Source organism: Phyllostomus hastatus, unplaced genomic scaffold, assembly GCF_019186645.2.
Source record: "Phyllostomus hastatus isolate PE091 unplaced genomic scaffold, TTU_PhHast_1.1 phas_contig_86, whole genome shotgun sequence".
Lineage (NCBI taxonomy): Eukaryota > Metazoa > Chordata > Mammalia > Chiroptera > Phyllostomidae > Phyllostomus > Phyllostomus hastatus.
Window position 1 is genome coordinate 68,882,711 of NW_025333977.1, and position 52,292 is coordinate 68,935,002.

The 52,292-nt window shown below is 38.1% G+C and overlaps 1 protein-coding gene and 1 pseudogene across 1 annotated transcript; both read left to right on the forward strand.

Moving 5' to 3' along the window:
- The first annotated feature begins 2,345 nt into the window (after positions 1–2,345).
- TOMM70 (translocase of outer mitochondrial membrane 70) lies at positions 2,346–40,686 on the forward strand. The gene is made up of 12 exons (XM_045851574.1): positions 2,346–3,183; positions 16,080–16,253; positions 18,500–18,626; positions 21,055–21,164; positions 23,757–23,905; positions 26,550–26,757; positions 29,067–29,201; positions 30,208–30,315; positions 31,777–31,893; positions 34,573–34,670; positions 37,977–38,099; positions 40,230–40,686. The coding sequence occupies exons 1-12, from the start codon at positions 2,857–2,859 to the stop codon at positions 40,381–40,383; spliced, it is 1,830 nt and encodes a 609-aa protein (XP_045707530.1). The 5' UTR covers positions 2,346–2,856; the 3' UTR covers positions 40,384–40,686.
- A 9,299-nt stretch (positions 40,687–49,985) lies between these two features.
- LOC123827491 lies at positions 49,986–50,477 on the forward strand (annotated as a pseudogene).
- Positions 50,478–52,292: the final 1,815 nt, after the last annotated feature.

Here is a 52,292-nt window from a genome sequence, read left to right on the forward strand (position 1 = left end):
ACAAAACCTCACTTTTTTAAAGAACATAGTTTTCCTTAAAATTTAGAAAAACAAAGAATTAGGTATTGTGTCTACTATTTTATAGCAAATTACACTAAAAAGGCCTTAAATATTACATAACTAATCTTTAATATAATCTGAGAAGTGTGTTTTTGCTATTTTACACCCCAGACACTTATGCATCAGGCCATAAAGATCACAAAACTAGTAACATTCTTCCTCAATTCTGTACTATAATCAATTTGGAAATGATGGAGAAAATGGGAGAAGATATGAACAGGTTCAGGAATTGAAATGAGAAGTTAATAAAGTATAAAATGAACAAGAACGAATTATTTTACTGATGCTGATCTTAAAAACAAAGCCCAGCCCTGGCTGGTGTGTTTCAGTGGATTGAGCATCAGCCTGCAAACCAAAGGTTCACTGGTTTGATTCCCAGTCAGGGCACATGTCTGGGTTGCAGGCCAGGCCCCCAGTAGGGCAACCACACATTGATGTTTCTTTCCCTCTCTCTCTCCCTTCCCTCTTCTCTAAAAATAACTAATTAAAAAAGACACTTAAAAAAGACAAAGCCCAAAAGCCAGCCCTTTAGATAAACAAATGATTCAAGAACCTCTAACACTGATTGCCTTTGGAGAGAACTGAGTGGCTGGAGACAGAGGTTGGAGAAAGACTTCACAGTCAACATTTTGAAACTCTTTTTTAAAAAGATTATATTTTTAGAGAGAGGAGAAGGGATGGAGAAAAACATCTATGTAAGAGAGAAACATTGATTAGTTGCCTCTTGTACAATACATGCCTGGACCAGGACCAACCCACAACCCAGGCATGTGCCCAGACAGGAACTGATCTGGTGACCCCTTGCTTTGCAGAAGACATCCAACCAAATGGGCCACACAGGTCAGGGCAACCCTTTGTAACTTCTGAGTTGTAGCCATAACAATCTATTATTATCTATCCCAATAATTATGTCAGTTTTTTTGAAAAACTTTAATATTTTAGTTTTCACCAATAGTTCAATTAATAGCATTCTAAAATCCCCTATAAGGCTGCAGAAAAATGGAAATTTCAGAAAAATGGTATCTGTTCTGAAAAGGCTAGGGAGAAATTATGTAAAAGGACAGAAGACTTGCTTTGTGAGGTTGGGAATCAGGGAGAGAAGCCCTTTGCCTGCAACAATTACTATTTTACCAATTCAATTCTATTTTTATCATCTTTGGCTCACTGCTAAGTCTGTTGCTAAGAAATCCTGTTGCCTGAAAGAAATCTACTAACAGGAACCTATATGAATCAAGAGAAAAGCAATGATCCTGAAACTTTCAAATTAGGTCTTAAAAAGCCTATTTTGGTGCCACTTATATTATCTTTTAATCTTCAAGTAGTGCTGTGATGTTGTATATCTTACTTTGTACCCAAGTGAATTTTGGGTACAAAAATTTACTTGTAAATTTTTAATATAAATGTCTGGAGACCGGTAATCCGAAATGGGGAGCCAGTTTTGAATTCTGACTATTAATACTTGTCTTTTCTTCTTAAAAATACTATAAATTCCAGTTACTGGCAAAGAAAATTTTTGCATTTTAAAAGATCTAGTGCAGGGCACAGGCAAAGGAATTGACAAAGTTGTAGATATGTGAAAGCTCTGTACTTTCTATTTGGGAATGTGGTATGAGGTAACGAAGTAAGAGGACTCACATCTAGTGCAAAACAAGGACTCTGGGTAGATCGGACCACTGGGGTTGGGGAGCGGAGACATTCCACGGGCCGTATTGTGGGCTTGGGTGCCGGGGGGCGGGGAGACCAATACAAGATATAAATACAAGAGGTAAAGAAAAGGCGGGGAGACCAATACAAGATATAAATACAAGATGTAAAGAAAAGGTGGTAATTCTGGTTCTTCGCGTTGATATCCACGGAGTTCGAGAACCGGGTAACAACACACAGACGTCATCGCTTTCGTAATGGGTGTAGACGGGGTGCCGAAGAGACTCCGTTCAAGCCGACTGAACCAACCTAGATTTGCAGGTTTCATCCCAGTCGGATTTCTGCCTTCTGCTGTTTCCCCAGTAGTCTCACATTCGTCCAGACTAAAATCTGGCCATGGTGGATAAGATTGAGGCTACTGCAGGTTATCTTTAGCTTTGATCGCTTTTCTCTCACATCTTGAAAACTCCTTCCAATCCTTTAGTTTCCAAAACACTCAGGCAAAACAACCAAGCAAACAGCCGGGGGCCCTAAGGAGCGCCAACGTGGCGGTAACTACAAAACCAGAGGTCCAAATTCCACCAATAAACTGAGAAACTAGGCCTACGCCCCGCCCACCACCTGCCAGCCAATAACCTTTACAACTCCTCTGCCACTCTCCCACATTCTCGGGGCCGCTGCAAAGCCTTCTGCTTTGACCGCCTGCGCACCGTAAAACCCTCTTTATGTGAGCGACTCCCCGGCTTCGCTAGACATCGGCTACTAGCGGAGGACCAAGACATCAGAAGAAAGTCTCACAAACTGCAGCGGGGTGAAGAAAAGAGAATGGGCAGCTCCGGACGCCCACCTGACGCCTACAGCAAGTTGTTCCCCTTAACCCGGAAGTGATTTCCCTCCTCTATTCCTCCTCCTCCTCCTCCTCTCCCCCTCCCTCTACGGTTAAGGAGGAGGGAGGAGAAGGGCCGGCTAGGTCTGGCCCGGCATGCCTTGGGCTTCCGGTGACCTCTGGCCCTTTTCTGTTGTACGCTCCTGCTTCCTAGCGTGCTCACTCGCTCAGTACCTTGCTTCCCTCCCTCCGGTTTACCTTCGCACGCCGACTGGTGACTGTGGCGCCCGCGACCTGCAGAGAGGCGGTGGCGGAGGACACTCGTCATGGCCGCCTCTAAACCTGTAGAGGCGGCGGTAGTCGCCGCGGCTGCGCCCGGCTCCGGCAGTGGGGTGGGCGGCGGCAGTGCGACTGCGGGCCCGGGAACAGGGGGCCTGCCGCGATGGCAGCTGGCGCTGGCGGTCGGGGCTCCTCTGTTGCTGGGTGCGGGTGCCATGTACCTGTGGAGCCGGCAGCGACGGCGCCGAGAGGCCGGGGGTCGAGGCGACGCCGGCGGCCTGAAACGCAACAGTGAGCGGAAGACCCCAGAGGGCAGGGCCAGTCCGGCCCCGGGAAGCGGACACCCCGAAGGCACCGGTGCTCACCTGGAAATGGTGAGAAGCAGCCCTGGGCCGTGCAAGTGCAGCGGGTGCATCCTTTCCTTGAAGGGCTGTGCCGGTCAGGGGGCTTCCCATCACACAGCAGCACGTGGGCTTTGGGAGAGTCATTTCTGGCTATAGGGAGTGGAGTAGCCCGAGGGCACAGGTTAGCGACCTTCTTTGACAGTTTTCTTTTGGTTTCAGAAAAATATTTTTCTCGGTGACACAGCATTTATGCCTAGCGTTGTGGGCATGGGTAACGTCTGCAAATGTGATGATTGTATTTGATTAAGTAGTGAAGGAAACAAAATTCCATTAACGATTGGTACATTGTGATAGGAATTGCTTTGGTGATATCCAAGGCCTAGAGCTTAATCGTAAGAACCTTTCAATAACGAGCCACTCCTCTTTTTTGAAGTGTTTCAAGGTGGGGGATAAGCAAAAACGGTGACTGTTGGTTGGCAGAGTAAAATGGTGTTCATTGGCACTTTTTTTTTCATCCGTGAGGGAGTTTTTAAACATTTTGGGTAGAGACATTTTAAATTCGTTTATTGTACTTTGAAATTTACATGACCAAGCCTGACATGCCAGAAACATTCTCTGATGTTAGGTGAAGCATTGGAGTATCAGGTGAACTACTTTGTGTGGAATAACTAATTTTTTTTGGTATCCAACAGCTGCGCGGTGTTGGGGGGGGCGGCGGCGGGGGATTGGCCCGGCTGCATTATCACTAGGATTGAGTGGGGTGGCGGGTTTTATCTGAGTCTGGGGTTACAGTGGTAGTTCCCCGAGTAAATGAGAGGTCAGAGAAACGTTTTGTCAAATAACTCCTGTATATATACATTTACAGGTCATTTCCATGTTGAACACTTGTTTAGTTGCTAAATAGTCAAATTGGCTTTAAGGGAAGTTTTGATGTGGAAATGAACTACCATAGTTTAGTACTTACTATATGGCCATCACACTAGGCTAGGAGAGAGCCATATAGTTTTTCCAATAGGAGAGTAAAACATTGCCTCTTTAAAAAAATATGTGTGCGTGTATAAACACACACACGAAAGATGCACTGCAGTATGGTGGAAGAACACATGGGCTGTGAGAACTAGGACATGGGCACTTTATGTTGGCTGTCCAGCATAATTACCTTGGGAAAATCATTTTATCTCTCTGACCTTAGTGTCATCCTGCAGAATAAGAGGATTAAAAATTTTTAAAGAAAGGATTAAAAATCAGATCTCTTACATTACTTCCATCCCTAAATGGTGATTCTGAGTGCTGCCAATGAGAGATAATCAGGGGATTCTTTGAATTAGTCATCACTTGTCTCATGTAATTTTCATGTGCCTGAAATTCTCTGGTCATTTCCTAGTTCATTTTAAATTTAATTTTAATCACAGAACAGAAGTGGATGAATGAAAGATACATAAAAGTTCTCAGTGCTATAATAATCACCAGAAATAAAGGTACTTTCTATACATGAAACTAGATTGTGACATTTTGTTGCAGTTTCAAATAAAACCCATGTCACGTGTTTGGTATTTGATAGAATCTAGCAAACTCAGTTTCAATTTTTCAGCATTGTCTGGGTCAACACTGATGATTTTTAAATTTCAGGGTGTATTGTAGTTTTATCAGAACAATTTTTTTTGTTTGCCCGACTGCCATTAGAAATTAGATCTTAAGATTAACTTGTGTGACTCAAAATGCTTTGAAATAACTTACTATTTTTGATCCAAAATAAAACTGGAACATACTGTTGTATACCTTGTAGAATTTGTGAGCATATACCTATAATCCTGCTTTGAGTTACTAGCTGATTCTTTAGTAAAACAACAATAAGAATTATGTTTCAATTTTAATGGAAATTTGTATTTTAACTATTTGTGACCAATAAGTACTGGAGGACTTGTCTCTGTTATAGTCTAGTTCTTAAGAGTTATTATTAGACTAAATATAACTGGTCCTAATTGTAATTTGTTTGTTATATGTGGTTGGAGAAATTGCTCTATATTTGAGTAGCACCTTTAAATTGGCAACCTCAGTGAGTTTTGTTAAGTTTGTATATTTTTTCTGTAAAGTAAAAGACACATTTTTCATTTTCACCAATAACTTTATTGATTTGGGTAGTTTGAGTATGACACCTCCTGCTGTTGGCTTCTCATGGGTAGAGGCCAAGGGTGCTGCTAAACATCTTCCAATGCATAAAACAGCCCCACAGCAAAGAATTACTTGGCCAAAATGTCAATAGTACAAAGAAACTCCAAAAGCACTTTTGATACTTTAGTTCAGTGACAGCACCTCCTCTATACACTGCACAAATCTTTGTTGTGTGTTTCAGTTGCATTTTTACTTTTTTTGAAATAATGAAGCATAATATGCCAAAAATGTTGCATATTTTCTTCCATCTTCAATATTAAAATTGCTGCACAAAAATTCACCAGTTTTGATTTTTTTTTAAAATACACACTGATATGACAGCTGTCACAGTACAATCTAACAAAATTGTTTCAAATGAAGTTAAGGATAACTAAGCACTACTAGAACCATCATGGGGGGGGCATAAACTTTTTGGCCACCTCAATAATTAAGGAAACATTTGTTTCAACTAACAGAAAAACTGGCAGAATCCTGATGCCTAACTGTTTTTTCTCTACCTGATCAATAGCAATTTTTAAGAGAATGAAGGAATGGACAAATATTTTCAGTTCAGGCTGTGTATCCAGAATAACATGGAAAATCAGTGTTTTCTTTATCTTAGGTTTGCCTTTATGTAAAATGAACTAATATAATTACTGGCTTTTCTCTGTTGAGTTTCACATTTTCATGAACAGTATAGACTAGATCCAATTATCTTTTCTCTGGGATAGCAAAAACTTGTAAGGAAAAAGTAGAAATTTAAATTTGGTTTCATTAATGGAAATTTTAGGATTTCACTAATGGCATCTAATCACAGTTGACAGTATCCAAGCTTGTGGTACAGTAATCTGCCCTCATCCACAAAGCATACATTCCTGGGTCTCCAGTGGATGTGAGAACTGCAGATAGTACCTAATCCTGTGTTTACTGACATTCCTCCACTTAATGATAGATTTGCATCTTGGTATACCCATCATAAGTTGAAAATATTGTAAGCTGAAGATGTGTTTAATGGTATGCTGTAGAGTGTTAGTTTACCCTTGTGATTGTGTGGCTTACTGGGACTGTGCCTCACTGCTACTTACTACTCAGCATCACAAGAGAGTATCATACCACATGTGGCTAGTCCAGGAAAAGATCAAAATTTAAAATTTGGAGTACAGTTTCTACTGAATGTGTATTGTTTTCACACTTCTGTAAAGTTGTAAAATTGTAAGTCAAACCATTGTTAAGTCAGGAACCATCCATACTATGTTTTTATCTTTTACATACATACATACCGTAAAGTTTAATGTGTAAATTAGGCACAGTAAAAGATTAACAATAATAACTAATAATAAAATAGAACAACTATCACAACATACCATAATAAAATGTATGTGAATGTGGTGAGAACCTCTTTCAAATGTTGCATTGTATTCACCCTTGTTACCATGGGAGATGATCAAGAGCCTGCATGGTGAGAGGAAGTGAGGTGAATGACAAGGGTATTTTGATGAGCATTAGGCTGCGACTGGCCTGCAGAACAAGGATTATTTGCTTTGGGTAATCCTGGCTCATCAAGCCATGACCATGTCAGTGGTTGGATGTCAGGAGCAGATGATGTCCATGACTGGGAAAATTTTCCGATGTGGGTAACTGAAACCTTGGAAAGGGAAACCATGAATAAGGAGGGACTGCTGTACGTTAACTATTAACTCATCCATATTGGGCCATTATAAAACCTACCATGATATGCCATTCATTCAGTAATTTATAAAAAAAATACTTGAAGAATTACAGATTCCCAGAGTTAGAAAGTTATTTGAAGATCATCTTATCCATATGGCTTCTCAGTCTCTGGATCTGAATTATTATGAGAGACCACCACACCCACATATACACCAAGCCTGGTATCCTGGATACACAAATGTCTTATACTTCTTATTTCAAACAACCTGTGGTTTCTTTAATCTTATTATAAAAATAGGTATTTTAGTGTTCAGGTTTTTTTAACATTACACAGGAGTGGGTTATCTCACATGAAATGGTTGGGAACCATTAATCTAAGTCAGCCCTCTAAAATGGGAAGGGAGAAATGTGTCTAAACATTTTTATAATGGGATCAAAGACTGAGTAATCTGCAGTTATCAGTCATCTAAATTCCCCCAAATCAATCTGTTTCTAGTTTGTTTGTTTGTTTGTTTTTTAAATCGGGGTCACCAATGACATGCCTATATAATTAAGTTCAGTGAACACCTTTCAGTCTTTATCTTACATGATTCTTGGCAGTATTTCACATTTGCTTTTCTTAATTTCATAACTTCTCCTGTGGCTTCTGAAACACTACATTCTCCTTCCTGATTTCCTTCCCTCCCTCCCTCCCTTCCTTCCTTAAAACTTCCTGATACCTTCTCTGCTCATTCTACTCAATCTTCTTTCTGAGTTTTTTTCTTGACCTCTTCCTTTTGATGACCTTCATGGTTTTATCACATAGGCATTCTTATGCTCTGTATCTTTACTGAGTGCTTGCTTGCCCTCTAGCACTTATATACTGATGGCTCCCTAATTTATCTGTAGCCCAGACCTCTTGAGGGTTACATTTAAAGGGAATATTCACTTCATTATTTCACACCCAGGCTCCTGTTTTTCCTGAGAATACCCCTTATCGATTAATGTTCACCAACTCATTTCCCAAGCCAGAAACTTGGGCATCATTCCTAACTTTTTACTCGTTTCATGTTCTCTCTGCATCCAATGTAGAAAAACTCTGTGTCTTGAATATCTGACAACCAGTCCATTTCTACTGCTATTATTTCTCAACTGAATACATGATACTCATTATTGCCTTCCTCCAATCCACTTTGTCACTACCACGGTAAATCTTGGCATTCCTGTGCTTGAAACATTTATGTGGTATTCTGTTCATTGAACACAAGATAAAATTGAAAGTCATGATTGAAGACCATCGTCTGTATCCTGTTTACTCTTCAACTTCATCTCTTGGCACTTCCTCTTGTTTCTCACCTTGGATCTTCTGTGAACACTGCTTTCAAGCTACAACATGTAGATAGTTTCACTTTTTCTGAAACCTCCCCTGCCTTTCTTTTTCCTGCCTAAGCACAGTGCTATGTTATTATATGACACTGAACTTTTTCCTTCCATTGCACTTATTACATAATACTAAGGTTGCTTATTCATCTTTCCTGTTATATTCTTGAATCTGTGAAGGCTGGGATGGCTTTTTTTTTTTTCCTTTAATTTTAGATGGAAGGAAGGAGAAAGTGAGGGAGAGAAACATCCATGTGTATTTGCCTCTCACCGCCCCCTACTGGGGACCTTGCCCTCAACCCAGGCATGTGCCCTGCCTGGGAATTGAACTGGTGACCCTTTGGTTCGAAGGCCCGTGCTCAATCCATTGAACCACACCAGCCAGGGCTGGGACTGCTCTTTCTCACCATTGTGTTCTCAACCTAATGCAATGCCTAATACAATGGAGGTGTTGAATGAATCTTTAACACCTGGAAATAGAGTGGAGCAAAAGTAGGTTTACAGTTATTAGTATGAAAAATAATACAATAAATAATAATACAAGAATAAACTGTTTTGCATACAACTGTAAACCTTTTGCCCCATCCTTTATATATATTTTCTGTAAGTTGAATATTTTTCAGAATTTCTAGCTTTATTCTACCAATTGATCGTGGAAATTGATATTAACAGTTTTAAACCTCATTTTAGGCATTCTTTTTTAAATCACTTAATTTTGTATGAACTGCAATGCATTATGCATTCTTATAAGTAGGTTCTTTTTCGGTAAAGATGCACTTTACCATCAGGATATGATATGGGAAATTACTTTATCTTAGGTGTTTTTTTATCCTAAGTCTGATTCATATAAAAGTAAAAACTGGTCTAGTGTATTGAGAGATTGTTTCTCGTTCAGTATTTCAGAATTGAATGCTTTGTACAGCTGGAATTTAAATTTAATACATATACTTTTGGAATTTGATAAAAAGGAAATAAAATCATTTAAGAGAAGCATTATCGAACCACCCTGTATATTATGAACTGGTTACTCACTTTTCTCATACATTGGTTAATGTACCTAATTCTAGCTCATTTTCTTTCATAGTGACAGTATTTTATCTGAGTAATTTATAAATACTTGCTAAGATTATTTACAGTGATTGCTTACTGCCAAATGTGTATCAGTGAAAACTTGCTGTAATGTTGTTATATTATTATTTCAGAGCTTGTTTTGGGGGGGTCCCTTTCTGGTCTTCTGAATTTTTTTCTGTGCATGCCAGTTAATCCTTTGAGGGTTGTTTTTCCTTCTTGGAATATTTTCCTGACAGTCCTTTGTGAGTCATTTTCTTCCAGAGCAGATTCTTAATAAGTAAGTAACTTTACACTGACTGTCAAATTGTGATTGTTTTCTTATTTTGTATTCCACTAAATATACCAGGATTGTACCTTATATCTGTAGTTTCAATCTTTAAATGTTATTTTTATTCCAGAGTAGATTTGCCTCTGGGTTCCTAGTTTTGTTTCTTATTTGACAAGTTTCAGCACAGTGTTGAAGAGAGAAGGTACATATTTATTTACTGTTTCTCATTGGTAGCATCATTACCATTTAGATTTATTACCTGAGTTATTTGTTTTTAAGTCTTGTGTTTTACCAAAATAGTTTTTGGATATATTTCTGTGTATATGCAGTTGCTACCTACTCTTTGGACTAATTTTCTAGTTGTTAGTATACAATTTACTAATCACCTAGTTATGTTTTCTTTATGTGAATTAGGCTTTCAGTGTTTTGATTAGTAATAGTTCTTTTAAAAGGGTGCCAGTTTATACTTGTTTCCTGCACTGGTCTCTTGTGTTCCTTCAGGATGAAGATTCTCCTGTTTGTTGTGGTACAGTGGAGTCACATCAGATGTGCTTTTAACTGAGATGAATTCAATTATACTTCCTTGGCAGAAAGAAAGAAAAAGATCTAATTGTGCTTACGGTTCTGCTTTTTCAGTTACTTACCTTCGCCTTGGAGTCAGTACTGGGAATAAGATGTGATCCCTGAATCTGTTCTCCTTGTTTCAGTTCCAGAGTGTGAATCCAGGTGTAATTCTCATGACAAAGATTCATACTCATAAAACATGGATGACAGCCCATGCAGCATAGAAATTAAATTTAGGCAGTCTGGAGTCAGATGGCTTGAGTTTGAATCCTGCCTTGGGCAAATATCTTACTCTCTGGGCTTCAGTTTCTTATCTTCTGTGGTGCTTTTCTAAAGAATTTTCAAACAAAAAACCCAGACACAGGCAACAGCATGATGATTACTAGAGGAAAAGGGGAGGGGGGGTAGGTGAAGAGGGTAAAGGGGATAAGAGGTGATGGAAGGAGAAGACTTGACTCTTGTGGTGAACACACAGTAAAGATGATGTGTTACAGAATTGTACACCTGCAACCTATACAGTTTTATTTTTAAAAGGTCACCCCAGTAAATTCAGTAAAAAAAATTGTGAAAGAAAAGAATTTTCAGAAGTAATTTTAACAATTAATGATTTGTGCTTTATGCTTTAACTTCAGGATTCTCTATAAGATTTGACTCTATGTGTTGAATTCATTAAGCAGAAGCATGGGGTCATATAGTTTACTCTGGTGGACATTCATTAAGATATGAAACTTACTGAAATCTTGGGTGGAAAAAGCTAAGTTTTCTAGTAGCTTAAGTAATACTTTATTTGACATACTAAGCAAAAATGGGTATTTTTTTTGTAATTCACCTGTATTACCAGTATTCACTGTTTATTTTTAATATATTTTATTGATTATGCTGTTATAGTTATCACATTTTTTTCTCCCCTTTATTCCCCTCCACCCTGTACTCCCCCTCTCACCATCGTTCCCCCACCTTAGTTCATGTCCATGGGCCATACATATAAGTTCTTTGGCTTCTCCATTTCCCATACTATTCTTAACCTCCCCCTGTCTATTTTGTACCTACCATTTATGCTTCTTATTCCCTGTACCTTTTCCCCCCTCTTTCCCTCCCACTCCCCCCCGATAACCCTCCATGTGATCTCCATTTCTGTGATTCTGTTCCTGTTCTAGTTGTTTGCTTAGCTCGTTTTTGTTTTTTTTTAGGTTGTTCAGTTGTTGATAGTTGTGAGTTTGTTGTCATTTTACTGTTCATAGTCTTGATCATCTTCTTTTTCTTAGATAAGTCCCTATTACATTTCATATAATAAGGGCTTGGTGATGATGAACTCCTTTAACTTGACCTTATCTGAGAAGCAGTTTGTCTCCCATTCTAAATGATAACTTTTTTTGCTGGATAGAGTACTAAGTTTAAATTTATGACCATATATTGCTTATGGAAATTGAATACATAGTGCCTAATCCTTCCAATTTTTTTCTTTTAGAAAGATATTAGAATTTTTGAACCCACCAAAGTTACATGTAGGAGGCCAGAGTGGCACGAGTGAAGTAATGGGAGTTTGAAGTTCAAGCATATAAACAGCAGTAGTGGGAGGTAACTGGAGGATTTTGAGCAGGAAATGACAATTCAGCTTGCTTGTTAAAAAGATCTTTCAGATCAATTAGAAACTAATTTTTGGTAAGAAATGTAGGGGAGAGATGTATTTTCACAGAAATTTAGTGTAAAATGTTAATAGAATGTTTAAACCTTATACAGACTACCCAAACCAGAAATGATTCCTAGTGACAAATTACTTTGTAGTCCTTAAAATCTTGGTAGCTTTAAACATTTTTTTTTCCTCTAGTGCATTTTTTTAGAATTTCTGCTTTGAATTGATCTCAAAGCTTGTGAAAAGTAGGGTCTAGTTTTTGACATAACTGGTGATGATTGATAATCTGGCATTGTACTAATCAGCTTTTTGTCCTAAATTCCATCAGTGGGCCAAAATAATGAGCTTTTCTGTACTGTCCCTCTTGAAATGGCATTTTATTAATGAAGGGAGGCAGTTGTGCAGAAAGTAATGGGGGGAGGGGTACAGTGAGCAGAAGGTTATTGACCTGGGTTATTGACCAAGACCCAGAGCCACGCAAAAGTAATTTGGTTGTCTTCTGGATGGGCAGCAGAGGAGTGATAGAAGAAAATTTGCAGTTTGGTCTGTTGCCCATGTAATTAGATCCTTTTACACTCAACGTCATTTAGAGCATTGTGTCCTCCCCCCCAATCCCCTCCCAAACACACACAGTATAATAGAGAAAGGAAATTAGCACATTCTGATTTGGGCTTTAGGAGTTAAAGAATTTGTAATAATTTTTAAAAGGAAGCTGTTCTAAAACTTGACTAAATGGAGGTAAATAGCTAATTGAGAGATTCAGTTGCTTGGTTTTAGGTTTATTTAGATAAAATAAGTATCTAAATAAAAATAAGTATCAATAAAATTGATACTTTGCTCAATAAAAATAAGTATCCATATTTCTTAGCGAAGTCTTGTGTACCTATCTGTCCAGATTCTTCTCTCTCTCAATTTGTCTGCCCTTGCTACCTCTCCTTGTGTTCAGTGTGATATCATTTAGTCTTTAACTTCTAGTAGACTGAAAAGGCTTTATTACTTGTTTGTGCTAATGAAACATGGTCTTTGCCCAGAGAATGTTATGTTTAATGTGTACATCTTTAGTAAAAATACTAAATAAGTCTTCAGTGTGTTTGTAGTCAAACATACCTCTCACGTGCATTTAATATGCCACATTATTTTCTATGTAAACAGATCATAGTGTTTTACGATGTGTATTAGCAATGTTCTCAGTGACTTAGAAACATTGTAAACTTTTTGTAAGAAATTGAAACTGTTTTTCTTGTCTTTATATTTGATGTCAAAAGTAATTGAGTTTCATTATTTTTAGGTTTTATTAAGCATACAGGGTTCCTGATTGGTGTGTTCTTGGCAGATTATACCTTTTATCAATAAAACTGCTGTTCTGTGCTCCAAGGCTTCTCAATGGTATTTTATTTGATACTTCCTTTTGTTAGTAGTTGCGTTCTTTAACTGCTTTACATCCTTTTTTGACTTGCCTTTTTTCTTTAGGTCATGCCCTTACAGGCAGCATGTAGTTATTTTTGAATTTTAAATAGTTTGAGAATTGTTTAATAATGGAGATTTAACCTATTTATATGTATTATTATTATTGACATATTTAATGTTCCTGCCGTAAGTGCTCTGCTTTTTGTTTCTTCCTTTACCCTACTCCCTCCTGCTTTTAGTTGTATTGATCATCTGCCCCACCTAGGGGTTTATTTTTAATGCTAAGGAAGTTGTAGACTTCTGTTTCTGTTCTTGTATTCAACCATAAATATTAATTTGGCTAGGTATATGATTTTAAGTTCAATATAATCTTCAGAACTTTGAAATTTTTACTTCATTGTTTCTTTTTCATACCCGATGTTGGTAACAGTCTGACACCAGTTTGGTTTCGATGTTTCCTTAGATACTCTTCTGTACGTTTCCTTCTAAACTTCAGATAGGTAAATATGAAACTTCTGGATTTATACTCCATGTCATTTAACTTTTCCTCCAAACACACTTCCTATCCTCTGTTTTTATTGAATTATGGCAGATTTTCTTGGCTCTTCAGTTATTCCCATTCTAACATACAGTCCATCCATTGAGTTAATTGTTGTAATACTTTTTAATTTTCAAGATGTCTATTGGTGCTCTTTAGAAGCAGCCCATTTGCCCTGGCTGGTGTAGCTCAGTGGATTGAGTGCCGACCTGTCAACCAAACGGTCTCCAGTTTGATTCCCAGCCAGGGCACATGCCTGGGTTGTGGGCCAAGTCTCTGGCTGGGGCCATGTGAGAGGCAACCACACGTTGATGTTTCTCTCCCTCTCTTTCTCCCTCCTTTCCCCTCTCTGTAAAAATAAATAAAATATTTTTTAATTTTAAAAATAAGAGCAGCCCTTTTTTAAAATGACCTCATATTCTTCCGATGTTAAATTTTCTGTTTGCTTATTCTTTCATAAATACTAGTTTTCTTTTTGAGTTTGGTACCTCTCTTTTATAGTATTAATTTTCCTTTATCTTATCAATTCTCGACAGTGTGGTCTCTTGGAAGACAGTGTGGTCTCTTGGAAGACAAGCATTTATTTGTCCCTGAATGTAGGAGTCTCTTTCTGGCTGACACAGCCCTACTGCCATCTGGCTTCTGCTTTTTTCAGTGGACTGGAAGGAATGTTGAGGTTGCTTCAAATGCAGTTTCTGGCAATCACCCTCACAGTCACCCTCCCTCCTCCAGTCCATAGCTACATCAGAGATCCCCAGTTGTCTTCTATCATGGATGTCTTGTGCTGAGGATTTGAACTGTCAAAGTTTATGGAAGATGATTAATGCTGTTGACAATTAGATTTTTATTCATCTATTAATTTATTTGTGTTTTATTTGTTTTCTTTCATCCTCCCACATCCTAGTTTTAAAATATGCATGCTCCTTGTTGACACCAGCTAGCTGTTTAATATTCTGATTGTAGACAGTATCCTACAAATTCTTTGCACACTATACTTTCCAAAATAAATATAACTGTAGTCAGACTAAAGGAGAAGGGAAACAAAAGGTAAATGGAGAACAATGCAGTGAAGAAAAAGCAAGAGTAAGGGAGAAAAGGACAGAATAAAAGGGTCATTATCTTTTTTTTGTGATTGACATGCCCTGGGCCCTAAGCGTCTTCACTTCATAGCCCCTGTGAGGTATTTGAGGGAGCAGCTACTTCTGTTTTTGCTTTGTCAGAGCTTGCCTGTTGGCGATATATGTATTCTTCATAATCACATTTGTTAAAGTAGGATGATGTTGACAAACAGTAGAGTTTTGGGTAGAAACATGCCACAAAGCTCTTGGGCCCAGTAGCAGGACCATGGACAATTTGATTTGTCTACAAAGATATTTCCCATGTGCTGATTGACCTGTTCACAACTTTCCTTAATGGGTATTAACTACCAACTCTTGTATTGTACATAAGAAGTGTATAAGTTGGGTCTTCTAGGAATCAGACTCTGAAATAAAAATAGTGCAAGAAATTTATTGATGAGCAAACAGTAAATTTAGGATACATGTAATGAAGATGGCAAAGTGTTTGTAATGTCTATCTTGCACTGACAATCTAATAGAAAAATAGCATGTATGAACAAGTGGTTTTCAGAATAAGAAAGCCAATGGCCAATAAACATGAAAAAAATTTCAAATTAATTAATAGTGAAGAGAATGCTAATTAAAATAATATTGGAATATTATATTGTGCTTCAACTTTTCACCCTTGGCATGGTTGACAGTAGAATCTGATCATTCTTTGTTGTGGGGGCAGTCCTGTGCATCATAGAGTGTTAGAGACATCATGGTGTCTTACCCAGCAGATACCAGTAGCCCTGCACCCCCACCTCAGATGTGACAGTCAGAATGTCTTGAGACATTTGTCAGATATGCTCTAGAAGGGAAAATAACCCCTGATTGAAAACCACTGTTTTGTACCCATTAGGCTGGAATAATAAAAGGTAGCGATCACACCTGTTGCTGGAAGGAAAGGGGTACGTTAAAGCACTATAGCCTTTTGGGAGGGAAAGTCTTGAGTGTTTTTTAAATTAAAAATATATAAATGTTTTGCTTTAGCAGTCTTATTGCTGAGACTGTATCCCATGAAGAATTTATATGAAGCAACTTGCACTGTAAAGAACCATTCTACCCTTCTATTTTTCTTCTGTCACTGTCATTTAATCACTGTGATCTATATCTATTCCTGAGTATTCATAAGTACTTAATAATTATTTTCTCTCTTTTCAGAACTCTCTTGATAGAGCCCAAGCAGCCAAGAACAAAGGCAACAAATATTTTAAAGCAGGGAAATACGAACAAGCCATTCAGTGCTATACAGAGGCTATCAGTTTGTGTCCTACGGAGAAGAATGTTGACCTTTCCACATTTTATCAAAACAGAGCTGCTGCCTTTGAACAGTTGGTAGGTATCCTAGGTTGTTTTTTTTCTGTTCTTTTTGTTTTCTCTTTATTTGTGTAATGTTTCAGGTAATGCCACTCAAATAAATCTAATACATTTTTTCTAAGTCTTGAAATTATAAGATTTTTGTTTTATTTTTATATCTTTTAATTACATAACTTTTTTATAACAAACTTTAGTTTTGCTTGTTACAAATGCAATTCAAAGTTATATATACAAGATTTTGTAAAATTAGGTAATACAGAAAGCTAAAGTTTCTGGTGACCCTATTCTCCTTAACATTATGAAGCTATTTCTTAAATTTTTTGTCTCCATATACGTAATTGTTGCAAAGGTAGAGGGTAGAGAAACAGCAAAGATGAGTTCCTATTACACATATTGTTTGCAGCATATCTTTTCAGTTGCCGCTATATCTTGTACAGCTTTCACAGCACATGTAGATCTGTTTCATTCTTTTTAAAGGCTGCATGTGGTAGCTGTTGCATGGTTATATAGTGGGAAACATCTCCCTGTTGTTGAACACTTGGATTGCTTCCTCTTGTCCTTATTACATTCAGTGTTGCAGCAAATATTTTTTAAGTATTTCTTGCATACTTTTGGGAGGATAAAATTCTAGAGATTGAAATATAAAGAGATAGCATCAATACCAATTTTCAGCAATAACGTGAGCAATGAGCATGCCTGATATTCAGTATTCTTGCCGACTGTGATTATCAGCCTTAATATTTTCCACTCTGGTAGGAGAAAAATACTGTCTCATTGTTTTTATCTCCAATTTTGAGATATTGCTGAAGTTGGCTATCCTTTTCTATGTTTATTGGTTCTCTGCATTTATTTATTCAAACAAATGTTATCGTGTCATATGTGGAAGGTTACTGTGGTAGGACCTGGGTGTATAGAAGCAAACAATTAGACATAGAACTTAAGGATAGGTAAACAATGAACTACTCAATGACGTTTTGATAAATGCTTTGAAGGACACATGATTCTGTAATAGAGGAATGACTGGAGATGAGGTTGGTGCATAAAATTGTGGGGAAGAGAGTGTTACAAATAGAAGAAATGGTATGTGTAAATGCTCTGAGGCAGGAAAGAGTTTGGTGTGATTAATGAAGTATAAAGGATCCTGGAGTATAAAGGGATGAAATTGAGAGAAATAACAGAGGCTGGATCAAGCAAAGCCTTGCAGTGAAGAGTTTGGATATGATCCTGAGTACAATGGGAACTATTTAAGGGTTTTAAGTAAGGCAGAAACATCATCTATTTCTTTAGTTGTTCTGTCAAGACTGTATTGGAGAGAGGTGAGAGTGGAGGCAGGGAAACTATGTAAGGATGGTGTGGTAACTTAGGTGAGACGTGAAGGAAAGCTAACATCCAACAGCACTGGATGTGAAGGGTGAAAGGAAGCAGAAATTTTAATGATAGTGGGGTGGGGAAGGAATGAGACAGCTAAGTAGACAGTTGACTTGAGAAATGTCTCTATTTTAGGAGAGTGGTTTGGGCCAAAGTGATAAATTTGGGAATCATCTAATTTTAGATGTTATGTAATGCCAGGACAATAGATGTGATCACTTAGGGAGAGAGGTGAGGCCTTGAGGATTCCACTTGTAGATATCAGGTGGAGAGGGAGAATTCAGTGAAGGAAATTGTGAAGGTGTAGCCAATGAGGTCGGTAGAAATCAAATAGAGTGGCAACTCTTTCGAGTTTTGGCAATAAAGAGGAGCTGAGGAATGAGGTAATAACTGCAGGGATTTATAGAATCAACAGTGAGTTTTTAAAAGATGGAAAATACTAGAACAAGGGTTTTTATGCTCAAGAGAATGATTCAGTATTGAAGTAGAGTGATGGAGAGGCAGAAGGGCTAACAATGAAGTCCTTGAAGAACAAAGAGTGTGGATCCATAAGCAGAGGGTTGGGATCTCATGAAGAGGGGCACTTCCTCAGTTCTGACATGAAGGAAGAAGGAGATGATACGAGCACATAGATGCAGGCACGCTTGTAGATTTGGTGGTAGAAAGATGGCCCAAGCATCTCCTTTCCCTATTTAAAAAAATCAGGTTGTGGGTATTTATATGAGCTATTTAATGTATTATGGATATTAATTCTCTTCTATATATAATAGTATGTCTATAAAATTTTTTTTTGTATTGTGGGACTGTTAACACTCAGCCTGTTAATTCTGGAAAACTGATTTCTGTTAAATAGTGCTTCCTTTAGTGTGACTTTTTTTTAATACTTTCAATTGCAGCAAAAATGGAAAGAGGTGGCACAAGATTGTACAAAGGCCGTTGAACTTAATCCCAAATATGTGAAAGCTCTCTTTAGACGTGCAAAAGCCCACGAGAAGCTGGACAATAAGAAGGAATGTTTAGAAGGTGAGGATATTTTTTTATTTCCTTATGAAAATTACTAATGGCTGTGTAGTCACTGATAAATTTATATGAAACTCTGCCTGAGAATAGAGAAATCAGTTTTATTAAAAGTTCAACTCTTGCCCTGGCTGGTGTGGCTCAGTGGATTGAGCGCCGGCCTGAGAACCAAAGGGTCGCCAGTTAGATTCCCAGTCAGGGCACATGCCTGGGTTGCAGGCCAGGTCCCCGGTGGGGGGCTGGGAGAGGCATGTGAGAAGCAATCACACATTGATGTTTCTCTCCCTCTCTTTCTCTTTCCTTTCCTCTTCTCTAAAAATAAACAAAACCTTTTCAAAAAACATTAAAAAAACCAGTTCAACTCTTCCCCAGTTGAGACTTAGTTTTCTGGTTTAAATCAATATGGCTAATATTAGAGTATCTGTTCCTCTGTTCCCAACTATGGAATTAAATTAATATTAAGAGTTACCCTGGCCTGTGTGACTCAGTTGGAGCATTGTCTTGTAACCAAAGGTTGTGGGTTCGATTCCCACTCAGGGCACATGCCTGGCTTGTGGGTTTCATAACCGGTCCTGCAGCGTATAGTCCCTGGTCCCATGTTGTACTGTTGTACAGGAGGCAACCAGTCAGTGTTTCGCACATCGGTATTTCTTCCTTCCCCTCTCTCTGAAAGCAGTTAAAAAATGAGGATAAAAAATAAATGAATATTAAGATTTAGAGTTTACCCACTGTACATTTTAAATTTGGCATCTAATGAGCATCAGTGTAATTCCATGAATAAGAAGTCAGAAAAGAAGTTTTAGTAAGTAATAAGTGTTTCCAAAATTCTACATGTTTTCAGTTAATACCCTGTATAAATGTGAAATAAGGGTGTAGACCACTGGGTTTTTTAAAATACTGTACATTCTTCTGGGTGACATGGAGCTAAATGAAAGTGTAATTTGTACAGTCTAAAAGTGTTTTTCACTACACATTTAAATCTTATGTAATTAAAACCATGAAAAATCAGAAAATTTAGACAATTTTTAATAACATTATTATTTAAAAGAAAACTGCTCTTTTATTTCTAAAAGTTCGGGGTGCTTGAGTACCTTAGAGAACATTTTGGGAAAATTTGAGGTTTTATGGTGTCACAAATTGTGGTAGTAGGTGGAGGGAGTGTTGCTTTGGAAAAGAGAATTCTGAGTTTTGAGTGAGAGACCAAAGTTACTAACATAATTTGTAGAGAGGAAGTTACATAGATTTACATAGTTTCATAGTTAATAGGAGAAGGGGGATGGGAAAAAGGCCTTGCTACTGGCACTAGCCAGGCTGTCAGGGGAACATAGCAGCAGAAAAGACTTGTTTGGAGGAGCAAGGATTTGGAATTGTGAGAAACTGAGTTTAGAAAAAGTGAACAGCCATTGTTTTAGTACTTGTAATGAAAGGTTGAGATGTTAAGGAACCACTGATCTTTTAAATTTTAAACCACTGTATCTTGAGGTATGGCATAACCAGATAAAAATGGTGTTTTGAAGCAGATTTAATTGAGAGCCCTGGCAAGATAACTCTGGAAACAAGGAGTAACCCTGAGGCCTATAAAAAAGACCAGATGTGAGAAAGCCTCCTTATGTTGATTTAGCCTTTAGTAACTGGCCCAAAGAGAATGTTCCTAGGTTCCTTGTTTTATTTGCTATGTAAAATATTAGTGCTGTGAGAAACATCACAAGTCATGTATTACATTCCCTTTTACTTCACAGGTGAGGAAAGTGAATTCCATAGAAGTAGAGTGACTTTCCGAGCTTTGAGTTTGGTCATAGAGTATTGGGTTGGCCAAAAAGTCCCTTATATTCTTTCTGTATGATGGCTCTAGTAGTGCTTAGTTGTCTTTAACTTCAAAATTGGTGAATTTTTGTGTAGCTATATTAATATTGAAGGTGGAAGAAGATATGCAATATTTTTGGCATATTATGCTTTATTATTTCAAGAAAGGTAAAAACACAACTGAAACGCAAAAAAAGATTTGTGCAGTGTATGGAGAAGGTGCTGTGACTGATTGAACGTGTCAAAGGTGGTTTCAAAGTTTCTTGGTACTGTTGACATTTCGCCAAATAATTCTTTGCTGTGGGCTGTCTTATGCATTGGAAGATGTTTAGCAGCACCACTGGCCTTTATCCACAAGAAGCCAATAATGGGAGATAGCTGCCAACATACTCAAAATATTTAAATTAGTTATTGGTAAAAATGGAAAATGTATCTTTTATTTTATGGAAAAAATGTAGTGGACTTTTTGGCCAACCCAATATATAAAACTAAAGTGTTAAGAATCAATTTATTGGAAATTAAATTGATAGCCATATAAAGCTATGAATTTAGTTTGGCTTTCTATGGTAACACTGTGCCCTTTTGATGCTGCCAATCAGCTACTTAACTCTTGTTTTTCCATTATTTCTAGATGTCACTGCTGTGTGTATATTAGAAGGGTTCCAAAATCAACAAAGCATGCTGTTAGCTGATAAAGTTCTTAAACTTCTTGGAAAAGAGAAAGCCAAAGAAAAATACAAGGTAAATTAATCTGAGTTGGTTCGTAGAGGAGTACACATTGTGAGTGGACATTTTAAAATTATTTTGCTTCAATTTGGGCACAACTGTGATGATAACAACTGCAGTTAGATCCGAATTATATTTATTTTTCCTTTAAACTTGGGCTTTTGTGCCTCCTTTTTTTAATAAGAAGGAAGGCCATGTTCAGTATTTTACCTGGAGAATGTTGAAAGAATACGTCTGTGTTAGGAGTTGCCAAACAATGGTTTACAGGCCAGAGCCAGCCTGCCACCTGTTTTTACAAATAATGTTTTATTGGAACTCAGCCACCCACACATTATTTTTGGCTGCTTTTAAGCTACAACAGCAGAGCCGAGTGGTTGTGACCGAGGCTGTCACAAGTATATTTACTCTCTGGCCTTTTATAGAAAGTACTTGAGAGACCCTGTTCTATATCATTAAAATTTTAAAAGTTGCACTGTATGAATGGGTATTAGTTTTAAGCAGTCCATGGTTTAATTCAGGAAACATTTTATTTTTTCACAAAGCTCCATGGTGGGCATTTTAGAAGGGTGGGTACAAAGACATGGTACTCGCCCTCACAGAATCACAGGTAAGTAAGGGAGACTATAATGAGCATAAAAGGTGTGGCGTAGTGAAGTGTCATGGAAAGACATGAATGGCATGCTGTGGGGGTACCACAGTCATCACTAAATATCACTGGAGGTTTTCTGCTAAGTTTCAGGCTTTAACAATTGTTCCTTTTTTTTTTTTCTTTAATAATAACTTGCTTTTAAATTATTTTTAACCAGCTTTTCTGTTTTTAACTTAACATTTTCAAATATTAACTGAGTTAAACAGTTAAAATAGGTTTCTTCACTGCAGGAATTTCATATTCTAGGATGCATTGTGAATCTGTAGGAGGAAAACAGTTACAGTGGTTCTCAGTCTCTAAACTAGGGATCCTTTTCTTCTCCTTGAGCATTTCATAGAACTGTTGTTCCTCAAAACAGTGTAAAATACCTTGTTAGCATCTCACAAATTGAACCCTGATGCAACCCAACTGGAATTCAGTAATTTGCTTATATAATGTTATTATTGAATAATTGTACTGGTTGAATTACAGGTTGGTAAGAAAATATAAGTTAACCTTCATTTACATAGTTCCAAATCAGTTTCCACATGTATTTTCTAATCTGTTTGTATGTCACTTTGTAAACCACAAAATACTTTTTATATTATCATTTTGATTTTTACAACAACCCTGTAAGATAAATACGGCATATTTTCATGGGCATTTTAGAGATGAGAAAACTGAAAATCACATGTGCAAGGTCACATAGCTAGTAAGTGGCAGAGCTAGAATTTATATTTTGTTCCTTTGGTACTTATGTCCATTACTTGTAACATTATTTTCATTTTAAATTTGTAACTCTGGCAAAGGCAGGGAAATGGTGATAGCTTCATTTCTAAGCTGAAGTAGAAAACTAAAAGACTGTTTACTCAGCCTCCAGTAAGCAGTATTTAAATTTTTTCTTTTTTATCAGAAATGTTTTATTTAAGCTTTTCCCCTAACATGCTAAATGATGACCACTATATATTCCTACTCGAAATCTTCAGTGACACACTGAAGTTAGGCATGTTTGTCTCTTGGTGGGTTATCACTTGACTTAAAATACTTACTTGTGTGACCATAAATTAAGACACGCTGGATCTCCCATGGAGAGTGCACAGGTATAGGTTTTCTTTTGATTTCCTGTTCAGTTTCCTTCTTTCCTAATTTCATCTATCCAAGATTATTAGATCATTTACTTACATAGCCAGATTCCTTTTTTCCCCTCCTTCAAATACCGATATTACATCTACCAAGCTAAGAGAAATGCTACCTGATACTCATTTTAAAATACCATATTTTCATTAAAAATTTTTTGGTTGGATTTTGTAAATAAAGGATCTAATATATCTTATGAGAGTCTTTTGGCTGTTATTCTCTCTTCTCTCTTAGTTTAAAACTTTAGCATCAAAATTGTACTCTAAGGAGAAACAAAATACTCCTATAATTATGAGTGTGGTTGCTATGTCAAAAAGTAGTAATTCAAACAGGAAATGTGATTTCGTTCGACTTCCAGTGGCACTCACTGTAATGCAGATCTTCAGGTACGGTACAGCTGTAGGACAGATGGAAGCCCCTGCGGTGTGGACCTCACATTCCTGACATTTCAGCGCCTGTGTGAGACATGGCCTTGAGTGGTAAACTGAGTGTCAGTCCTAGGACAGGGACCAGGAGAAGGAAATAATTTTGAGTCAACAGTTATTTGCCTCCTGTGTTGCATATTTCACCTTCTTTTCCTTTTCCTTTTAATAAGTGGTTCTAAGAGTTCTTGATATTTTACATCTTTGGAGATGGGAAAGTCTCTCACTTAAAACCTCTTCCAGCCACTGGGACTGACAGTTTTACCTTTCTGCTGTCCTGTGGTATGAAGCCTAATATTCCTCAGTTATTTAAAAAAGAGATTCCAGTTTTTACAAGTAATTGCCAGTGCTCTACAAATATATCTGCTTTTTTGGTTAAGTTTTCTCATTTTGATGTATTTAAACCTGATTAAATTTCAGAACCGTGAACCTCTGATGCCGTCTCCACAATTTATCAAATCTTACTTCAGTTCTTTCACTGATGATATAATTTCTCAACCCATGCTGAAAGGAGAGAAGTCTGACGAAGATAAAGACAAGGAAGGAGAGGCTTTAGAAGTGAAAGAAAAGTAAGTCAAGTATAGTATCTACTTACTGTCATGGGGGGGCAGGATTTTTGTTTGTTTTTGCTGGCATAGTGCTTAAATGAGTCTCTGAATCATCTAAAGAATCTAACTATATAGATTTAAATACAATAAGAATTATATATAATGATAGCATTATTATAATAAAAATACTTCTCAGATATGTCTGTTACACCCTGAGAGTTGCTTATCTGGTGACTTAAGGTTCTACTGCCAGGAGTTTGCCCTGCTTTTAGGGTTCTGCATGATATTCCCAAGAGGATTTCCAGTTAGTCAAGTGATTCGCTATATTCGAATAGAGGCAATAACTTGAGAATTATTATGTAGTTGAATATCCAAATGTTTTAGTACAGGGAAGTTTATAATTTATAAACTGTGAGATGTTTAGGAGTACCCCAAAGTCTTGAAAAAGTCTTGACTTTCTTCAAGACTTTTTTCTGTTTTCCTAAGAAAATGCCATTCTTCGGGCTTCTTATGTTTGCAGAGAGCAGTAATAGGGTGCCATGTTTACAGCTGGAGATCAGTGATATAACTGGTCTGCAAGCTATCTGACCTGCTTAACTCATTCATATTTATTGATACTTGTGTTTGCTGTTAAGGCCAGATTGTCTTATGTAAGAGAAGCTACAATATTATTATCAAAATGACATTTTAAAGTTAATTTGGAAGAAAAGGGAATGTTGTTTCTGTAGCAAAGCATAGTTATACATCTATGGCATATTAGGAGGTTTAAGGAAACAGATTTTTTTCTAATTTTATTTTTAATATTTTTAGTGTTTCTTAACCAATTTTTTAATTTTCATTTTTCTTAAATTGAATTTATTGGGATGGCTTCAGTTAATAAAATTACATAGGTTTCAAGTGTACAATTCTATAATACATCATCTGTATACTGTAGTGTGTGTTCACCACCCCAAGTCAAGTCTACTTCCATCACCACTTACCCGCCTTTACCTTCTTTTACCTCCCCCCACCCCCCTTTCCCTCTGGTCATCACTGTGCTGTCATCTGTGTCTAAGTGTTTTTGTTGTTTGCTTACTCCCTTCACTTTTTTCGCCCAGAAAACTCGCCTCCACTCTAACAGCTGTCAGTCTGTTCCCTTTTGAATCTTTGAGTTTGTTTGTATTTTATTAGTTTCTTTTGTTCATTAGATTCCACATGTAAGTGAAATCATATGGTACTTGTCTTTCTCTGGCTGGCCTATTTCACTTAGCATAATGCTCTCCAGGAAACAAATTGCCTTTAATTTGTGTCTCCCAATTTTTCCAACATGGTTGGCCACATTTTAACGGGGAGGATACTATGCATAATTGTACCAGGGTGTTAAAATTTTAGTTAGTTGATACTAAGTCTTTTCAGAAAATTGTAATTGGGGAAGTCCTTGTCCCAGAAAAACTACAATGAAGTTAATACCATTATTCTAAAAGCTGTATTGAGAGGTGGCAGGGCATAGCTACCTCTCACCAGAACACTAACTGGTATTGGACCTAAGTTTTAGAATTCCATTTTAGTCTGAGCCTTAGCTTCATCGTTTTTCAACAGGGGCTGATAATACTTACCTTTGAGTATTAAACTTTAAACCTTGCAGTTTAAAGTGTTAGTTGCAAGCATCTAACACTTAGGTTCTCAGTAAGTAGGAACCATTATTATTTCCATTATGATTTAATAATTACATTTTCTTAACCTGGTGACCTGAGGAACAAAACTAGAGTATAGGGAGCATTAAGGGTGTAATTGTAGGAAAGATTAGCTCAGAGTTGATAAGATTTTTGACCAACAACTTTAAGCCATTTGCCAGTTTTCTCTATATTCAGAGTATGTAACAAATGAAATGAGAAAACGAACTTTAATCTATACTACCTTGTATCCACAAGACCCCATTAAAGTTCATCTAGTATAAATTTCTGTTCAGTTGAAAGAAATCTCTTCTGCAAGTGTCCTCAATTACAGTCATCATCCTGGAAGAATAGTGATGCTGTGGTCACTGCATTTTAAGAAGTAGGGAAGGATGTTTTTGTAAAGTCCTTTTTTATGGAAGAATCTGCCTTTAAATTCACTTCTTTAATATTTCTACGTATTCCTTCCAGGCCTGTTCTTACAGGCGAAACAGCACAGCTTCTGGATGTGAGCCCTTCAGATACTTCTCTGCCTCTGGTTTTGCTCATCTTTATAACATACAACTTGGGTCACACTTCTTCCCTTGGCCATTGTGGCCTGAACTGACTTGATTACTTCCTATTTCTCTATCCTTTCTGTTAGTCATGAAATAACTGTTAATGCCATCAACCTGCCACAGATGTGAAGGTGAATAAGGCTTGCCTTGTTGCAACTCAGAACTCAGCCTGTCGTTAGCTTCTTCTTACATATTTAAATGCCAAGGCCTGTGCAATAACCCTAGGATTCTGCCACTGACCCTGCTGTTTCCTTTTAAAAACTGCAAGGCATCAGGAAAATCCCAGTCTGCATCAAAACCTCTGTTACCCCCCTGCCCTCCTGCCGTGCCACACTGGCTGACTCTCTAGTTAAGGGGAAATGTACTTTTGCTTAACCCAGGTGTAGTAAATGTGGCAGGTTTCAGCATTTGATTCCCTCTTAGTAAATAATTTCTTACATTTGGTTTTATTTTCAGTTCTGGATATTTAAAGGCCAAACAGTACATGGAAGAAGAAAACTATGATAAGATCATAAGTGAATGCTCAAAAGAAATAGATGCTCAAGGCAAATACATGGCAGAGGCATTATTACTACGAGCAACATTCTACCTACTTATTGGCAATGCCAATGCCGCTAAACCAGATTTAGATAAGGTCATCAGTCTGAAAGAAGCTAATGTGAAGGTACGTTAAAAAATGTGTGTGTGTGTGAAAAAATTAATAAATAAAAATGAGGCTTTTAGACAATGTTTTGCCTTTTTTTTTTTTTTTGCATTTCAATTGCCATTCTCCAAAAGGTTGTTTTTGTTTTGGAAGGAACTGCATGCGTAATGATGATTGAGTTGGTGTACTGCAACTGCCATAGGAGGATCAGTGATGTGTACTCTTAGCTAGGAGAGGGAAGCTGCAGCTTCCTGTGTAGCACTGCTCACGGTGACAGACTATATTTGGGTAGGGGTAATGTTACAGATAATCCTTTCACATGCAATATGTAGAACAAGGTTATAAAATGCATTTAATAAAAATAAGCACATTTAATAATACATTCTGAAAGATTGTAGGATGGTACCAATAATTTTTTATGTTTAACATGAAGAAAAAAGCAAGTTCTAAAAATAGAACATAGATACTGGAACATACCCAGTTTTTACAGTTGTGTCATTGGAACAATTTTTCATCTTCCAGGTCTTCTTATGTGTATGGTATTTCATCATTAAGATTGGGAGGTCTGTTGAATTATGTAAGGTTTGTACTCAGAGTAACATGACAGAACTTAGCCAGCAAATAACTCCATTTCTTCCTAGTTTGTTAACTCTGTGGCCTGTTTCCTTATTGAATTAACTAATAAATTCTGGCTTCTTTCACTTCCAAATGAATCACTGATGTTTTTTGTGGAATACAAAAATTGGTATCCAGGCCTCAGTATTTGTTAACAAGTATCTAAAATTCTTGTAGAAAAAAGTAATTACAACTAGGTGTTTGTTAGAGTTCTTTTTAAAATGAGATTTGAAAATCAAAGATATCCTAGTAATACTGAATTCTATTTCCTGCTGATGTTCCTGGTGATTATAAATATGTTCTCTCAGGTGTTTTTGTTATAATTGTGGAGGATTCTTGTTTGTTCCATTCTGGAAGACATTTATATATCATTTTGTCTTGAAAAGAGGTTTTGGAGGAGAAGGCTATATCTTCTTGCTTTATAATCATGACTTTTTTGATTCAATGGAAATTAGTAATGATGTATGTCATGTGCCATGTACAAAAGTTTACTCAGATGGATCAAAGACTCAAATGTAAGAGCCAAAGCTATAAAACTCCAAAAAGAAAACATAGAAGGAAATCTTCATTACCTTGGATTAGGTAGTGTTAGGTATGACACCAAAAGCTCAGACAACAACAAAGAAAAGATTTCATCAAAATCTAAAACTTTTTTGATGGAAAGGATGCCATCAGGAAATAGAAAACACATTGCACAGAATGGGAGAAAATATAAGTCATATTTCAGAATAGGGGCTTATATCCAGAATATATAAAGAACTCTTCTTAAGAAATGACTCAATTTAAAATCAGGTTAAGGGTCTGAATATACATTTTCTCTAATATATAAAAATGGCCAATAAGGACGTGAAAAGGTGCTCGGCATCATTAACTGTTAGGGAAATTCAAATCAAAATCACAATAAGATATCTCTTTACACCCACTAGAGTGGCTGTAGTCAGAAAGGTGGACAATTAATAGTGTTGGCCAAGGTGTAGAAAAGTTGGACCTTTCATACATTACCAGTGAGAATATAAAATGGTAAAAATTCTTTTGGAAATTAGTTTGGGAGTTCATCGAAAAGTTAAGCAGAGTTACCTAATGACTGGCAATTCCTCTCCTAGACAAGTACTCAGCCATGAAAAATAATGAAATACTGGTACATACTACAGTACAAATGAACCTTGAAAATGTTATACTATGTGAAAGAAGCTAGACACAAAAGACTATTCCATTTCTGTGAAATATCAAGAATATACAAATTTGAGCCCTGGCTGGCGTAGCTCAGTGGATTGAGCGCGGGCTGGGAACCAAAGTGTCCCAGGTTCGATTCCCAGCCAGGGTACATGCCTGGGTTGCAGGCCATAACCCCCAGCAACCGCACATTGATGTTTCTCTCTCTATCTCCCTCCCTTCCCTCTCTAAAAATAAATAAATAAAATATTTTAAAAAAAGAATATACAAATTTGTAGAAGTAGAAAGTAGATTGACAGATAGAGGGAAAAATGAGGAGTGGTTGCTAATGTGTATTAAGGTTTCTCTTGAGGGTGATGAAGATGTTCTGGAGTTATATAGTGGGTAATAATTGTAAACCCTGTGAATATACTAAAAATGACTGACTAAATGAGTGACCTTTATGGTTTGTAAATTATATCTCAATACAACTGTTATTTACAAGAAACTAAATTGGAATAAAAAGCAATAATGATGAACCTTTTCTCCTTTTGGACATGTAGCTTCGAGCAAACGCACTTATCAAGAGAGGCAGCATGTACATGCAGCAGCAGCAGCCTTTGTTGTCTACGCAGGATTTCAACATGGCTGCCGACATCGATCCTCAGAATGCAGATGTGTACCATCACCGAGGGCAGGTAACTGTGTTCTTGCCAAGAGTTCTGGCCTGTGGACTGAGGAATTTGATACCATATTTGGGAAGGTCTTAAAGTTATATCACTTCTGAGATAGCTCTGAGCAAACTATCACAGTGGTTTATGGTTTGTTTTGGCATTTATTTAGTCTTCTCTTGAACATCTGTTCTTATAATTTCAGTATTTACTTAATAAAAAGGAGAAAAGGAAAGCTACAAATGTTGGCTTGACAGTTCAAGTTTGTTTTTCAGGTGCTTCCGTTCACAGGTTTTCAATGAGTAGAACATTGAAACGTTTAATGAGAATTTTTAGCTAATGCTAGAAAGAACACGATGATTTTTGTGAGTTTCTTGCTGTAAAGAGGACTGGACTATCCAAACAGTACACAAAAAATCTTTTCCGCATGGAGTTTTACAATCTGCGTATTTGTCAGTAAAAAATACATAGTGAAGAAAACAATTTGTAACTGTAGCTTCGTCTGGGGAAAACATGGCTTTGTAATCTGCTTTTTTAACATGACTTGTTGGAATGCATGGGCTATCCACATAAGAACAGAAAAGGGGACATCCTTCCAAATGAAGAATTGTACCTAGTATTTCTGTCTGAAGGGTTTGAAGAAGTGTTGAAATTCTTAAAATTCTTGACATTTTGATCCTTACTATTAATATCTTAAGATTTATTTGAAAGGTAATTATCTGATGTCTGATTTGCTTTGAAATTTGAAAGTACAGAAATGTCTGTGATTTTCTAGAAGAAAGGGTTTCTTGCATAAGAGTGATCAAAATTGCAGTGCAAAAATGGGTTTATAGTACTTTTTAAAAAACTAGACAGTAGTTTTAAGTTTTAGAAGCTTTCCTTTAAAATTATAAATTTTCTAGTTCACTGTTTCTAGAAAATAATTTATATTGAATAATTACTACATGATTAGTATTATGCTGAGCTGTGATAAGAGACAGTACATAACTTAATTGATGCACCTTTATTTTGAGTTGTATTTTTTTTTTCTTAGCTGAAAATACTGCTTGATCAAGTTGAAGAAGCAGTGGCAGATTTTGATGAATGTATTAGACTAAGACCTGAGTCTGCTCTAGCACAAGCTCAGAAATGTTTTGCATTGGTAGGTTCTATTTTTTTTTGTATATTTCTAAACATCATTGTTATTTTCCCATTGTTAACAAAAATGAGTATCTCATTGTCTACAAAATCATCTTCTTCTTTTTCCCCCAAAGGATGTCTATAGGGGAAAACATGTTAGTTTAGAGAAATAGAAGTGTATACACATGCTGCCCCTGTATTTCTCGGGACGTGTTATTTGAGTTCATCTTAATAGCTGTTTAGCCCCAGTTTTTATGCTCTCCTGCACAGCACTGTTCTCCCTGCTCATCTACCATAGCTATTACAGAGAACAAAAGAATTCTGAGGAAATAACTGCGATCATGACACCATGTGACTGCTCTCTCACCTTTGTAAAGCTATTTATATTCAGAAATGCAGTGCTGAAAATAAGTCCAGTTATTGTGAAATGAAGGACTCCCAGTAGCTCTATAGCTTGAGTCCTAAAAGAATTTTTCTTTTAGAGGAAGAAATTAGATCCCAAACACATTTATAATTATGTGCCACTTAACAGTGAGGATATGTTCTGAGAAAAGTATCATTAAGCAATTTTGTCTTGGTGCAAACATCATAGAGCACACTTAACACAAACCTAGCTAGCATAGTCTTCTGCAGTAGGCTCTGAGGTGTAGCCCGTTCCTCCCAGGCTACAAACCTGTACCGCAGGTTACTGTACAAAACAGGGTGTCATTGAATCAAGTACGAGAAGACAATTAAGTTAAGAGACATGGTAAAATGTGAGGTGTATGAGGCTGCTGCCTGCATAACACAGCATGCTGTTTCTCAGCAAACTTTTTTATAAGTAGGACGAGCACACCCTGATATAATGATCAAATGTTTAATATAGTATAGTAAATACATAAATCAGTAATGCCATTTATGTCAGTATCAAGTACTAATGTACCTTTGATAGTTGCATGTGCTATACTTTTATACAACTGGCAGTAGGTTTGTTTGCACAGCATCACCACAAATATGTGAGTGAAGCATTGTCACGATATTAGAACAGCTAAGTTGCTGGGCAGTAGAAATTTTTCAGCTCCATTATAAAGTTAAGGGACCACTGTCATAAATGCGGTCCATCCTGTGTATTGTAGATGAAAAGTGATATTAGATAAAGGAATGTTGTTATACTTTTAGTAGTGATAATAGATTAGATGTAAAGCTCCCCAATTTGTATGCAAAGTTAAGTTCTGACAAGTTGGGATGCCCTGTTCTAGAGTATCGCACATCCTGGAATTTGTATAGTAGGAGCCAAGTGCTAGCTGTGCGTGGCCTGTGCATCCCCTGCTGCTGAGCCGTTTCCCTGGAGCCCTTTTAGATCTAAAATGCAGCAAATTATGTTAGCAGATCACCTGCCTTTCTGGAAGTATTTGTCATTTTGTGTGACTTTTGTAATATGTTTTAATATTCCATGAGTTTTGAGTTCTTGATTTGACAGCCCTGTTGTGATTTTTAAAAACAGTATCGCCAGGCATATACAGGAAACAATTCTTCACAAATCCAGGCAGCTATGAAAGGTTTTGAAGAGGTCATAAAGAAATTTCCCAAGTGTGCTGAAGGCTATGCACTATATGCCCAGGTAAATGTGATATTTCATACTTTTTTAGTTGCCAGTCCTTTTTAAAAGATCGGTACTTATATGCTGAATTTCAGTAGGGAAATCAGAAAACAGTGCTTCCCTGGATGTGACTTCTGTGGAAGCAGAAGGCTTTGTTGCCCCTCTGATTCTCTGGGCCCCCAGGATGGTCCTGAATTACCTCAGGAGGGCCTCCTATGTTATACAATTTAAAAACCATGAGGCTAAATTCATAACATAGGGAAGCTTAAGCAGAACATTTCCCTCATGTTTTCATTTGGATTGGATTTGCAAAATCTAATTAGGAAATTTTACTGCCGTATTTTGTCAGGCATGATGTGCTCCCATGTATAATGCATGCCCATGTTTTCTGCACATTATACATGGGATTATTATGCCCATGGTGTTTAATCATTATACTCATGTATAATGCACATCCTTATTTTTCCCTCAGAAATTTGGGCAAAGGTGTGCATTATATACAGCAAAAGACAGTATATTCAGTTGGTAGGGAAAATGTTTCTGGAGAGGGTTTCATTTCAATTTGACCATTGTCTTTTTAAATGGTTAGATAGGCTGTAAGAGTTCACTTCTAACTCCTCTCTGGTTTGTCTAAAGTTCTTGAATTAGGATTGAAGTTTTGGGAAGTATGATTTAAACTTGAATTATTTTTGCTTTTTAAAAAAAAATTTTAGAGAGAGGGGAAGGGAGGGAGAGAGGGAGAGAAACATCGTGTGGTTGCCTCTCACACACCCCCTACTGGGGGCCTGGCACACAACCTAGGCCTGTGCCCTGACTGGGAATTGGAATGACAATGCTTTGGTCCTAGGCCAGCACTCAGTCCACTGAGCCACACTAGTCAGGGCTATTTTCACTGTTTAATTGTAGTCTGAAATCTTTGCAACTTACTCATTTTAAATCAGCCATTTAAATATAAATGATTGGCTTCTATGGACACAGTTAAGACCTTTTACTCCAACTAAATGATTTCTGAATGACTGTTTTCTCTTAGTCTTTAAGTTAAAAGTTGTTACTGGTATCTACATAAACCATCTCAATCCTCTGTATAATTTTTCTTTTTTTTTTTCATTCTAAAGAAATGTTTATGTACCCACCCCTACACAGAGTTCCACAGGGTAAAACTCTGTCTAGGGTTTATTATGAGGGTCTTTAATAGTTCTACATATCACTGTATTATCAGAGATTGAAATTCTGTAATAATTCTCTGGGGTGCGAAGTAAACCCAGAAATTCTTTAACTTTAGTTAGAAGTAATCTTATGTATTCAGTCTTTGTTCTTATGTTTCCTAGGCAGGGTATTGAGAATTAAAAAAACAAAAACAAAATGAAACACTGGTTGCTGACTACCTGTTCTATTTAATGAGTTGAGAGAGCATATGTTATATAAAATTTTATAGAATGGATAGAAATTAAAATAGTACAAATGCACATTACAACTGTATGCCCTTTGTATTGAGTAGGTATACTTGACTTTATGCCTTGTATTAGGAGCAAACCAGAAGTGACAACACCACCTGCATCACTGAAATGAAATTCAAAAAGGCTTTTTTGGTGCACATTTCTATGAGCAGCTAACAGAGTAAAGCCACTGAATAGCTTTTTAAGCAAAGCAGTGTTAGACCCTGACTGGTGTGGCTCAGTGGATTGAGTGCCAGTCTGCAAACAAAAGGGTTGCCTGTTCGATTCCCAGCCAGGGCACATGCCTGGGTTGTGGGCCAGGTCCCCAGTAGGGGGAGTGTGAGAGGCAACCACACATTGATGTTTCTCTCCCTCTCATTCTCTTCCCTTCCTGTCTCTATAAAAGTAAATAAATAAATAAAGTTAAAAAGTAAATAAACCACAGGAACAACTCTCACAGAGCTTTCCTGATGGCACATTTCCCTGTCACTGTGCTCCCCACAGTTGGGTTTGGGCTTACTTGAGCTATCTTTATTAGCACTAGCATTGTGGTAGTCGGCTTGCACTAAAATGTCTGTCCTTTGGTTTCTCTCCTTATTTTTGCTTCACTGTATGTATAACTATATATAACTTTATATACGCATATATACATACATATAGTTATATATAGATACACAGTATAACTAAAAAAAAAAAAGACTCAAAGTTTGGGCTTAGATGCTGGCCAGCTGCCAGAGTTACAGTTTTTGTGTGACCTGGTGTCTACATAACACAGCTCTTTCATTTCTGCCACAGAATTTGCCTTAAAACAGTTTCTAGCTGCTTTTTCCCTTTGGTTTTTAAGAAATGACTGATAACACTTAATAACATGCCTGAACTTATCCTTCCAAATGACTGTTATGTTTAAATTCCTTTAGGTATATTTTGATGAATTATGAATAAGTGGCATAAATGCACCTATGAAAAGCTGATACTAGAACTGGCACCAAGAGTGGGATTTTATGTATTCTATAGTTTCACCACATTGTTTGCTATTGCATTTAACCACTTGTCAAAAATAGAGGACAGTTAAGATTTCATATTTATAACAATGTCATGTAAAATCTCCAATAATTAAGTTGTAACATTTTAAATAAGTTTGTATCCCCCAAACATCATAATTTGGTAAGAGATGAATAAATAAGTAAATTTTAATAATTAAAAAATAATATACTTTTAACTGTTCAGTTGACAATTAATATAACTGAAATATCTCCTCACCTAGGCATTAACAGATCAACAGCAGTTTGGTAAAGCTGATGAAATGTATGATAAGTGCATTGATTTAGAACCAGATAATGCCACGACATATGTTCATAAAGGGTATGTATTTTTGTGGTTCTGTTTGTTCCAGTAAGAAACCAAATTTCTTGCATAGTTACCAGATGGATTTCTTTTGGTCATTGACTAAGTAGACTGTGGTGTAGCATATTAGTGAGTTAGTTGACAACTTTATCAATGCTGTGGATGCTTCACTATTAATTTTTCAAACTTTATTTACATTTTATTCATATCTAGCAATTAATAAATGTGCTATTTTCACTTCAGCTTAAGAATTTCAGTTCTGAATATCCTGTCAAATGTTACTTGTGTCAAAATAGGAAACATGTAAAATAAGCTTTTCCTTTTTTTGTGTACTTGAGTTATCATAAAAAAGAAACTTCATTTAAATCTTAAATTTATACAAAGTAAAAAATAAAGTTTATAAGGTAAGTTAGTAATAGAGGCCAGACTGTTGGACACTTTCTTCTCTATTTTTTGAGATGTAATTGACATACTATTAGTTTCAGTTGTACAATGTAATGATCTTGTATTTATATTTACTGTAAAATGAGCCCTGCCAGATAGCTTAGTTGATTGGAGCATTGTCCCCGTAAGCCAAGGTTGTGGATTCAGTCTCCAGTCAGGGCACATACAAGAATCATGGATAAGTGGAAGAAATTGATGTCTCTGTTTGTCTGTCTCTCTCTCTACCCCCCTACCCCTCTCTTTCTCTTTGTCAAAAAACATCATATTGTGAAATGATCACAATTAGTCGAACATGTTATATTATACATAGTTCCAGAATTTTTTCTTTTTATTAAATATATTTTATTGATTATGCTGTTACAGTTGTCCCATTTCCCCCCTTCATTCCCCTTCACCCTGCACACCCTCTCCCACCCACATTCCCCCCCTTTAGTTTATGTCCATGTGTCATAAGTTCTTCAGCTTCCATACTATTTCCCATACTATTCTTGTTCTCCCCTTGTCTATTTTCTACCTACCATCTATGCTACTTATTCTCCGTACCTTTTCCCCCTCTCCTCCTCCCACTCCCCTGTTGCTAACCCTCCATGTGATCTCCATTTCTGTGGTTCTGTTCCTATTCCAGTTGTTTGCTTAGTTTGCTTTTGTTTTTGGTGTGGTTGTTAATGATTGTGTGTTTACTGTCATTTTACTATACATGTTTTTTATCTTCTTTTTCTTAGATAAGTCCCTTTAACATTTCATATAATAAGGGCTTAGTGAGGATGAACTCCTTTAACTTGACCTTATCTATCTGGGAAGCACTTTATCTGCCCTTCCATTCTAAATGAAAGCTTTGCTGGATAGAGCAACCTTGGATGGAGGTCCTTGGCCTTTCATGACTTAGAATACTTCTTTCTAGCCCCTTCTTGCCTATAAGGTCTCTTTTGAGAAATCAGCTGACAGTCTGATGGAAACTCCTTTCTAAGTGACTATCTCCTTATCTCTTGCTGCTTCTAGAATTCTCTCCATTTTTACCTTGGTTAATGTAATGATGATGTGCCTTGGTGTGTTCCTCCTTGGGTCCAACCTCTTTGGGACTCTGAGCTTCTTGGACTTCCTGGAAGTCTATTTCCTTTGTGAGATTGGGGAAGTTCTCCTTTATTATTTGTTCAGATAGAAGTTTTCCACTTGTTGCTCTTCCTCTTCTCCTTCTGGTACCCCTATAATTCAGCAGTTGGAACATTTAACGATGTCCTGGAGGTTCCTAAGCCTCTCCTCATTTTTTAAAATTCTTGTTTCTTCGTTCTTTTCTGATTCTATGTTTCTTTCTTCCTTCTGGTCCACTCCATTGATCTGAGACCCAGTTTTCTTTCCATCACTATTGGTTCCCTGTGCATTTTTCATTTCACTTATTGTAGCCTTCATTTTTTCATCTAATTTGTGACCAAATTCAACCAATTCTGTGAGCATCCCGATCACCAGTGCTTTGAACTGTGCATCTGATAGGTTGGCTGTCTCTTGGTCGCTTAAAAGTATTGGCTCTGGAGCTTTGATTTGTTCTTCTGTTTGAGCCATTTTTGTGTGTGTTGATGCGCCTGTTATGTACTGAGGGGCGGAGCCTTAGGTGTTCACCAGGGCGGGGCAACCCAGTTGTTGGGTTGTGACTCTGTATGTGGAGGCAGGGTCAGAGAGGGAATAATGGTGCTTGCTCTCCTCTCTGTTGGATTTCAGTCCCCTTTGCCACTTCCCCCAAGCAAGTTAGGCCCTTCTGGTGCTGGTTCCCGGGTGGGTGGGCTTGTGTATGTTCTAGGACCCTGTGGGTCTCTCCATGAATTCTCCTGTGAGGCTGGGAGTCTCTCTTGGCACCTCAACCTCTGCAAATGTTTTCAGTCAGTGCTTTTAGGCTTTATTTCCCTGTTGCTGGGGCCCTGGATTGCGAGGTCTGTGTCGCTGCCCGTTTTTGCTTGGTTTATGTGTGCGCAAATGTGACTGTGGACAGTCAGCTGCCTTGCGTGCCTCACTGGGTCTGCTTGTTGCCTCCCTGCGCCCATGCCCAGGGTCTGCTAGCCACTGCTTTTTCCTGCCACAACCCCTCTCCACAGGCCACCTACTCTGCCCCTCTTACTGGTCTGGGTGAATGGTCGTCAGGACTTCTGTACAGTTCAATTTTCTGTCTGTTCTGGTTGTTTTCTTGTTTCTAAATTTTTGTTGTCCTTAATTTTGGTTGTGCGAGGAGATACAGTGTGTCTACCTATCCATCCATCTTGGCTGGAAGTCCAGAATTTTTTTCTTATAATGAGAACTTTAAGATCTACTGTCCTAGCAATTTTCAGGTATACACAGTACAGTATTACTATAGTTGCCATGCTGTACATTACACTGCCATGGTTTACTTAGCTTATAACTGGAAGTTTGTACCATTTCACCCACCCCTCACCTCTGCCTCTGGCAACCATCAGTCTGTTCTCTGTATCTGTGAGTTGGGTGGTTGTTTAGATTCTTCATATAAGGAAGATCATACAGTATTTGACTTTCTGTGTCTGACTGACTTCATTTAGCATAATGCTTTCAAGGTCCATCCTTGTTGTTGCAAGTAGCAGGGTTTCCTTTTTTAAGACTTAATAATGTTCCTCTTCATGTGTGTGGGTAAGATGCCATGTGTTCTTTATCCATGCACCCATCAATGGGCACAGATTGTTTCATTGACACCTTTTTCATAAGGAATTTAGAATTCAAAATGAATATAATTGTGAAATAAAAACAATTTGATAATGATTATATACTGTTTTAGGGTTTTTTTCTTACAAAATAAATTTCATTGAGGGCAGAAATTGAGTCATGCCCTTGCATTCCTATCGATACTAGCCCATGGTCACACCTGACTTTTTACATTTGCAGTTTACTTCAACTTCAGTGGAAGCAAGACCTGGATAGAGGTTTGGAGCTTATCAGCAAAGCTATTGAAATTGACAGTAAATGTGATTTTGCCTATGAAACTATGGGAACTATTGAAGTGCAAAGGTAACTTCTAGCGTTTGTCCCTAGGAAATTTAAGGCAGCTTCATAGATATATTATCTTTTCATGCATCTCATTACAGATATGTTATTGTCAATATCCATTAAGTTTTTAAGTCTTAATATGTTAAGCCTTTTGAGACAAGCTTCCCTTAAAACTACACAACTTTTATTTGTCTTGTTGCATTATTTTTCCAATTAAAAACTCATACTTACAAAAATATGCTTTAAGTCAAGCTCTTGGAGACAAAAGCCTGCAGTGTGCTTAGGCAGTGCAGTGTAGCATAAGGATTGGTAGCCAGGTTGCAAAAAGATCTACATCCTGCTGCAAAGAAGCAACCAGCCAAGTGACTGGGCAAGTTGCAACATCATCTCTGAGCCTCTGAGTTTTCTTTAAAATCAGGGAGTTGGTAAGATTTTTGCAGTTCTCACTTCCCATAACTTCTTGTGTTGTGTAAATGTTTATCCAGAGTTGCACTTGAGAGCCACCATTAACAGGTGACAACTGTTACGCCATAGAGTGCAGTGTAGCATATAGACTGAGTTAACACTGGAGTTGCCGCCCACTTGGGTATCTGCTCTGTGGCCAGGTACTGCGCTTTAGGTATTTTCCAAACATTATTTCCGCTGATCTTTATAGCAGTCGTTACAATACTACGAAGTGGAGATTACACAATCCTCCATGTCATTGAAAAGTATAGACACTGATGTCCAGATTGAGTGACACAAGCTCATATTTCACTGATACCAAAAACTGGTCTTGCCACTGTTGCTTGTCAGGAACCACTAGGAGTTGTCTCAGTTCCCTGTCATTCAGCCTTTTCCGGCATCCTCTGCTCCAGAGCAGGCAAAATATATATATATAGGCTGATGAAAAATTGTGTGGTTCTTTTGAACCATTCAGTACTTGCAGTTGCATGTAAATATTAAATTATTTACTAGTTGCCTGTTTGTTAATAGGAATAAAATATTCTTAAAATAGGATGGGGTAGTGGTTCTTACTTTTTTCCAGCAAAGCTGTAGATTTTTCTTAGAATAATGTACATAAAAAACAGTTTTGTGTTTAAATCATTCATAGAGCCTGGGCAAAGGACCCCTGACTTACAAGGTTTGATGAATTTTATTCTTTTAATTGTACTTTAAGAAATTCATTCTAAATCCTGTCTTACAAATAAATGTGAATGGATGAATAAAATTGCTGATTATCCTAGGATTTAGCAAATCTAATATGATGTCTAATATCTGAACTCCTGAAAAGCTTATTTTAAATAAGTCTATTATGTAGCCATCAATTGTAGTAGGAGGTTTAGTTACCCCAAAGGTACATTGTACTTTTTAAGAGTCTAACTGGCACACGTATGGTGGGGACTTATTAAGTATTGCAAGATTGCATGCATGTATGTATAGGTACAGAGCTAATACTAATTACTTAAAGCAGCTCTTGGTTCTTGGTAAACTTGGACTGTAAAAGGTAAATTATATTTTTTGACCAAGCATATTCACCCACTTACTCAAAAATCAGATACTAATTAATAGGCATTGTATGAGGTTCTAGAAATCGAGAGCTTCCCTTTAGGATCCAGTAAGATTGTATATAAACAAATACCTGACTGTCACAGGGTGACAACAGGACTCAGGGACACTGCAGTGGGAGCAGGAAATAGTTCTCATGGAGATACTGGGTTTGAATTGTGCATTAGGAAGGTGAGTATTTGACTAGAATGAAGCAAAGTGGCAGTGATAGATCACCTGGGCAGTGCACACGGGGATGGGTGTATACATATAGCACAATAGGGTGAGGCTGCTGCTTCTTTCTAAAGGAGTGTCACAAGACAGGAGAAGCCCATAGAGCTTAGAAACCAGACAGGAAGACTGTAAATAAGTCATTTGATTTCTCTCCTCTCACCGTTCTTTTCTGTAAAGTAAGACTATAAGAGGTATAATAATCACATCATATGTATAATTGTAGCTAAGATTCATTGAGCGTTTTCTGTGTGCATTGTTTTATATAAAGAAGCATTTTATTAGAATTACAGTTGAAACTTCCTGGTCAAATTCCATGTAAACGCTTACTAACTTCATTGCATTCTGTGAAGTGCTTGTTGAATGAAACACTTAAAATTTTTGTTCTTTTAGAGGAAACATGGAGAAAGCCATTGACATGTTCAACAAAGCTATTAACCTGGCCAAGTCAGAAATGGAAATGGCTCATCTGTACTCACTCTGCGATGCTGCTCATGCCCAGACAGAAGTTGCAAAGAAATATGGATTAAAACCACCAACATTATAAAATAGGGGGAAGGAACATGACCCTCTTTTTAGAAGAAATTTACCCCTTCTTCAACTGAACCCTAAAGACACTGTCAAGAACTTGTGTTGAATGGTGGAACTTAGTGTTTCCTGTTGTGCTGCTGTCATTTGTTCCATCTGTCCCGTGTGGGTGTTGTGAGAGTGGCTGTTGAAGGAAGTGTGCGGTGTTGCAGCTTTTATTCCCTGTGCAACGGAAGCTTAGAGCCTGTTAAAGGGTTATTAAAACAGTTGCAGAGAGTACAAATGATAATTGGCCATGCAAATAAAAACTTTGATTTGTTCATTTGGCTTTTTTTTTGAAGCGGGTGGGGGGGATGATTGCATTCTGGATGATTTTGTCTTTGTGTTTGTGTAGTATAAATATATTGTAGCATGTTGGTTTTTAAATTAACATAGTTTAAGTGCTATAAAATAGGTTTCTTTTAGATTCAATTAATCCCTTTTGGGTTTTGTTTGTTTTTTTAAGGAAACAAATGGGGATTTTGTTTTTAAGGCAGCAAAATTGAGGGCCCTTTAAACTATTGTCAGCATGCACAATGCCTTTAATTCTGGAGAAAGTTAGACTCAGTGACAGCTCTTAAGCCTTTGAGCCCCTTCATCTCTAAAGGATAATGTACATCATTGATAAAGTTCACAATAGCTGGTTTGTATAGTATTCCATAAATTATGCAGAAGCAAGTATTCTGAGGATACACATGCTGGGAGACTCCAGGTAAGATGAAATGGAAGTGTTTTTAATTACCCATGGCTATTTTCTGTAATAAGTGCTATTAAATAGTATACTTTTTAAAGAAAATGCAAGTTGGTTGTATGTATAAAGATATGGAGTGTGATATGCGGGAGTATTTAATTAGCTTAAAATTTCTAATGAAGAAAATGTGGCTAAAGGTTCAAAAAGGATATAATTCTTGGGGCCAGAAGCATAGTATTTTCTGACGTTTAGTGCTTCAACTGTGGCTAAATTGTGCTCAAGGACTTTTGAGCCAGTATTTTCCAAGATGCTGAGCACGCGCAGAACGCCTTTCAGCTTGGAGGAAACTTGGTCTCTAAGGCTGACTGCCCACGTCCCAGTCTTCGCTACGGATACTGATGGCAAATTCTTGTTTTATTTTCTCTCTCTACCATATCTTCTTACTTAGAAAGAACTTTTCCAGTTGCCACTTTTATAGACCATCCTTTTGCTTATATGCTGCATTTTCTGGTCATTGTGTTCTCAAGGGGGCTCCTATTTTGAGCAGGGAAGGTTTATTTAAGCCTGAGAGTCATAAAACATCAAGCCCTTAGTTTCGCTTTTCTGGAAATGAAGTCTCATTGGAGTTTACATTGCTGGGAGTAAAGGAGCCTTTTATCCCTCTTTTAAAGGGTGCTTTATCCTAGTGAAACCAAAAAGATTTTGTCTATAAATGCTGTCTTTTTAGAAACTTAGAAATTACTCCCTTCCAAAGTCAGCCTGGGAAATATTGAGGAGGCCTCTAATTGGTGGGGGCAGTTAATATAATTTAAGATGACGTGAATAATGGAAAGTATGAGAACTCTGCATCTTAGTTCTTCTTCTCTTATGATAACTCCCAAATACAGAAATGTTCTACATCTCTGAACAACCTGATTTTTTAAAAAAGTTTTTATTTGCATGGCTGTGTTTACACGAACACTAATATTTTCTTCTACTCTTCTCCCTTCCTACCCCTTGGGGTTCGGAAGAAAAACAGAGGAAACTGAAGCATGTGCCATTCAATACTGTCATTCCAAATCCTCACAGACTACTGCCTGTTCCGAAAAATATTTTAACCTGCACTGAAAGCTGCATCTGTCTGTATCTTTACTTTTGTAAATGACCTCACGTGTAAATTCACCAAATAAATGTTACATTCAAGCTTTTCTATCTATTCTTGAAATCTATTTACAAGCCATAACACACTGGTAGAATGTATGATCCTCCCCCAAATACCTACACCTGGAACCTGTGATTGTTACTTTATATGACAAAAATAAGCTTTGCTAATGTGGTTCAGTTAAGAAACTTGAGCTGGGAAAATTATCTTTAATTATGGAGAATTTCCAGTTAGGGTGCCAAAGATTATATACCATGTGGTGTGGAAACACAGCTGAGAATAAATTCCTCTAGACTTGAGGGATGACTAGGATTTAGATAAGGATCTTTTTACATGGGAAATAACCAAAACTTTTTAAAAATCTAAGTGAAGTTCATTATGAGTCTGAGCTGAAAATAAGCCATCCTAGGTAAGAGTCCAGCAAAATGTTTTTTGTTTTTAACTGCTGAGACACCAATAGTGGAGCTACATGTTTGAGAATTATCGGCATATATTTAAGACCATGCATGTTGATGAGATTACTTAGGGACAGAATTAAAACTGGAAACTAAAAATAAAGCTTGGACCCATCAACATTTAAGGGACAAAGGTAGCAATGGGAAGGCAGCCAGAGCACCAAGGTCACAATGGCGTTAGGTTTCAGAGGCAGCACAGGCCTGCAAATGGACCTTTAGTCATCTTTGCCAGGGAAGTGTCAGTGGGATGGGGAAGGCAGAATGGGGCTGCAGGCGTCTGAAAGTAACTGAAAGAAGAGAACACGTGAGCAGAAATGAGTCCTTTAAGAAACTGGGAGGAAAAGTTTTTTACAGGCATGGTTTTTGTTTTGAGGGAGAAACTTCGAGAATGACTCTATAGACACAATAGTAATAAGAATAGCTGAGCACAAAGGAATACAGCTGTAGGCTTTAAAATATTTCGGGAAAAGGTAGAATCACAACACTGCCCACATGTTCCTCCATTCTTCCACACTCTTGTTCATTCAGTGAATTAAGAACTGGATATGAAGTAATCATTGAATAAGTATCCTTATAGTTATATACTGTGTTACTTTTAGTTATTTGACTGGAGATCTGAGGCTTAATTTCTTAATTCCTGTTCTTAACAAGACCATTTTATCCTAAAGTGCATTTTCTTCCAACAACTAGCTTTAACTCTCCTCCAACCTTCACCCAAGAAGAAACAGCTGAATGATGGTAATTTGGTGGAATATGAAAACTGCCACACACAGGTAAGCCTGCAGCACTAGCAATGTGTTTGGTCAGTGCAGACATCACAGGAGACAGACCCATCTTTTCTTTTCCTTCCCCTGTATTCATCAAACCCACTTACCACCAAAACCTAACCAGCAGTGCTGAAGAGTCAGCGTAAAAAGACAAAACCAGAGCCTGTGGAGAACTAGTTTTATTTTCAATTCTTGTCTAAGCCCTTTTTCACTTGATGTGCGCTGTACAGACCTAACTTTTGGTGGCAGCAAGGAGTCCCCTAAAAATCCACTTGATGTCACAATCAACTACTTAGTCATTTTAAACCCTGTAATGTTACTAATTTCTTCATCTGCAACTAGCACAACACCCACTATGTTAGTAGCTCAACTTCAAATAGCTCGGCCCAAGTCAAGCAGCACATACTGGACATTTCAACATACATTATCACCCCTGGGAGGGAGCCATCCAATGAGCTAAATCTTACCTTACTTTCAGGTGATAGATTCCAACTTAAGAGTGTTCAAAAAAACCCGTGGCCTACCTCATTAAAAAGTCAGTATAGGGCAGTAAATTAAAGTACTTTTTAAACACTGTAGACTGCAATGTTCTCCCACTTAAAGGGGAACAAATTCAGGGTTCATTTTGACCAACTATCACATTCTTACAGGTAAATTGGACCCTGTTATACAGACATTAATTACACAGAGGAACAAAGGGCAGGAGTGGCTCTGGGAATGCAAGCCAGAGTGTAACTGGGCAGTGGACTGGTGTGCTGCAAGGAAAGGACATGGTGAATCTAGAATTCTGTAATCCTCAAAAATATCTTCTAAAACATGAAAGCAAAATGAAAACTTTCACATATTTTAAAAGCTGAAATGAATCACCAAACATACATCATCAGACATGCTGAAGTCCTTCAAACACAAGGAAAATTGATCTACATGAAATGAGTACTAGAGATGGTAAATATGTCGATAAGGCTTTCATACACATTTTTTAAAAGATTTTATTATTTTTAGAGAGGGAAGGGAGGGAGAGAGAGAGAGAGAAACATCAATGTGCGGTTGCTGGGGGTTATGGCCTGCAACCCAGGCATGTACCCTGGCTGGGAATCGAACCTGGGACACTTTGGTTCCCAGCCCGCGCTCAATCCACTGAGCTACGCCAGCCAGGGCGCTTTCACATACTTTTAAAATCTAAAAGACCGACTTCCGGCAAGATGGAGGAATAGGTGGACGTACCGTGCCTCCTCGCACAACCAAGATTAGAACAACAATAATTTACAGATAATATCACTCAGAACTGATAGAGGATTTATCTGAATGGAAGTCGGACAGCCAAGAAGTTGAAGTAGACCCATACATCCAGATGGTAGGAGACGACAAGCCGGGCGGGTGCAGGGCTGGCGTGGGTCGGTGGTGAGCGGAGGTCAGGGAAAATTTGGCACGAAATCGGCGCGACAGCCATCCGGGGCGCAAGAACGCAGCGGTGATCCCTGAGTACGCAAGCTGCAGCTGGCGGACCCTGTGGGGCAGCGATTGTGGACCAGGGCAGAGCTCGCAGCCCAGGATCCCAAGGAAGGGCCTGAGCCCAGGAGAACGGAACTACTGCCATTGTCCCCTCCTGCCCCCGCCCCCACATATAATGTCACAATCTAGCGACCACGGTGCCCAGCCCCGGTGAACACCTAAGGCTCCGCCCCCCACCATAACAAGAGTGACCAGAGACGGGGAAAGACATAAGACATGTTTCCAACAGAACAGATCAGTCCCCCAGGACTCATCCTTTTGAGCGACCAAGAAATAGCCAATCTATCAGGTGCACAGTTCAAAACACTGGTGATCAGAAAGCTCACGGAATTGGTTGATTTTGGGCGCAATTTAGATGAAAGGATGCAGGTTACCATAAAAGAGATGCAGGAAGATATGCGGAGGAGAGCCAATAGTGAAAGGAAGGAATCTGAGTCTCAAAACAATACAGTGGACCAGAAGGAAGATAGAATCAACCAAGCAGGAAAGCATGATGAAATAAGAATTCAAAAAATCGAGGAAAAGCTTAAGAGCATCCAGGATACCTTTAAATGTTCCAACATCCGAATTATAGGGGTACCAGAACAGGAAGGAGAAAAGCAACAGATGGAGCACGTATTTGAACAAATAATAAAGGAGAACCTCCCCAATCTGGCAAAGGGAACAGTCTTCCAAGAAATCCAAGAAGCTCAGAGAGCCCCAAAGAAGTTGGACCCAAGAAGAAACACACCAAGGCACATCATAATTACATTAGCCAAGGTAAAAACGAAGGAGAGAATCCTAGAAGCAGCAAGAGATAAGGGGACAGTAACCGACAAAGGAGTTCCCATCAGACTGTCAGCTGATTTCTCAAAAGAGACCTTACAGGCAAGAAGGGGCTGGAAAGAAATATTGCAAGTCATGAAAGACAAGGACCTACATCCCAGATTGCTCTATCCAGCAAAGCTCTCATTTAGAATGGAAGGGAAGATAAAGTGCTTTTCAGATAAGGTCAAGTTAAAGGAGTTCATCATCACCAAGCCCTTATTTTATGAAATGCTAAAGGGACTTATCTAAGAAAAGAAGATAAAGACATGTATAGTAAAAGGACAGCAAACTCACAATTATTAACAACCACACCTAAAGCAAAACCAAAAGAAACTAAGTAAACAACTAGAACAGGAACAGAACCACAGAAATGGAAGGCACATGGAGGGCTAGCAATAGGGGGGTGGGAGGAGGAGAGAGGGGGAAAAGGTATAGAGAATAAGTAGCATAGAATGTACGTTGAAAATAGACAGGGGGAGGGCAAGAATAGTATGGGAAATGTAGAAGCTAAAGAACTCATAAGAATGACACATGGACATGAACTAAAGGGGGGGAACGTGGGTGGGAGAGGGGGTACAGGGTGGAGGGGAGAGAAGGGGGGAAATGGGACAACTGTAATAGCATAATCAATAAAATACATTAAAAAAATTAAAAAAATAAAATCTAAAAGACCGCTGGCTGTTTAAAAGACAAACTGTATTATGGGGTCCATCCATATGTTGAAGCGTGACAATACAAAGGGGGGATGACATGTGCTCCTGTTAGATTCTCGTGTGTCAACTGGGAGGTGTATACTGGAGGGAAGACTGGTATGTTAGGCTGTATACTAGAAACCCTAAACAATTAACACAACAAAGAATTACAGTTTATAATCCAGTAAAGGAGATAAAGTGAATCACAATGATACTCAGTTACTTCGCAAGAAAGGAGGAAATAGGAAATGAATAAATGGGATAAATACAAAAAGAAAAGATACATATTTAAATCCACCCATACCAATAAGCACATCAGACATAAAATTGGTCTAAACATCCCAAGTAAAAGGCAGAGATGGCCCAATTGGATAAAAATGCATGACCCAGCTGCATGCTGCATAAAGGAAACCCACTTTTAATATGGAGACAAATAGGTTAAAATTAAAAGGATGGAACATCAGCATCATCTTCCCCCTTAAGTGAGAGGATTTCATCATTCCTCCCCCTTAAATTTACAAGTTGAACAACTATAATTCAACAAAGGATGCCCTATTCCACAAAGACTTGGAAGATCTTACACAATGAGACACTTAAGGTGGCTGTATCAAAACGAGTAGGGGAGGCAGGACAGGGGAAAGACAGACGTTATGCTGCTGACGTGGCCCCAGTGGGCATGGGAGTGGTGGAGGAGCTGGGCTGTAGCCCTCACGCTAGGCCTGAAGTCTAAGGGGGCACAAGCACTTTCCCTCCAAGAAAAGGCATTTCTCTTCCTGCTCCTCATCAGGACAGAGCCAAGTGAAGGTGGCCGAGAGCTTAAAACACGTGCCGACAGCCTTTATTAAGGGGTGGGCAGTGAGAGGAGCCACAAGGTTGTGAACTTGTCTCTTGTGCCCACATTCTCCGGCACGGCCTGGTAAAGAAAGCTGAGACATGCCCAACAACATAGTGAAAAAAAGTACGCTATCAACCTGCTGAATCAAGAGCAAAACACTATAAACATGAGAAGAGTACTACTTCAAATGTGCAAGCAGAAAACCCATCAAATACTATGAACAAGCAAGATAACTTGAGAGCACAGAAAGAAAATGAAATCTCCAGGACTTCCGGCCAAGATGGAGGCGTAGGTAGACACACTGTGCCTCCTCGCAAAACCAAAAGAATGACAATAATTTAAAAACAAAAAAACCCACCAGAACTGACAGAAAACCGACTGTAGGGAAGTCAACAACCAAGGGATTAAAGAAGACACATTCATCCAGACCGGTAGGAGGGTCAGAGACAGGTGCTCGGAGAGGACTCACGGAAAGGCGGCAGCAGGAAGACTCGGCACCGGATTGTGGAATGGGGCGTGCAAGGATGCAGCTGGCCGGCAAGACTGCAGCAGTCAGTGTTGGCCGGTGGAGCTGGCGGTCCCACATTCACAGGCAGATAAATGGGGAAGAACAACTGAGGAGCAAGACAGACCAAACAACCCAGAGCTCCAGCTCGGGGAAATAAAGCCTCAAATCACCGACTGCAAACATTGGTGGGGTTGAGGTGGCAGCAGGAGAAACTCCCAGACTCACAGGAGAGTTCCCTGGAGAGACTCACAGGGTCCTAGAACATACACAAGCCCACCCATCCAGGAATCAGCACCAGAAGAGTCCAATTTGCTTGGGGGAAGCAGCTGAAGGGACTGAAATCCAACTGAGAGTGGAGCAAGCGCCATTGTTCCCTCTCGGACCCCACCCTCACATACAACATCACAACCCAGTGACTGGGTTGACCCGCCCTGGTGAACACCTAAGGCTCCACCCCTCATGTATAACAGATGCATCAAGACAAAAAAAAAGGCCCAAATGAAAGAACAGATCAAAGCTCCAGAACAAATACAACTAAGCAACGAAGAGATAGCCAACCTATCAGGTGCACAGTTCAAAGCACTGGTAATCGGGATGCTCACAGAATTGGCTGATTTTGGTTGCTAATTAGATGAAAAAATGAAGGCTACAATAAGTGAAATGAAGAAAAATGCACAGGGAACCAATAGTGATGGAAAGAAAACTGGGTCCTAGATCAATGGAGTGGACCAGAAGGAAGAAAGAAACATACAATCAGAAAAGAATGAAGAAACGAGAATTTAAAAAAATGAGGAGAGGCTTAGGAATCTCCAGGACATCTTTAAATGTTCCAACATCCAAATTATAGGGGTACCAGAAGGGGGAGAGGAAGAGCAACCAGTGGAAAACTTATTTGAACAAATAATAAAAGAGATCTTCCCCAATCTGGCAAAGGAAATAGACTTCCAGGAAGTCTAGGAAGCTCAAAGAGTCCCAAAGAAGTTGGACCCATGGAGAAACACACCAAGGTACATCATAATCACATTAGCCAAGGTAAAAATGAAGGAGAGAATTCTAGAAGCAGCAAGAGATAAGGAGACAGTCACCTACAAAGGAGTTCCCATCAGACTGTCAGCTCATTTCTCAAAAGAGACCTTACAGGCAAGAAGGGCCTGGAAAGAAGTATTCCAAGTCATGAAAGGCAAGGACCTCCATCCAAGATTGCTCTATCCAGCAAAGCTTTCATTTAGAATGGAAGGGCAGATAAAGTGCTTCTCAGATAAGGTCAAGTTAAAGGAGTTCATCCTCACTAAGCCCTTATTATATGAAATGCTAAAGGGACTTATCTAAGAAAAAGAAGATAAAAAATACGAACAGTAAAATGACAGCAAACTCACAATCATTAACAATCACACCTAAAACAAAAACAAAAGCCAACTAAACAACTAGAACAGGAACAGAACCACAGAAATGGAGATCACATGGAGGATCATCAGCAGGGGAGTGGGAGAGGGAGAGGGGGGAAAGGTACAGAGAATAAGTAGCATTGATGGTGGGTAGAAAATTGACAGGAGAGTAAGAACAGTATAGGAAATGTAGAAGCCAAAGAATTTATATGTACGACTCATGGACATGAACTAAAGCGGGGGAATGTGGGTGGGAGAGGGTGTGCAGGGTGGGAGGGAGTGTGCATGGTGGAAGGGAGTGAAAGGGGAAAAATGGGACAACTGTAATAGCATAATCAATAAAATATATTAAAAAAAATGAAATCTCCAGAAACTGAAAGCCATGGAAGACACTGTTTTAAATGACAGAATTGAAGGTTGCAGTTATAAAGAAACTCAGTGATACAGAAGAAAACTCAGAAAGGCAGTTCAAAGACCTCAGGAATAAAATCAATGAACAAAAGTAGTACTTTACCAAAAAGATTAAACTCTACAAAATGAACCAAACAAAAATTCTCGAGTTGAAGAACTCAATAAAGGAGATGAATCCAGCAGAGAGCACTGGGAATGGAGCAGACAACACAAAACAGGGAATCAGTGATCTTAAAACAAACCCAGAAATGACCCAGGAGGAAGAAGAGAGAGAATGAAGTTAAACAATAAAAGACCTCTATGAGAATGACTACATTAGAAAGGGCAACGCCAGGGGCTGTGGACTGTGCGCCACTGGGGTTGGTCAGGGATCTCAAGATGACTGGGCTAAAACTTCCTCTAAAAGCCACTGACTGGGAAGCTTTTGGGGAGATCATACCCCAGGACCAGAAGGCCACTGCTAACTCCCTGAAATCCTGGAATGACAGCCTCACCTCCAAGTTGGCTACTCTACCTGAGAATCCACCTGCTATTACTGGGCTTACTGCAAGGCCAGTATAGTGAAGACCGGTTTGGCAGATAATTTTGAGAAAAACTTTAATGCCCTAAGGTTCCTGTTCCAGAGGATAAGTCTAGTGTCCTGGTGGATGCCAAAGAAAAAAAAGGTGTGGGAATTTGTGTTGAGTGTTTTGTTTCTCTCAAAGACATTGTCTCTCAAAGACATTGAGTAATATGAGATAAAGCTGGAGAAGATGAAGTACATAACTTTCTTTCATCAGATGGCCATTGAGGATTTGAATGAAGTCTCCAGAAACCAAATTAGACAAGGAGCATCCCTCATGACCTCACAAGCCAATTGAGAATGTATAAACTTGAATCTGGGAGAAAGCTCTGGCTGTCATATTATAAACTCTGGACATTAAAAATAATTATGCAGTAGGAGAAAAGAGCAACATGAGGATACAGGGAACCTACTAAAAAAAATGATGAGAACTTCCTTTGCTATGGAAAGAACTGGACTCTAGAATACAGGAAGGTAATAGGACACCTAATTATATCAATGCAAAAAGATGTTCTTCAAGACATTTCATTCAAACTGTCAAAAATAAATGACAAAGAATTATCAAGGCAGCCAGAGAGAAAGAACTAACTTAAAAAGGAAACCCCATTAAATTACTATAAGATTTCTCAGTAGAAACATTACAAGACAGAAGTGGAAGGAAATATTAAAAATAATGAAAGACAGGAACTATTGGCTAAGGATAATATACCCAGCAAAAGTATCCTTTAGATATGAAGGAGAAATGAAGGCTTTTCCAGACAATTAAAAACTAAAAGCATTCACCAAGAGGCCAGAATTAAAAGAACTGTTAAAAGGAGCTATTTCACTGGAAACAAAGACAAGCGTACACAAAGCCTTGGTAAAATGACTTACAGACAGACAGAAGCAGAAAACTATAAATCTTTTTTAGAATAGTATATTAAATAGTTATAACAAAGGTTTAAGGAGAGAAAGGGGTAATTAAAGTTAACTACAACCACTGTAATTTTGTAATTAATGCACAAATAAAAAGGGATAATTTGTGACAACAAAAAAAAAGGATGAGAAAAAGGACTGAATATTTACATAGGATGGAAGCAAAGAGGTAATCAGATGGAACACGTCAATTGTGTGTGAGACATTTTACACAAACCTAATGGTAATCATGGGACAAAAATACAGAACTGACACATAACATTAAAATAAGAGAACAGAAAAAAATCATACAAAACTGCCAAACTAAAACAGCAGAATCACAAAGGAAAAGAAACAACAGAGATACAAAGCAATCAGAAAACAGAAGATAAAATTGCCGTAGTTAGTCCTCATATATCAGTAATCAGCCACAATGTAAATTGATGGAACTCACCAATCAAAAAGCACAGAGTAGCAGGATGGTTTAAAAAATAAGACCCAACTATATGTTGCCTGCAGGAGAATCATCTCAGCTCCAAACATAGGCTCAAAGTGAGGGGTGGAAGATACTTCTTCAAGTGAATGGTATCCAGAGAAAGCAGGTGTAGTATTACTTATACCACACAAAATAGATTTCATAATTTAAAAAGATAAGGGGGTAATATCCACAATTGATTAAGAATGCAAAAAAATCCAATTAAAAATGGGCAGAGGACATGAAGAGAAACTTTTCTGAGAACATACAGATGGCCAACAGACTCATGAAAAGATGCTCAACATCACTAAAGAAAAATGAGAAATCATCATCAGAGAAATGAAATTAAAACCACAATGAGCTATCACCTCTCACTGTCAGAAAGGCCATCATCAATAGGTCAACAAACTACAAGTGTTAGTGAGGATGTGGAGAAAGGGGAGCCCTCAAACACTGTTGGTGGAAATGCAGACGGCTGCAGCCACTGTGTAGCACAGTATGACGTTTCCTCAAAAAATTAAAAATGGAACTGCCTTATAACCCAGCAGTTCTAAATCTAGGTATATATCCAAAGAAACCCATAAGACGAATTCAAAAGAATATATGAACCCCTCTGTTCATTGCAGCTTGATTTATAATACCCAACAGGCAAAAACTGTAACTGTTCCCTTTAAGATTAGGAACAACACAAGGGTGCCTGCTTTTACCTTTCTTATTCAACAGAGTCCTGGAAGTCCTAGCCACACCAATCAGA

Coding starts and splice junctions, on each gene's coding strand:
- TOMM70 (XM_045851574.1), top strand. CDS start 2,857: ATGGCCGCCTCTAAACCTGTAGAGGCGGCGGTAGTCGCCGCGGCTGCG. Junction 31,894..34,572: donor GCTATGCACTATATGCCCAG/GTAAATGTGATA, acceptor CTCCTCACCTAG/GCATTAACAGATCAACAGCA. Junction 34,671..37,976: donor ACGACATATGTTCATAAAGG/GTATGTATTTTT, acceptor TTACATTTGCAG/TTTACTTCAACTTCAGTGGA.